This window comes from Saccopteryx bilineata, chromosome 2, assembly GCF_036850765.1.
Source record: "Saccopteryx bilineata isolate mSacBil1 chromosome 2, mSacBil1_pri_phased_curated, whole genome shotgun sequence".
Taxonomy (NCBI): domain Eukaryota; kingdom Metazoa; phylum Chordata; class Mammalia; order Chiroptera; family Emballonuridae; genus Saccopteryx; species Saccopteryx bilineata.
Window position 1 is genome coordinate 117,833,042 of NC_089491.1, and position 71,621 is coordinate 117,904,662.

At 47.1% G+C, this 71,621-nt stretch overlaps 1 protein-coding gene across 4 annotated transcripts; it reads left to right on the plus strand.

Annotated features, from left to right (window-relative positions):
• Positions 1-12,174: 12,174 nt before the first annotated feature.
• Positions 12,175-45,540, plus strand: KCNA6 (potassium voltage-gated channel subfamily A member 6). 4 transcript variants are annotated; one of them, XM_066257732.1, is made up of 3 exons: positions 12,175-17,706; positions 32,172-32,368; positions 45,200-45,540. In XM_066257732.1, exon 1 carries the CDS (start codon positions 12,906-12,908, stop codon positions 14,496-14,498), a length of 1,593 nt encoding a protein of 530 aa, XP_066113829.1. In that variant the 5' UTR covers positions 12,175-12,905; the 3' UTR covers positions 14,499-17,706; positions 32,172-32,368; positions 45,200-45,540. The 4 variants fall into 4 exon arrangements, with proteins under 4 accessions (XP_066113829.1, XP_066113828.1, XP_066113827.1 ...); XM_066257731.1 differs by lacking the exon at positions 32,172-32,368 and having other exon boundaries at positions 12,175-15,195; positions 15,724-17,706; XM_066257730.1 differs by lacking the exon at positions 32,172-32,368.
• The last annotated feature ends 26,081 nt before the right edge of the window (positions 45,541-71,621 follow it).

Genomic DNA, 71,621 nt, shown 5'->3' on the forward strand with positions numbered 1-71,621 from the left:
TGGGCGTGCCAGGCCTGGAAGTCCGGCTTTCTGACTCCAAGTTAGTGTTCCAGGTTCTGGATATGACTATCCTGTGCAGGTGGCAAAGCACCATGAAAAAGGAAGACCCTGATCAATGTGATTGCGATCATGTGTCTCCGCCATCGCTTGGATGGGAAACACCACGGGGGGAGTGAGAGGGCATTTGAGAATCGCCCGTGCCTCGCCTCCAGAACAGCAATCGCCTCGCCCTCCTCCCCATGCCCCCCAGTGGCCCTCTCTGTCTCTGGACTCTGGCCCCCTCACTGTTGTTCTGGCCCCAGGCCTGAGTGGAAACAACACACACATTTCAGGAAAGAGGGTGCAGAGGGGAAGGAGTGTATGAGGAGGGCTTGGCATGGCTTTCACCTGCTCTGAAGAAATGGACAAAGTGTGAGACTCTGCAGAAGTGCAGCAGGGTCCCCTTCGCCCTCCTTCCTCACATACCCCCCCCCTCATCCCAGGTGTCCTGGAGGCCCAGCTCCATGGGGAGCCGAAGGCCAGAACCCCTGCCCTCTGCCCAGTTCAACATTGTCACCCCTCAGTGGCCAGAGTCTAGCTGGCCCCTGCCCATTGTGTCTGGGAGGAAATGAGGTCCTCCTCACACCAGGCTTCCTGAACCACTGAGAGCACTGTGGGGAGGCATGAATATTTTATAAGAGGCCATAAAACATAATTTGTTACTTGGAGTGAATTAGAGTCTGTAGTTAAAAAAAGAGAGAAGTTACCATCAGTGGAGCAAGAGTTTTGCATTATTTAGGCCTAGCTATTTCATTACATCAGTAAAGGAGGAGAACCAGAACATTAAAATCACACCCTTTGCTCCTCTGGAAGGGATGCAGCATCTCGGAGGCCCAGCTACACTGAACTTAGCCTTGCTAGGCAAGGGACAGTGGCTTCCGCCCAGGGCAACCAGCCACACGGCCTCCCCTTACTACTCCGATGTGTTTGCATCAAAGAGAGGTGAGAAAGGGAGTGAGTGATCTTACTGGAGTTCCCTCTTCCTCTTAAGGTCCTCTCTGCTCCTCCCTTGTCTCCTCTCCAGAAACAGCCCCTTCATTCCCCAAGACTGGGAGGGAGATTTCAGCCTGGAAAGGAAGAAAGCCTAAAAGTGGGCGTCAGACGTCCATTCCAATCTCCATCCACCCGAGACAGTGCCTTCCATGGACCGTCTTTGAACTCGTTTTCCCACCCTATTTGGGGGGACTTGTCCTATTAAACAGAGCCCACTCTGACTTCTTCTCTTTTACAACTATAAGCTTCCCCAAACTCCTGACTCTGGGGGAAAACAAAAGTCATTTTACTTTTGTCTTGATGGAAAGTGATTTAATTTCTTTTCCCCTCAAAGTCTCCTTCACAAAACATACCCTGGGCTTGACCATTTTTCAATATAAAAACAGTTTTCAGAACCAAAACTACCTTCTACTCCATGGATTCCACATTTAGCAAAATAGACAATAGATATAAACTTTGAAGCTACAATTGCTGAAACTGTGACAAAGGTTCCAGATCAATCTCTTTGTGATCCTATTCAAAGAACTCATCCTTCACTCCAATGGTGGGAAAGGCAGGGACACCTTGTCTCCATATTTCCAGAACGTACTCTGAAAGTCGCAGCTCTTCATTCTTCCATTACCAGGCCGGTGTGGGCAACCCTTCACTTACATACCTGTTATTTGGGGCAATATCTTTAGTTATATGTGCTTTTCTGCGTCTTGTCCAGCTCTCGTTTCTTTTGCCAGTGAACCCCTCCTGCCTGTGCACACACACTCACACACACACCCATGTTCACATTCGCAGCTCTGCAGAATTGACTTCCATCAGTGCGTTGAGAAGGATGGTATTATTGTAGGTGAAGAGCCATACTTTTGGACCTTGTGGCCTTTTTGTCACCTGCTTGGTAACCAACACTCTCTGCACAGTCCACTGCTCTCTTCACCTTTCCTTTCTGGCTTTGTCCTCCTCCTGTTCCTCACTGTTACTCATCAACTAACATGATAAGCCCCTGTTATGTGAAGGGTCTTGTGCTAGGCCAGGGGGAAAAGATACAAAAGACCGGTCCTTGTCCTCATAATGACTGGAATCTGTAGGAACTTGTGCTTCCCTCTGACCTGCCACCTCACCCTAGAAGAGTTTGCTGTTTTCTAACACACAGGAGTAGAGAAATCATGTTGACCAGGAAGCAAGAGATCTGGATTCCAGTCACTGTGCTAGTGCTGCAGCATGGGAACTTATGTAACTTCCCTGTGCTTCACTCAGTTCTCTTATTTTTATAAAGAGGTTAGGGAAAGCTATTACCTCACAACTCTTAGGGAAGTGCTCAGAATACAGTAAGTAATTAGCTATTATTATCCTTAGTTAATATCTATTAAAAGCTTAATAAACACAGGTACTTCTAACATTTTATCATGAAAATTTAGCCACAATCCATGACCCCAAAATGTCAGCTAGGATGCCAGAATTAGATAACAGTCTTTTTTTTAGAGGTTGGGGAGGAGAGAGATGAAAAGCATCAACTTGTAGTTGAGGCACCTTAGTTGTTCACTGATTGTTTTCTCGTATATGCCTTGACCAGGGAGCTCCAGTTGAGACAGTGGCCCCTTGTTCAAGCCAGCAACGTTGGGCTCAAGCCAGTGATGTTTGGTTTCAAGCCACTGACGTTTGGACTCAAGCCAGTGACCTTGGGCTCATTTCGATGATCCCAAGCTCAAGCTGGTGACCCTGCGCTCACGCTGGCATGCCTGCGCTCAAGCCAAGGAACCTGTGCTCTAGCCAGCGACCTCAGGATTTTGGACCAAGGCCCTCAGCCTCTCAGGTCAACGTTTATACAGTGTGCTACCACCAGTCGAGCTAGACAACAGATTTTTGTTACCTGCTGTGGTACAGAGTTACGTCAGAAAATGGACAAGGAAGATCAAAAATTCAGACTAATTCAGTATAAACCAGGGGTCCCCAAACTTTTTACACAGGGAGCCAGTTCACTGTCCCTCAGACCATTGAAGGGCCGGACTATAAAAAAGAAACTATGAACAAATCCCTATGCACACTGCACATATCTTATTTTAAAGTAAAAAAACAAAACAGGAACAAATACAATATTTAAAATAAAGAACAAGTAAATTTAAATCAACAAACTGACCAGTATTTCAATGGGAACTATGGGCCTGCTTTTGGCTAATGAGATGGTCAATGTCCAGTTCCATATTTGTCACTGCTAGCCGTAACAAGTGATATGACGCGCTTCCGGACCCATGACGCATGCGTCCCGTGTCACCGGAAGTAGTACTGTACGTGAGTGACACCACATACAGTACTCCAGGAGCACAGGATGCATTCACATCCTGTGCTCCTCTCACTGACCACCAGTGAAAGAGGAGCCCCTTTGGGAAGTGCGGTGGGGGCCAGATAAATGGCCTCAGGGGGCCACATGTGGCCCACGGGCCGTAGTTTGGAGACACCTGGTATAAACACATGAGAAAATCACTACAGAATGATATGGTAAGGGGAGAAGTAAGCAACAATTAGAATAAAAATGTTGGCCGAAGTCAAGATTTTGAAATAAATTTCAATATCCATGTACAATTTTCTTTTTGTAGCCATAGGCATTAGAATAATAATGACTTCTGGGCCATATGTATCTTCCAAGTAGGAAAGCAAGTAGAGGAAGCTAGGTAAGGCTCCAGTAACAAACATTCCATAAATCTCAATGGGTTATATTAAGGATTACTTATTGCTCAGACTATAGCAGATCCTTGAATAACATTGTTTCATTATGACATTGATGAGATACCATAAGAATTTAACTCTTGTTTATATCAATTAGCTGGTGGAAAGTTGGTTTTGTTATATAAGTTGTTCCACTTAAAGTCTTAGAACCATTGACAATGTTTAGTGAGGACTTACTGAACATACAGTATCTATGACTGATATTCTTGGGTCTCTGATTTATGCCTTTCTATCTAAGTCATAGACTGGTGGAGCAGCCACCTTCTCAAGTGCGCTGGGTCATTATGGCAGAGAAAAGAACTCTGGTAATTGAGTGCTGCAGGTCAGATATAGCACATATCACAAGTCATCAGCTAGAACTAGTCACATGTTCTTATTCAACCACACATGGACCAGGAAGGACACAGTCTTACTACAGGCCCAGAAGGTGGAGAGTTGGAAATACTTGCTAAATAGCAACAGTGATCAAGTGCCTTTTTGATCATAAAATGTTTGGCTCCCACAGGCAAAATATACTAACTCCCTAAGAGAGACAACCCAAATGTCCTATCCAGTCCTGGCATAAAGTTGAACTTCTAGAATCTCTAGTGGCATGAAGTAGTCTTTATGATAGGCAGCGACATGCTCTGGTCCCTCTATCAGTTATGAATGTGGCTCCTCCTAATTCAGAGATGGAGGGATCCAAAAAGACAAGTGATCTTTCCCCTCTTCCACAATACAACAAACAATGACTGACTTGGAGTAGGAAAGCTTTAGTCAATATTTCTATTCAGAAGTGGGAAAGATGGAAGAGGTGCAGCCATCCCTGATCTGCAGTGATTCTTAAACCCCACTGAGGAGAGTTAGGCCCCTGTTTGGCTGCATGGGAGGGGCTCCCAGGCCACTGCTCTCTGTCCCTTGGCTTCTTGCTCTGGAACACCCTTTTTTCTCCGTTCTCTTCCTTGGTCATGTCTGAGAGCGGGATCGCAGGTGACACTCTCTGTGGAACTTGTCATTGCAGGTGACATCCTCTGGGGATTGAGCAGGTTTCTCAGTTTGCTTCTTGACCATAAAACTTTAGGGGCCTAAAGGTAGTTTCAAAGGCTTGAACAGTCGTGAATAGTTTAGTCATGGTTCCTTTGCCAAGATGACTGTCTTAAATATTCGGAAGCTTTTTCCTATCTATCCAGGCAGCTCTGTGGGCCAGCTGTCAATAACTATACCTATGGTTCTTCTTGAGATGAACCTAACAGCAGTTATTTTCAGTGTATCTGTTTTCTATAGGAGATTAAACTTCTAGTATTTTCCCTTACATCAGTTTGTTCAATCAAATAATTCTTTCCTGGAAGCTATAATTTCAAAACTTTAATTAGACTTTGCTCTAAAACACTTTGTTCCATTCAGAAGTATTTGTAATGAGCATGGCTGCTCTGTGCTGATTTGTTCCATGAATCAAGCCTGAGTCCTAATCAGCCCTTCTTGCACAGAGGTTTTGTAGTTTTATTTATTTCTTACTGGGGGTGAGAAGCAGCTGCCTCTGTCAACCCTGAAAATTCCCATATTTCTCGATTCTTTCTTGTCCATTTCATCTCTGCTTGCTAACTGGCCAGTGCTTTTCCAAGCTCATCAATGTCTTGCATTACATTGTCAGAGGCAGCCAATAGTAGCTACCATTTGATACTAACAATCTGTTTTTGAACCTTCTCCAAGATATGCAAATTTTAGGTACATTATCTGCCTCTTAAATTATCACAGATGACAATTTTTCAAATATTTTGCCACTCATGACATGGATTGCCCTTAATAGCCTCTAGTGAAGTTTCTCTACTGCCCATTATCTGGCTACTAAGCCAGTGTCACAAAGTTTAGGCTTTTGATTATAGCTGCTTCTCATTTCGGAGTCCTACTACTGAGTCAGTTTGAATAGACTAGATTTATGTTTTGGTAACAAATTAATCTCCAAATATCAGAGGATTAGAACAACAAAGGGTTGTTTCTCACTCATGAACTTCCCTTTTGCTTTGGCTGGGGCTCCATCTCCCTGTCACCTCACTCTGGAATGACCTCACTCTCATGAACTGCCACCGTCCTGAGCCACGCTGGCCGTTGCAGTAGGGGTAAAGAGAGCTCCGGAGGATTCCACATTGGTAATAACATGTTTTGGTCCAGAAGTGACACATATAACCTCTGTTTACAATATATTGGTCAGAACTACTTGCCTAGTCCACCCATAAGTGAGTTAGAGAGTATAATTCCCACAGCCTGGAAAGGTAGGGAGCTGGAGAAATTTAGAAAACAGCACTAATGACTACCACAGTAGGGAAGTGGGATAGAGAAACAGACTGCAAACTTGGGATGCTAAGAAGCTCTTTTGGGATCCTCCCTGAAAGATAAGGAGTCCTTGCAAGATTTGTTTCTTGGCATGGATAGGCATTTACTAGAGCTGTTGATTTGCATGGCACAGATGTCTAATGCATTTCTTTTTTTCAATATACAGCTTCACTCAAGCGAAAGCTGATAGATTTTTCTCTGGTCAATTCATCATTACTGTTAGCACTTTGCAGTTGATATCATCATCATCATCATCATTATCATCATTATCCTCATCAACATCATTCTCCTCCTCATTATTATCATCAAAACTTTGGCTAAGCAGCTAATTATAAATGATGCTTATTAACACAATATATATTTGCATTTGTCATTTCCTTTGTACACTTTGGTTTTAAAAGGAGGGAAATAGTCATGGTGCTTCCAAAGATTAAACCAGTAGAAGAGACTTCAGGTGTTAGAGTTATCCTATCAAGTGTGGGCATTGGACATCACTTAGTTTCTAGAACTGGGTGCTATTAGCAAGAAATTAACCCTCAAAGTTCAAGACATTGATTTCGTTTTATTATTATTATCATTATTTTATTTTTTTTACAGAGACAGAGAGAGAGTCAGAGAGAGGGATAGATAGGGACAGACAGACAGGAACGGAGAGAGATGAGAAGCATCAATCATTAGTTTTTTGTTGCGACACCTTAGTTGTTCATTGACTGCTTTCTCATATGTGCCTTGACCATGGGGCTACAGCAGACCAAGTAAGCCCTTGCTCAAGCCAGCAACCTTGGGTCCAAGCTGGTAAGCTTTGCTCAAACCAGATGAGATGGCACTTAAGCTAGTGAGCTCGGGGTCTCGAACCTGGGTCCTACGCATCCCAGCCCAACATTCTATCCACTGCACCACCGCCTGGTCAGGCTGATTTCTTTTTAATGTAATAATTCTTTGATGACCAAATTTTGGTGTGCATACGTGTGTGTGTGTGTGTGTGTGTGTGTATGTGTGTGTGTAGAGGGAAGGAAAAAAAGAGGAAAATAGTTAAAATTTTGTGCAAAGTATAGAATTACTCATTATTCTCTTCTTTACTCCAGTAGTCAAAGCTTCCTTCCCTTATCTTTCCAGAAAAAAAAAAGGCAAAAGATTAAGAGAATAAGCAGAAATGACTCAGGAAGAAAGGGGCTGGGTCATGAAGGAGACTGTCTTCTGCTCTGAGGAACTTCAACACTGGCCATCCTGAAGAACAGGTCTAGGACAGTGAGCCTTGCCCAGAGGTGAGACAGTAAGATGAGGAACACTGTGTCTGACTTGTCACCCACAACAATCACTGAGTAGATTGCCCTCGACAGTGGACAGCTAAAGAGAGGAGTGATTCTTCTTAGGGAAGGTGTGTGCGTACATGTGCATAGGTGTGTACTCAGTGGGAACTGAGGGAGTTGGCCACTCTTTCTTTCCAGAGGGCCTGTGGGTGATAGGGCAGTAAGAAGAACCATTCTCAGAAATTATTCAGAGAAACAAGACTAATTTTATGACCACCATCCTCTCTTCCTAGAGGAAAACTAAGAGGATCTAACTGTTGGGGTAATGATAAAAGAGCACATGTGTACACACACATACATATACAAACACACACCCAGAGCAAGGTACAAAATGTAACAAGAGAAGCCTAGAAAATAGAATAAAGTGATCATTTATATATCTGGAGTAAGTACATTTTAAGGTCCAGGGCAGAGATAAGAGTATCGATAATTATCAGGTCATGTGCTGCATTGTATGTGCTTTATTAGTTGGTACAAAAAGCCATCTTTAGATGTATGCACCTAGTGGCACTTTTTCTTCCTGCCAGGCATTCCTGATCTGACGTGGTTTGTGTTTAGCCAGAAGCTCAGCATGGCCAGGGCGGATGGGAGCCCTGGGCTCTGGTCCCAGTCGTCCTTTCTGACAACCCCTTTCCTTGGTTTCCTCCCATCTCATGACAATCCCCTGGTCTCCTTCTCTGGCTCCTCTTCCTCCTGAACTGGACTGCAAATTGTTGAGTACTTAAAGGACCTGGTCTGGGTTATGTTTCTTTTCATTGTCCATATTCTGTCTCTCTAGAAGACTTTAGTACCATGGGTTTAAATATTTTTAAATATTTTAAGTTCATGAATCATAAGTTCCTCTACCATATTTCAGATATGAATAAGCAATCGCCTCCTCAATGCCTTCATTTGCATCTCTCATCTGCGCCTCCAATCTAATACATCTAAAAACAAGGTCTTGATCAATCCCAACTTGTCTGACCAATAAATGGCATCACCAATCTATCTCAAACCAAAAACCTGGCATTCATTATTTGTCATGTCCTATTCATCACCATTTCCTGATGATTCCATATCCTAAACACCTCCTCACCCTCACCCCTGCCTCCTCCTCACTCTGTCTCTATTTGTCCTACCTTTACCCTAGTCCAAGTCACTATTGTCTTTTCCCCAGACTACTATAATATCCTGGTCTCTTTTTTTCTTTTGCCCCTCTGTAATGTCGTCTCCTGACAGCCTCTTTGGAAATCACACTATGTCTCTCCTCTACCTGAGATCCATCTCTGGTTTCACACCCCTCACTCGGAAGGTAAGACCTGAGCATCTCACCCTGTATGAATGCACCCCTTGCTTCCTCTTCAGCCTCGTCTTGCATGTCCCTCCTGTTGCCCATTCTCCTCCCAACACATTGCCTTCTTTATCACCCGTGAACACCCACGACCTTCCTAGCTCAGGGCTTTTGCACTTGTCTGACTGGAATGATCTTCCCCTACTTTTAGCACGGCTGGCTCTTTCCCATTTCTGAATTCTCAGTTGAAAGATGACCTCTTCAGAGGGAACTTTCCCAACCACCCTCTTCAAAGTTCAATCCCCAAGTTCATTTCTGACATAACATCTCATTTATTTTCCTCAAAACAGTTACTACAGTATGTGAATATCTTCTTTATTGTTTACTGTTGACATTTTATAGCTAGAATGTATTTATTGCATGGAAATGTAAACTCATTAGAATAGCTATTTTGTCTCAATCACTCTTAAATCTCCAACACCTGGCACTATGATGGGCCCCTAGAAGCTTCCCAATTCTTGCTTGTTAAATGAATGAATGACACCTACTATCATTGCAAATATCTGAATTTAGATACAATAAAAAAATCTGTGCTGTCATGAAACCAGTATTCAGTGAATTCCAGGGAAAGCCTGCTGTCCATGAATGGGGTTGTGCCCTTGCCTCCTTCACCAGCAAACCAGCACTTCTGACCCCTTACTATATGCTGGAGAGCAAGCATCTAGGCACGGCTTTGTTTTTTTTTCTTTCCTTCCTTCCTCCCTTCCTCCCTTCCTTCCTTCCTTCCTTCCTTCCTTCCTTCCTTCCTTTCTTCCTTCCTTTCTCCCTCCCTCCCTCCCTCCCTCCCTCCCTCCCTCCCTCCCTCCTTCCCTTCCTTCCTCCCTCCCTCCCTCCCTCCCTTCCTTTCTTCCTTCCTTCTTTTCTTTTTTTAAGTGAGAGTAGGAAAATACAGAGACAGATCCCACATGTGCCCCAACCGGGATCCACCCAGCAACCCCTGTCTGGGGCCAATGCTCTGCCCATCTGGGGTGCTCACAACTGGGCTGTTTTTAGCACCTGAGTTAGAGACTCCACGGAGCCATCCTCAATGCATGGGGCCGACTTGCTGGAATCAATCAAGCCATGGCTGTGGGAGTGGAAGAGAGAGAGAGAGAGAGAGAAGGGGGAGAGGGAGGGAGGAGAAGCAAATGGTCTTCTCTCCTGTGTACTCTGACCTGGAATTGAGCCCAGGACTTCCACAGGCTGGTCGAGGTTCTACCACTAAGCCAACTGGCCAGGGCCAGGGCTTTTCTAAAGCAAAGAAATGACTCTTTCACAAAAGAACTAAAAACTAAAATTCTGATTCATAACTTTGCTAATGACTTTTCCTCCAGGGGAACCTTTCTATGCATAGTGAAACCTCTCTTGGGGCACAGCCTTATGCCTCCTGTGAAGGTAACCATGGACATCAGATCTGCCTGCAGCTTGGCAGGCTTAACCCATGAAGCACTCAAATGGTGGTTCCTGCCATCATATTAGATTGTGCATCCTTCTGGCAGAAGGCAGTCTCCTTTCATGTTTCTCCAAGGTTTGTTTTGAAGAGTTGTTGACCCAGTTGATGCACTCATGAATAAAAATGGCAATGACAAAAACAAATACACAAATGAATATTTCATTATAAATTTTGAAAATGAAGACAAAAACAATCATAAGCAATCAATTTACAATCCAGAAAATAATTACAGGTAATTGGACAAGGGTAAAAGAGTCTCTTCTGTGTTGTATTTGTTGTCGGTTTCCTTCTCTTTTCTTTAAAAATTATTTTTGAATGGAACAACTTACTTGGGTGAATTCTAAATTGCCTAATTACATAGCCTGTAAATAGGAAAACTATCAATTGGGTGCCTTGGAACACTTCTTCTCTTTCACCTTTCACTGAAACGAGCATGGTGAGAGGGGGGAATGAAAATGAACAGTACAACATAGAAGGGGGCAGAAACTACTGACTGGTGAGTGTGGTGAGGGTGAGGGACAGGGCTAGAGAATGAAGATGCAGTAAGATGCTAGTCTATCTCCCATCCCCTCACCACCGGACTTCTTCTCTGCACATCCAAGGGAGATTGAAACTGTTCCCTACTCCCGCACTCCTCTGGGAGAGAGCCACTGTGCTTTTAAAACTCTGTGCAGCGCAAAGAATTCTTACACATATCTTGTGGTTTGAGAGTACCTTTACGTATCATTCCCATCATTATCATCAATGGACCATTACTAATGATCTAATAAGCAACACAAAAACATCTTACAGTCGTCAGCCAATTAATTTTGGCCGCAGACCCCCTAAAAGAGAAAACAGAGGCACAAAGAAGCAAATGATAAGCCTACCTGGAAGTGGCAGTCTAAAACAAATCAGACGACCCTCCCCCACGAGACACCAACTAGCGACAAAAGACTATACAAGTACGCTGGTCTTTGGCAGAAATGGGTGGAAAACCATCCTCACCACTTTTCTCCTGGAGAGTTAGGGAAAGGATCTTTAACAACAAACTTTGATCCCTACCCAAATATGGCCAGGTGGGTGGGTCCTCTTTGTAACATTACCTGGAGCAGAGGCCATCTTTCTCATACTGTCGTGAGAACTGCAGGAGAGAGCACAGGTAAAGCACCTAGGTTGTGACTGGCACTTAGTAGATGTTCAGTAAAGATAGCTATTATTTTTCTTTTTTATAAATGCTCTTACATACCCTTTCCACTCACCCCTTTTCTTGTCTGCACAGTAAGCAGACATTCCTGATGCACTCCAGGCTAAATTCCAGGCTGCACTTCCCTGGATGACAATACCTCTGAGATGCCACCATCTTCTGGTTCTTTCTTCACTGGATCTGCTGCGTAAGTTCCCAGGACTCTCGGGAAAACTTCTGATAGGAAAGGCAATGGGAGACTTCCTACCCTTTTCTTGACTTGCACTTTTCAATCCTAGGAGATTTGCAGCCTCGCCCTCCCAGGTTTGCAAAGGGAAGTATGGGATTCTCTGGGGACTTACATTGGAGTACAATTTAAATTGGAAGCTCTCAAGACATCTCAGAAATGCTTCCCCTATTTTTTTTTTCCAGTAGAGATTGGAGAAGCTGGCAAATGGGTCTTTATGAACACAGAAGGACAAATTATGATTTGATTTTTTCATTAAATTTCTGGATGAATGGATGCACAGCCCTCTGTGTGTGTGGTGAGGTGGGGTGTGTTTTCTTATTGATGAAATGCACTGCGCAGGTCAATGCTGTAAACTGACATTGAGAAAAGCGGATTGCGGGAAGGGGTGGAGGGGATGTGGTAGGAGGGTACTGGTGCTCGTTGGGGGGGGGGGGGGGCGTGAATGTGAACGTGCGAAGGGGAGAGGCGTGCCGGGAGAGCGCGGGAAAGATTACTGGTGAGGCAAGTGTGTATCTATTCTCACAGAGCCCTGGCGCGCAGCAGCCCCTGGCTGGGCGAGGGGTGTGAGTGGGAGTGGGGTGGGAGGGGGCAGCAGGCGGGGCCTGCCACGTCACTTGGGGAGTGTGTGTTGAGAAGGAAGGGCAGAGCGGAGAGCCGATCCGCTGCAGCTGCGGTGGCTGCAGCAAAGGCTTGGGCGGTGGGGAGGTGGGTCCCCGCGCCCTGGCGCCGGGGGAGCCCCAGGGCCCTCTCTGAGGCCTGAGGCTAGGCCCACAGGAAAGAGGTGGTGGCTGTGGCGTGGGAACGGCGACCGCGGCTAGAAGAAGCCCGCGGTGGACGTAGGGCGGAGGCCGAGCCCCGCCAGGAGTCTTTGCAGAACCGGAGGGAGGCGCATCTGGCGCTTTGGTACCCGCGGCACTCTGGGGGCTCGAGCTGTTGGAGAAGCGCAGTGGGAGCTGGGAAGTGCTAACCCGGCTGGAGGGCGGACCCCTGCGTCCTGGAGCCCAGTCTCAGGCACGGAGGGGGCGAAGCCACGCGTCCTTTCGGGCATCCAGTATCACACGCGCCAGTTTGCGGTTGCAGGTATCCCAGTAAGCTCTAGCATCCAGGCGCGGACAGCTGGAGGCGCGGACCGCTGGAGGCGGGGAGCCAAATCATCCGAGCCCCGGGCACCTCCCCTGACCCAGCCTTGCAGGGACCAAGCTTCGCGGCTCACGGACCCAACCGCAGGTCAGACCGCTTGCTCGGAGGCGCGCGAGCCCCACCCTAGAGAGAGGACGCAGCCAGGAGCTGGGAAGCGCTGCCGCGCTCCAGAGGTTGTGTCGGGGGCGCTGTTCTAGTGGCGGGGAGCGCACGGCGGAGAGGACATGAGATCGGAGAAATCCCTTACGTTGGCGCCGCCGGGGGAGGTCCGTGGGCCGGAGGGGGAGCAACAGGATGCGGGAGACTTCCCGGAGGCCGGCGCGGGCGGGGGCTGCTGTAGTAGCGAGCGGCTGGTGATCAACATCTCGGGGCTGCGCTTTGAGACCCAACTGCGCACCCTGTCGCTGTTTCCGGACACTCTGCTAGGAGACCCTGGCCGCCGCGTCCGCTTCTTCGACCCCCTGAGGAACGAGTACTTCTTCGACCGCAACCGACCCAGCTTCGACGCCATCCTCTACTACTACCAGTCCGGGGGCCGGCTGCGGAGGCCGGTCAACGTGCCCCTGGACATCTTCTTGGAAGAGATCCGCTTCTACCAACTGGGGGATGAGGCCCTGGCGGCCTTCCGGGAGGACGAGGGCTGCCTGCCCGAAGGCGGTGAGGACGAGAAGCCTCTGCCCTCCCAGCCCTTCCAGCGCCAGGTGTGGCTTCTCTTCGAGTACCCAGAGAGCTCTGGGCCCGCCAGGGGCATCGCCATCGTCTCTGTGTTGGTCATTCTCATCTCTATCGTCATCTTTTGCCTGGAGACTTTGCCCCAGTTCCGTGCAGATGGTCGAGTCGTAAGCAATGGTGGTGGTGTGAGCAGAGTCTCCCCAATTTCCAGGGGGAGTCAGGAAGAAGAGGAGGATGAAGACGATGCCTATACATTTCATCCTGGCATCTCCCCTGGGGGAGTGGGGGCAGGGGGCTCCCCCTCACTAAGTACTCTAGGGGGTTCCTTCTTTACTGACCCCTTCTTTCTGGTGGAGACCCTATGCATTGTTTGGTTCACTTTTGAGCTCCTGGTGCGTTTCTCTGCCTGCCCAAGCAAGCCAGCCTTCTTCCGCAACATCATGAACATCATCGACTTGGTGGCCATCTTTCCCTACTTTATCACCCTGGGCACTGAGCTGGTGCAGCAGCAGGAGCAGCAGTCAGCCAGTGGAGGGGGTGGCCAGAACGGGCAGCAGGCCATGTCTCTGGCCATCCTCCGAGTGATCCGCCTGGTCCGGGTGTTCCGTATCTTCAAGCTGTCCCGCCACTCCAAGGGGCTGCAGATTCTGGGCAAGACCTTGCAGGCCTCCATGCGGGAGCTGGGCCTGCTCATCTTCTTCCTCTTCATTGGAGTCATCCTCTTCTCTAGTGCCGTCTACTTCGCAGAGGCAGATGATGATGATTCACTCTTTCCCAGCATCCCGGATGCCTTTTGGTGGGCAGTGGTTACAATGACCACAGTAGGTTATGGGGATATGTACCCCATGACAGTTGGGGGCAAGATCGTGGGCTCCCTGTGTGCCATCGCTGGGGTCCTTACCATTGCCCTACCGGTGCCTGTCATTGTCTCCAACTTCAACTACTTCTACCACCGGGAGACGGAGCAGGAGGAGCAAGGCCAGTACACCCATGTCACTTGTGGGCAGCCTGCACCGGACCTGAAGGCAGCCGACAACGGACTAGGCAAGCCCGAATTCTCTGAGGCCGCCCGAGAACGGAGACCCAGCTCCCTTCCCACTCCACATCGGATGTATGCAGAGAAAAGGATGCTCACTGAGGTCTGACCGATGCAGGCAGGGCCCACACGAGAAGGGTGACACTCAGAAAATAATTTTTTAGGCTTCCTTCTCATTTTCCATGACTCTCACCTGAGCTCCAGTTGACTTCCTGACTCCTTCCCCTAACCCCAGTGCATGGCATCCAGGACCAAATACCTGGATTGTCTACTCTGTTGCTTGGTTCCTGCAGCATTCAAGTTTTATCCATCTAAGTAATATTTTTGAAATTCTAATGGTGCCACCCGTTCATGCCCATCTTCTGTTATATGGATGAGATTTCTGTCCGAGTTTCCTTCAAGACTGATTTTTCATGTCTGAGACTCCTAATAGCTACAGAGGTGTCAATACATGTAGGTACAGAGATGTCAATAGGATGGAAGTCAGGTGATACCCGGGTCCTGCTTCTCTCGTTAGTGTCCTTTGCTTTGGGGCATTCACCTGTCTCATAGCTTCTGGCCAGGTAGTAACTGGCAAAAGCTGGAGGATAGAAACAGTATTCACCTTGCTGTTTTATTCCAGGGCCCTGTAACACCTGCTGGTCATCCTGCAGAGGACCTGTGGGAGAGCCATTAGCAGCACAGTCTCAAAATATATGTTATTCATCTTTAATCTTGGATGGAATTAGAGAAACTACAATTAAACTTGACCATTTGGAGGACATTAGCGTGAGTCCCGGACCAAAGGGGCCAATGGATCCTTCCAGGTGTGTTCTGGCGCAGTAGACATCAGTCTTTGGTCTACATTTAGTTCTTCCCACTTTACCCCCTCCACACACATACACTAATCCCATGACTCCTTAGCTTCCAGGAAGGTTCTTTCTCAGAGCCAATTATTCTATGTGCAAGTGCCTTCCTGTGCAGAGCAACTGGAAAAAGGGAACCACAAAGCCAGGAGAAATAGCTGAATAGAGTCAGACAACTAGCATGTCCACATATCTGAAGAGAGGTGTCACTTAAACAGATATGGTCATTTCAAAGGGGCAGAGAAATCTTGTCGCAGATGGAAAATCTCTCCCCCTCACTTTCCCCCAACCTCTCTAGCCCTCTACCCTTTTTGGGGGGTGAGGGGTTTGATTTAAGACAGTTGAAGGCTTTCTAAAAGAAACTGCAGCTTAAACCTGCAGTCAGGTGAAAACCACATTGGTTGCTAGTGTGGGTTCCGCCCATCTTGTTGGGAATAGAATAGGTGGTTTAGAGCGAGGAAGAAGCCTTATTTCTTTACTGGCAACCAGGCTGCTACAGGTTTCTTGCTGAGTCAAGCAAACGTTTGCCTGCTCTGCCCCTTGGAGCTGCAGCCAACTTGCTCTAACTGGTAAGGTAACGTGGTGGTCTCACCACCTGGACTAAGCCATCTCCTTCCATTGAGACCCCTGCCTCCCCCACATTTCCCATTTCCCCTTATTTCTGTCCTGGTTACATTGTCATTTGTCTGTTGCCTTGATAACTGTGATGTACTGTTCTGAGCTCTTTTGGGTACAGTTCAGAAACCAAAAGGACTGTTAACATGTTTTTAATTTTATATCTATGCTTTAAGACTCTTGAATGAGAAATGAGATTTTTTAAAAAAAATTATTTTCTCAAAGAGCAACTTATGAAGGACAGCCTTTTGAGGGTTTCATTGAGAGACACTATGGCTCCCATGAGCGCCAGATCTCAGTCTGGATTTTGCCACAGCTTTACGGGGTAACTTTGGCACCACTCTCTTTGTGCCTCAGTTTCCCCACCCATGACATGGGAACATTAATGTCTTCCCCTCCCTACCTCATGGGGAATGTTCAGTGAACTCATCTGGGAAGCTGGGGACAATGCTATGCAAATGTGTGAATTTTAGTAATGGACTTGAGTTTTAGTTCATTACCCTGTCTCCCGCCTTCCACAGGCAAAGGCTTCCCCCTAGAGTTTCTGCCTTGGATCCAAAACCCAAGAATAGGCCATGTTGGGCCATTAGCTCCTCAAATCCCTTTCTGGCCTCTAGAACTTGGCCTCAGTCTTTCTTCTTACCCTTCAGAAAGGAGAGTGCTCTTTAGACAGGTTCAGTGGGATCCTTCCAGGACCCAAGCCCACTTTGACTGAGAGCTGAGCTTCTCCAAGCCTGAAATATACAGTAGGAGACAGAGGAAGTCATGATTCAGAGACCTGCTCTGAGGCCATACAGTGCTGCTTTTCCAAAACTCTTCAGTTACTTCTAGGTATCCGGGGAAGGGCCTGGCCGGGGGTAAGTGTTGGAACGTGTAGGCACGTATCTCTGTCTGTGTATGTGATCATCTTCATGACCATCCCGGATAGAACATTTCCTTTTCAAGTCAGACCATGCCTGAAAGTAAAGGGTTTGTGGAGCACTGGGCTCTCCAGGGACACTGGTTGCCATAGCAACCTTCCAGACTGTGCTATCTTCTGATTTGGGCAGCAAGGGAGGACAGGAGACTACATAGCCTCAGCCTCTGAAATGGGAACACCTCTGCCACATTGGGTTAGGGGCTGCTGGTGCCAGGACAGGGGTGTGCGACCTTTGGGAAACAGGTCCCTACCACTTCCGCCTGGACCCTTCTTCCTGGCTTCCCACCAGGCAGCTGAGGCTGCCTCATCTTGCCTTCGGCTCTCCAGAAACTTGAATGCTAAGGAACTGCCACTTAAACCAATGTCAATGTCCTCTTTTCTCAAAGTGACAATGGGAGCATTGAAGGGGACTGGCTCCTCAAGGGGCAGCCAAGCCAGGGCCTTGCTGAGAGTCATAATAGTTTTGGTCCATGATAGTGTCATCTCCTCAGAGAGTGGCTCCTCCCAGCTCTAAGAGAGATGGAGAGAAATGACATTCCTCCCCCACCCCAGGGAACCGTCTGGCTCCTGGGAGGGATTTCATATGTGGTTCTTCTTCAGATGTCGAAGAAAAACTGAGAGGCTGTGACCTGACCTAGTTTCTGTGGAGGATTTCGCCAAGGGATCCCTCTGTGACTCTGAGCCTCTTTCTGCACATTCTGTGCCCCAAGCACCAAGGGAATTTGTGCCCCATGCTGCTGTGACAGCTGGAGCAGCGGTTTCCCAGCTGCCAGCAAAGTCCGGGGCCTGGGGCTATTTTTACACCTGACTCAAGCCAGCAGCAGCACCCGAGGGTCCTCCTGGATCTGCTAGGCTCACCAGAGACGTGGGATGTTCCTCCTGCCTGATCATCCCCAGGATGAGAGCTTAAGGGACAGCTGGCCGTCTGTGCATCTGAGGTAGATCCTACTGCTGGGGAATTCCGTGTGGGCTCAGTCCTTTGGGCTGTATTATGACTTAGGGTGGGGAGGGGTGGAGAGAAGGTGGGCGTAATGCGTTTGCGGAGAGGCCGGCTTCCTCCAGCAGCCTCCTTGACGCATTCCTGTGTGTGTTCTCTGACTCCATCTACTTCGGCTTCCTTCTCCTCTGCTTTGCTGTCCCTGCCGCTGCTCTGCCCCGCCCTTTCTCATCTTCTCCCCTTCTCCGCGTTTGTTGGCTTCATTCTCACTTGCTCTGTGCGTTTCCTTTTCCCCCCATCTCCCTACTGTTGTTTCACTATCTTCTTCCTTCCACGTGTATCTTTCTATCTTTTGCCCCCTCTTCACCTGTCTAGCAGCTGGGATCACCAGTAGGATTTCTGCTGAGGTCACACTTGGAACTTGAGGACTGGCTGTGTTTGCTGAGAAGGTTGTCCTCTAGCTGCAGGGCTCCCTTCTCTCCTGCCAGCTCCTTAGATCATCTTTTCCCACCACGCTCACCTCTGTGGTGGGAAGTCCTGAACTTATGAAGCAAGATGAGATTGCTGTGGGTTTAGAAAAGTGTCTGCCAGAAATTTCCTGAACCTGCCAGGTTGAGAGAGAGAGAGAGAGAGAGAAAGAACCTAGTAAGTCTCTGATAAATACTGTGCCATATAGCACTGAAATATATTCACCTTAGGGCCCCCCAACCTTAAGAAGCTTACAGAAATATTCAAGATGAAGGGACAATAGAAATAACAAAATACACAGATAAAGGAATTTCCCTAGAAGAAGCCTGTTTCATTGGAAGGTTCTCCCAGCACCCACCTGTATCTCTTGTGCTCTAAAGGCAAGGCAAGCTAGGACATAAATCTCACGGGTGCAAGGTGCAGGGGACACTGCTTGACAAGATGGATTGAGATTCAGCAACCAGTCTGTAGGAGCCTGTGTACCCTCCTTGCTGGAGGCTGGAGAGCATAGGGTAAATCCAACCCTCATCAGGACATGAGGGGGAGGGGCTACTGGGGTGGTCATGGAAGTTTTCTGAGACAGGCTTGTGCTGAGAGTTGTACAACTCTATAAAGTAACCAAAACGCTCACTGATTGTGAAAGAAAGTGACATGAGGCTAATAACCCAGGAGAGTCGCATCTTGGCTGGGGGACATGGATCGGATTCACAAATCTAGAAATTTAGCAACTTTAAAGATAGACCAGACTGAGCATCCAGGATGGAGTAACGATTCTTTGCTTCTGCCGCATGGGGACACTTCAGAGCCTTTCCTATAGTTGCTCCTTGCTACTCGTGTACAGCGCCAGGAACGGATCTTTTCTTTTTTGACAATCAAACCACGATGGGATTTGCGTATTTGTTTTTGCTCTACAGAAAGGTCAAACCATTTTTGGTAAGTGCAGAGCATGGTCAGCATTATTAAACTGCCATTAGTATGTTGCACATTATTCATTACATGGGACTAAGGCAGTGAACTTACCCAAGGCAATTACACTTTGCTGGCAAAACAAAAACAAAAACCTCGGAAATAAATAAATAATTAAAAACCCCACCTAACCTCTGCACCTGTAAACACAGGCTTCCTGTAGAAATTGCACAGGGCTTTGGGTTCCCTTCTCCTGGCCTCCCTTTCCCTGCAGCGCTCACTACCCTTTCACAGCCAGCTGACGGTCCCAGCAGTCAGGGGCTCTGGGTAAACACAGGAAGTGGGGCTAGTAGCCTTCAACCAGACTCTGCTCACTGCCTTCTCTCACTGGCCTTTTGCTCACTAATCCCTTCCTTTCTTCCCCTCTGTGCTTTTCCTCACATGACACCTTCCAGTCCTGCTGCTTATCTGTCCTCTCTCCACCGGCTGAACCTTTTGGCAGTATGTCTGTCCCCTGGCATCTGTATGTAAATGCCAAGTAGATTCCCAGAGAATAGTGTCCATCCAGGACAGTCTGACTGGAACTGGTGTCCCGGCTGATTGGTTTTGACTGGATGTGATTGCCCCGGGAAGCAAAGTGTGGTATAATTCTAGCTTGTCAAGGTCACTTAGGGGAGGAAAAGAAATCCATTCTTGCAACTGTAGGATTTCCTGTCACCATCCCACTTTCTACCTGGCTGCCTCAGGTTGCACAGATGCCTCATGGCAGAATCAGGCCTGGAGCTTGGGGCTTCAGGGGAGACGGGAGCTTCCCAGATTCAGGCCACTGGGAATAAGGACAGATGGGCTCTCGGTTCTCATGTTACTGTGCCGCCTGATGAACTGCTTTCCTGTTCTGGAGGCGCGGTCTCTGTGGGGTTGATAGTCATGTCTTTCCTGTGCATTTGCTCTGAACTCCCAGAGAAAGGAGTCACCCCGCCTCTTCATCCCTCCTGGTTCTCACCCCTTGGCACCCTACAGGAGGAATGGGTTAAACCCTGCGGTGACTGCTTTTGAAAGATGATCCAAACAGAACAGTGACTCCCTTATTTCCAGAGCAAAAGAGGAAAAGGCGCTTACCGTATAGTCAGTATCATTCATCCTGGTCTCACACTGGCTGTCACTTATCCTATTTGGGGCCCAACCCTGGTGGGGTTTATAACAATAACAAAAAAAATTTTTTTTTAACACAACTCAAATCTCATCATTGTTATCATGGAGAGAATTCTCATCATTGTTACCGTGGAGAGAATTTTTTTTCCAGCGGACACTCTGCTCTCCCCTAGCAAACGTCTGGGGACTTTAAGCAGCCGTGGCTGCAGGCTGCAGGCTGCAGGGAGCCTGGGCAGACCCTGGCTCTTTTGGCGAGAGCGAAGCCGACATTTCAAAAGGAAATTGCAGCCACGCAGTCTGCTGGCGCTGCTATTTTTGACGTGCTTGCTTTTTGCTCAGGCTTGACAACCGCTGTCTCTAAGAGACAGACAAGCCCGCTCTTGGCAGCAGAGACACTTTGCTTTGAAAAGGAACACAGGAAGGCTGTCTGCACTGGGAGGGGCTGGGGGACCTGCCACGCCCTCCCTCCCCTGGGGAGCCGGGCACTGGGGAGCTGTGGCAGGTCTCAGGCTGGAGGTGATGTCCTTGTCTGGTGAAATCTCACTCAGCTTTCCTTCTTAGTACTTCTATCAAGAATGAGAGTGCACCATTCATTTAAAACACATTCGGTGCTTTCAGACATCATGTCATAAAACAAAGCGGTTAGGAGCATAAACTCTGTGGCCAGATTTTCTGGGTTCAAATCCTACCTGCTCACCAGTGCCACTTACCCTGCTGGGTGACACTGAACAAGTTCTGAGACCACAAGGTGCCTTGGTTTCCTTCTCCATTGAGTGGGGGGATAATAAGCATACCAATCTCACGGAGCCGTTTTGAGGATTAAATGAACTAATACAGTGGTAGTCAACCTGGTCCCTACCGCCCACTAGTGGGTGTTCCAGCTTTCATGGTGGGCGGTAGCAGAGCAACCAAAGTATAAATAAAAAGATAGATTTAACTATAGTAAGTTGTTTTATAAAGATTTATTCTGCCAAAGTTAGTGAAAATCCAACATAAAGTACTTGGTAAGTAATTATTATTATATGCTTTAATTTGCTGTAACTCTGCTTTAAAAATTTTATAAAGTAAAGTTACTTCCCTACTTTATAAATCACAATTACTGTGGAACCAGTGGGCAATTAGAAAATTTTACTACTAACAGAGATACAAAAGTAGGCGGTAGATATAAAAAGGTTGACTACCCCTGAACTAATATATGTACAATGTTGTTGTAATATATAACACCAGGTAACACTAGGCACATAATATAATAGGTAACAGTATGTAAGCACTATTCAAAGGTTAGCATTACTATCGTTATTATATTACCACAACCAAATGAAGTAGGTGGGCGGCATTGTTTTCCTCTTCAGCAGGTAAGAGAGTTGAGGCTCAGAGGCCGTGTTGAAGGACACAGAGCTCACATGTGGTCCACTGTCCTTAGGAAAGATATAATGGAACAGAATGCAGTGACGGTCCAGTTGGTACTAAGCAAAAAGACAGAATGGACTCATGGTTCCTAAAAGTATGCAGGGGCTCTTATTTTCCTGCTGGTTTTTCTGATGGAAAACCAGCTGGTGTCCTCTGCTCTGAAAGTCCATTGATGCCTATACACCTTTCCATAGAGCAGGAGTCCCCAAACTTTTTACACAGGGGGCCAGTTCACTGTCCCTCAGACCGTTGGAAGGCCAGACTATAAAAAAAATCTATGAATAAATCCCTATGCACACTGCACATATCTTATTTTAAAGTAAAAAAATAAAACGGGAACAAATACAATATTTAAAATAAAGAACAAGTAAATTTAAATCAACAAACTGACCAGTATTTCAATGGGAACTATGGGCCTGCTTTTGGCTAATGAGATGGCCAATGTGCTCCTCTCACTGACCACCAATGAAAGAGGTGCCCCTTCTGGAAGTGTGGCGGGGGCCGGATAAATGGCCTCAGGGGGCTGCATGTGGCCCACAGGCCATAGTTTGGGGACCCCTGCCATCGAGCTTCTCCTCACTGCCTTCCCTCTCCTCCTCACCTCACAACGTAGCATTCCCCAGGGGTGGCACTCCACTGGAGCCTTGCTCACGTACTCCTTTGCATCTTTTTCCTGGGGACAAATGCAGGTCTCACAGTTAGCCCTGGAGACAGCACCCATAAACCAGACTCCTGGCTTAGAGTTTTCGTACACTGTTCCTGTGATGGTCACCTCCCCACTCCCTTTGCAGGTGGGGAGACCCTGGGACATCCCTCGGGTATGTTCCAGGTTCCCTTTCCTCCTTTCAGGTGGTGGAGACAGGAGACTTCCAGGTTAGAAGAAGTCGGCTCCCCCTATTCCTTTGGGTGTCCCCTGCTTCCACTGTGACTAGAGAGGTTCCTCAGCTCTCATTGGGGTTCCTGCTCAGGCCAGAATGTTCTCCTGATGCTCAACTCATTCCCACAGCCACTGCAGCTTCCCAGAGAGGACCCGGCCCAGGACAGCACAGCAGGAATGCCCTCCCATCCTGAAGTCAGAGCCTCTTGGCTGGCTTGCCTTAGGAGTTCGGTCTGAATCACCAGCTGTACCTCAGTTAACCTCACAAAGCTTCAGCTTTGTCATCTGCAAAATAAGGAAGCTAATTCTTTTCGCTTTTCATGAGGTTGGGAGGCTCAAAGGAAGCTGCAAGTGAAAGGGTTTAGCAGGAAATAACACTCTCAGGTAGCAGGCTCTTCCCTCTGGCAGGCAGCTGAGGGGCTCAGAGATGCTGAATGGCCACGGGGTGGGGCTGGGACCACCTGTTCTCTCAGAGAAAGGCAGCATCCCTGTTTTCTTCCTTGGTTTTGTTCTCTCACACAAACATTGAAAAGAAATGTGACCTAAAATATCAACTCAGGAAAGCTAGCTATTTTACCAGAAGGCTCTTTGCCTGAAGAATTCACAGCAGAATCTCTAAATAATTGCACTTATGATGTGATGTAATATATAGAAATGTAATCTGAAGCTATCTTGTAAGAATAGAATGATATCCTGGTAATATATTTTTCAACAGTTAGTTTCCAACCAAAGGAAGGTAAGGATTCTCAGTCACCCCTCCCCACGAGCACCTGGAGAGAGAGGGTCACAGACAGACAGGATGTGAGAGCCAGAGGGCACGTGAGCACCTCCCTCGGGAAGGGGTGGAATGACCAGCCCCTGATCACACTGGCCATCGGTGCTCAGCTGAGTCTAGGACTCCCGTTTTCAGACTCCAGCTTCAGTATATTTTTCCATTGAAAATGGAAACCTAGGATTATTCAACCATTTTTTAAACCAACTTTATTCATTTTTTTTCTTTTTCTGTATTTTTCTGAAGCTGGAAACGGGGAGAGACAGTCAGACAGACTCCTGCATGTGCCCGACCGGGATCCACTCGGCACGCTCACCAGGGGCTACGCTCTGCCCACCAGGGGGCGATGCTCTGCCCCTCTGGGGCGTCGCTCTGTTGCAACCAGAGCCACTCTAGCGCCTGGGGCAGAGGCCAAGGAGCCATCCCCAGCGCCCGGGCCATCTTTGCTCCAATGGAGCCTTGGCTGCGGGAGGGGAAGAGAGAGACAGAGAGGAAGGAGGGGGGGGTGGAGAAGCAAATGGGTGCTTCTCCTATGTGCCCTGGCCGGGAATCGAACCCAGGTCCCCCGCACACCAGGCCGACGCTCTACCGCTGAGCCAACCGGCCAGGGCCTATTCATTTTTTACCCAACCAGACTCCTTATCTGAGCTGTCCATAGGAAAAGGAACTGAATGCTTTTGCATTTCATCTTTCTCTCTCCTGACTTTCCAGGGTATCGAGGCAACAGGCCTAGCTAGAGAGAATCCTTACTCAGATAATCAGCTGCTGGATTTTTAAGGAAGGATTAATTGTTCCTCTAGTACCAAAGATACGTTTGCACTGTGCAAAGAGAGGCTGGTTGGTGTCCAGGCCCTACCCTGGGCAGCCACGCCCTTGGCTTCTCATCTCACTGAGTAAAAGGATCTTTCACATTTCAGGGCTGTCCTCTCTGTTAAATGTTGTGACGGAGCTTCAGGAAACTGTTATAGGTTGGAAACCAGGAAAGCAGAGGTTACTTAAGACTTCTCTATTTTACAGAGGAAGGAAGGAATGCTGAACATTAGCATCTCACTCGCGAGGAGTGCCGACTTCTGAGGCCCTGAAAGGCAGAATCTTCTAGGCTCTCCTCTGCCCTTTGTTACCCTGGTAGAAAAAGAGAGTTGCTGTTGGGTTCCAGATCTCTTTTATAAATCACAGGGAGAACAAACTTTCCAGAAGTCTTGGTAGCTGAGCCATAAATCAGACAGATGCTCCCCAGCTGCCTGGAGGCAGTCTGCTTTGCTGGAGAGGGAAAGGAGCCTGGCATGCTGGGGGCCGACACACGCCTGCAGCCTTGTTCCCTGCACGCGCCCTGCAGCCTTGTTCCCTGCACGCGCCCTGCAGCCTTGCTCCCTGCACGCGCCCTGCAGCCTTGCTCCCTGCACGCGCCCTGCAGCCTTCCTCCCGGCACGCGGCCTGCAGCCTTGCTCTCTGCACGCGCCCTGCAGCCTTGCTCCCTGCACGCGGAGATCCTGACCTTCGCCCTCTGCTCATCTGGAAGTGTGTTTGATTTTTTCTTTATTCATTTTACTTAATCTGCATCTGCAAACAGTCCAGTTCATGCTTTCACATCCCACCAGAATTCCAAATAACCACCCCAGGGCACCTAACATAAAACCGTGCAGGTTACCCCTGACAACAGGTCTTAAGTCAGTGATTCTGGGCCAAATATGACACAGTACGAAATACTAACTATGACAATTGTATTTCGAGAAGGCTGGAAAAATGTATAATAAATATTGGAAGATTTCACATGCGGTGCTGGATTTTTGGTTTCTCTTGAAAAACGAAAGGTCCAGTCTCGTTGTTCCAGCATTTTGACTTCGCAACGCCAGCTAGCAGAAGCGGAGTGCCGCTGCCCCCTTCAGTGGGGAGTGGGCTCTCTTTGCCCAGTGCCCACTGAGGCTGGGGCCAGCCATCATTTTCACTGTTTTTCTCACAGGAGGGTCACACTTCCCTCTGCTTGCATTTGCACTACAGGTTAAAAAATCAAAGACTGAAGGTGCTGTGTTAAGGAGACTACACCCAGCTTACCTCATTTGGTGACTGTGGCCACTGGTACACGTGACTGCTCTCAAAGGCCTCCCTAGATGATCTCTTTTTAACTGAGCCACAGTGGCGTCACTGTTGAATGGCGTGGAAGTAGGTATGGTTGTCAGAAACAGACAGGGAGGGCCGAAGTGAGGGCTGGTGGCCTGGGGAAGAGGCAGCCCCAGCTCCAGATGAGGCAGAATTGTGCGAGTGCATGGAGAGCAGGGGCCTTGCAGGAATCAAGCACATACTCAGTTATGCTCTCTATCCAACAAAGAAGGCAAGGAGATGCGATGCAATTAAGGATTCCCATCTGAAATGATTAAAATGAGAGAAAAGCAAACTTTAGTATTTGGATATTTCCAATTTGAGGTTGATCTCCTACTTCCGGGATGTCAGATAATGAGACATGACTCTGCTCCTGGCAGGGCTGGGAGAGAGTGAAGAGTGGGGATTCCTAAGGAGGGTCGCGTGGCTTTCCTGGGTAATGATTGGCCCCAGCCACAGGCTCTGCATCTGTCCAGTGTCCGTGCGTGTGACAGCCCGAGCCCTGGGGTCGTCCCAAATCCTTTCTTGTCTCTCTTCCGGTCAAGTTTGGCTCCCAGGTGGACCCTCCTAGCTGTAAAGTTTATGGGCCAAAAGTTAAATGACTGTAAAGATGAAACTGTGTTCAACATTATTGTCTTGGGGGGAGAGATAAGAAAAACTCTCCTCAGAAAGGGAGCCCTTGTGCACTGCTGGTGGGACTGCGAACTGGTGCAGCCACTGCAGAAAAAAGTATGGAGATTCCTCAAAAAATTAAAAATAGATATACCATATGACCCAATAATTCCACCTCTGGGTATTTAACCAGAGAAAACAAAAACATTAATTCAAAAAGATATATGCGCCCTTATGTTTATTGCAGTACAATTTATAATCATCAAGATAGAGAAGCAACTAGCCTGACCAGGTGGTGGCGCAGTGGATAGAGCGCTGGCATGGGATGCTGAAGACCCAGGTTGGAAACCCAGAAGTCACTGGCTTGAGTGCAGGCTCATCCAACTTGAGCATGGTGTCGCCAGGTTGAGCGTGGGATTATAAGCATGATCCTATGGTGGCTGGCTTGAAGCCCAGGTCGCTGGCTTGAGCAAGGGGTCACTGGCTTGATTACCCTCATCCTATCAAGGCACGTATGAGAAGCAATCAATGAGCGACTAGTGATGCAACTAATAGTTGATGCTTCTCATCTCTTTTCTTTCCAGTCTGTTTGTTCCTCTCTCTCTTCCTCTGTGTGTGTGTGTGTGTGTGTGTGTGTGTGTGTGTGTGTCTTGCTAAAATAATAAAAAAAAAGCCCCGCTGGTTTGCTCAGTGGTAGAGCATCAGCCCGGTGTATGGATGTCCCAGGTTTGATTCCCAGTCAGGGCACACAAGAGAAGTGACCATCTGCTTCTCCACCCCTCCCCTCTCACTTTTCTCTCTCTCTCTTCTCCTCCCATCCTGCAGCCATGGCTCAATTAGAGCAAGTTGACCCCAGGCACTGAGGATGGCTCCATGGCCTGCACTTTAGGTGCCAAAAAATGGCTCCTGTTACAATGGAGCAAGGGCCCTAGATAGGCAGAGCATCACCCCCTAGTGGGCTTGCCAGGTGCATCCTGGTTGGGGTACATGCAGGCATCTGTATCTGCCTCCCCTCCTCTCACTAAAAAAAAAAAAGAGAAAAAGAAAAAAAGAAAAGCAACCTAAGAGTTCATCAATAGATGAATGGATAAAGAAGATGTGGTGTGTATACAATGGAATACTGCACAGCAATAAAAAAGCATGAAATTTTTTGCCATTTGCAACAACATGAATGGATCTAGAGCAGGGGTCCCCAAACTTTTTACACAGGGGGCCAGTTCACTGTCCCTCAGACCGTTGGAGGGCCGGACTATAAAAAAAACTATGAACAAATTCCTATGCACACTGCACATATCTTATTTTAAAGTAAAAAAACAAAACAGGAACAAATACAATATTTAAAATAAAGAACAAGTAAATTTAAATCAATAAACTGACCAATATTTCAATGGGAACTATGCTCCTCTCACTGACCACCAATGAAAGAGGTGCCCTTCCAGAAGTGCGGCGGGGGCCGGATAAATGGCCTCAGGGGGCCGCATGTGGCCCACGGGCCATAGTTTGGGGACCCCTGATCTAGAGGATATTAAGCCAAGTGAAATAAGTCAGGCAGAGAAAGACAAATATAGTATGGTCTCACTTACATGTGGAATCTAGAAAACAAACAAACCAGAACAGAGTCATAGAAACAGAGACCAAAAGGATGGTTACCAGAAGGGAGGGGGTGGGGAAGGATGAAAAGGGGAAGGAGAATACAGTCAATAACCTGATGACAAGTTTGCATGGTGACAGATGATTACTAGAATTAGTGAGGTGATCACACTATATTGTACATGAGAAACTAACAATGTAAGATTGTACACCAACTATACTTAAACAAAAAATAAATGTAAAAATACAAAAAAAAACCCAAAAAGAAAACAAAGTTTGAGAAACTGTCAGAGCAAACTCTTGGAGTAAAGGGTAGTGAAGGGTTTCTTTAACAAGGCACAATAAAGCACCAACTAAAATGGGAAAAAAGAAGAAACACTCTACTATTTTTCTAGCTTTACCTGTAATTTCATTAAAAAATATTTTAGGGCTAGAACTCAAGATGGAGTCTCCAGAGTGTTTTGGGCTAAAGTCCACTGAAAATCCTTAGGACTCCAAGAGAGAAGAGTTCACACCGGTCACCCCTCCTGGGGGCAGCTTTCACTCTGAGCACTGAAAGTGAAAAGGACCGTATAACACCCACCACCTCCCTCACCAGCTTGCCCTTTCCAGGGTGCAGAAGATGAAATCAGGCTCGGAATGAGGGCGACCCACTGTGGACCTTACATCTTCACATCTATCTGCCTCACTTCTCTCACTTTTTTTTTACCTCTCAAAGGTGGTTTTTGACGTGTGTGTGTGTGTGTGTGTGTGTGTGTAAAAATAAGAGAATCATTTTCCTATCAGTGATGCTTTTTAAATAAAGAGGGCCTTTTATATTTAAAAACGTGCACAATAAACATAAAGAGTATATAGGCTGCAGACAATAAACTTCAATTAGTTAAATGCATACTTCGTGCTATCATAATTTCCTCCTCCAATGGAAGGAACAGGAATGCTATGGTATTAGAACTGTGGGTGTTGCTGACCAGATTTGAGACAGAGGTTTTTTTGTTTGTTTATTTTTTGTGACAGAGAGAGAGAGATAGAGAGAGGGACAGATAAGGATAGACAGACAGGAAGGGAGAGACATGGGAAGCATCAATTCTTCATTGCAGCACCTTAGTTGTTCATTCATTGCTTTCTCATATGTGCCTTGACTGGGGGCTACAGCAGACCCAGTGACCCCTTGCTCAAGCCAGCCAGCGACCTTGGGCTCAAGCTGGTGAGCCTTGCTCAAACCAGATGAGCCCACACTCAAGCCGGGGACCTAGGGGTTTCAAACCTGGGTCCTCTGTGTCCCAGTTCGACACTCTATCCACTGTGCCACCACCTGGTCAGGTGTTTTTTTTTATTCATTGGACAAACTACGGAATCTTTTTCCAAATTTATGTTCAAAAGTGAGGCCTCTAAGAAACTCTATTACTGTTTTCTCATTTTCTTCAAGCATGTTGACTCCTACTGGTAAATTCGCAAATGCTCAGCATTGCATGTCTATCATTCCCGAGAAATGAAGACCAGCTCTGGCCTCAGTCTCTTGTCTCTCTTTTTTTTTTTTTTTCTTTTTTCTTTTTTCATTTTTCTGAAGCTGGAAACAGGGAGAGACAGTCAGACAGACTCCTGCATGCGCCCGACCGGGATCCACCCGGCAAGCCCACCAGGGGCGACGCTCTGCCCACCAGGGGGCGATGCTCTGCCCATCCTGGGCGTCGCCATGTTGCGACCAGAGCCACTGTAGCGCCTGGGGCAGAGGCCACAGAGCCATCCCCAGCGCCCGGGCCATCTTTGCTCCAATGGAGCCTTGGCTGCGGGAGGGGAAGAGAGAGACAGAGAGGAAAGCGCGGCGGAGGGGTGGAGAAGCAAATGGGTGCTTCTCCTGTGTGCCCTGGCCGGGAATCGAACCCAGGTCCTCCGCACGCTAGGCCGACGCTCTACCGCTGAGCCAACCCGGCCAGGGCTAGTCTCTTGTCTCTTAATTACACAGTAAGGGGTGATGTCGGCCCACCCAGGAGTCAGCGTCTAGTGCTGCCACCCACTGGCTGTGTTACCGTGTGGCCCTGGGAATGTTTAGATCCTCTCTGTACCTTAGTGTTCTCCTCTATAAAATTAGGACATTATTCTAGCATCTCTTATGGTGGCCGGTGGAATTCAATGAGAGAATACTAACCAGGGTGCATCACAGGGCCTGGCATGCGGTAAGCACCCAGCAGAAGCAGGTTATTATTTCCAAGGCCTCTTTCATCTTTGCCTGCTTCTGTGGGGGTACTGAAGCATAGGCTGGGCCTCTGAAATCTGCCCAAACTTTAAAACAGTTGAAACCACTCAAAGTGCTTGTGAATCAAAGTCCTTCGAGAAATCTATATGCAACAGTTTCTCTCACTTTGTAGATATGTATTTCCTGACCTGACACGGAGCATGATTCAGCTATTCAGTCACGAAATACCGGCCTTAACAACCGTGGCTCACGTACACGGGCTTGTTTGACTAACAACTTCTTCTGGGCTAAAAAGAAGCCAGCAGAAGAGAAGATCCAGGGATTCTGAAAGAGTTCTTTCAAAAGAACATAAGCAATGAAGCAACTTGTCCATTCCAAATCCCTGGGAGCAGTAGGAATTTCCACGTCTCTAAGGAGTGAAGTGAGAGGTTCAGTAGCTGAGTGGGGGAAGACCGTGGGGCTCAGCCTGACTTCTGGGCTGGCCTTGAGTGGGGGGTGAGCTGTCAGGAGGTGGACTGCACAAGGACCCAGGTAGAATGCTTCCTCAAGTGCCCAGCAGGCTCCTAAATGTACTTTTTGTGCCGTGTTTGCGGTCGATGTTCCTCTTTGGCATTATAACACAAGTCAGTGGAAAATATGACTCAATTTACAGATAATGTATTTACTTGCAGTGTACATTTCAGGAATGTTTTTAATTTACAAGGAAGTCAGCTGAACTCACGTGATGGATAAACAGAGAATAAGACAAAATGAGGTGGAATAATTGAGCTGGAAGGAGCTTCCGAACATCACAGAATCCATTATTCTGTGTTGTCACCCTCCTTCCACTCCCCCCGCCCCCGCCCATGAGATATAGTTCCTAATTATTCCAGGCCTATTCTGAAACATCCCCAGAGACAGAGAATCCCTAATTGAGACTCCTTCAGAGCTTCACACCTTTTATTGTCAGAATGTTTTCTTCCTGTTTTGGTTACACATCTCCTGCCATGCTTTCAGCTTCGTTCCTCCTGTTTTGTCTTCTGCTGATATGGATACTCGACTAACTGTTACCTAGAAGAATTCTTTTTTAAAAATTTATTTATTTATTTATTCATTTTAGAGAGGAGAGAGAGTGAGAGAAGGGGGGGGAGGAGTAAGAAGCATCAACTCCTTGACCAGACAAGTGCTGGGCTTTGAACCGGTGAACTCAGTGTTCCAGGTTGACGCTTTATCCACTGCCCCACCACAGGTCAGGCCTAGAAGAATTCTTTATGCCAGAGTTTCTCAACCACAATCTGCAGAGTGGTAGTCCTGCGCTACGTGCCTATGGAAAAACAATCTCCAGGCACTATACCATATTTCCCCATGTATAAGATGCTCCCATGTATAAGGTGTACCTTAATTTTGGGGCCCAAAATTTGAAAAAAAGACAAGTGGGTAATGAAAGTAAAATATCTACAACAATGAGCACAGAAACAAGCATGAAAATGTAGGAAATACAAGTAAAAATTCTACAACTGCTATATAAGGCACAATCAGTTTTTGGACACCAAATGTTTCCAAAAAGGTGCATCTTATACATGGGGATATACAGTGTTTCAAAAACACTGCCTCTTGGAGATACACAATGTCCGTGAACATAAGATTAAAGGCACTGAGAAGTCCTGCAACAAATAAATCTATTTTACTTTTTTAACCCAGTAGTGTTCAAATTATTTGTACCACAGTGTCACCACCCCATTTGGGGGGGTATTTTTTATTCACATCTATCTAAGGAATACATTTGAGAAACTCCAAGAGCCCTGAAACTCTTTGTAATGAATTTGAGTCATGAAACAAGCCCTTAAAGATTTTCCCAAATGGACACTTTTTGTGGCTTTTCATCACGCTTCTTGAGTTGTGCAGAACATACAGAATCAGAGTTTGAGAAAACTCTAGGTAATGTGAGAGGAGACACTCTCTCCTGGTTGCCCTTCAAGGGCTTCTTAAAAAGAAGTCTTTGAGGAGAATGGCTGTGACAGTTGGTCTTATTTGTTAGGTTTAGAGTTTCTGTTCTATTTTGATGGCAAATGCTCACACTTCAGTTGCACTTCTCCAGATAGAAGACTCACTGATGGCATTGCCTTACGGGAATAGTTCAATTGCCATGCATGCTGTTAACCCAGTCAGAGATGATAGCTTGCATTTCTATTCGTAAGTACATTTCTAACTAAACTGGAGCTTTTCATCAAGACAATCAAGCCTACCTTTACTAATTACCATATTTATCAAATCTTATTCACAATCTGATCCAGACATAAATACTATCAGCGAGCTACAAGTAACCAGGTTTTGCAGCCTTCCTCATTTTCCTACATGCTGTTTTCAAGTGTGACACGCTTTCTCTCTCCCATTATAATTATACTTCAGGCACTGGTGCCTCCCAGTTGGACCTGGTCCCTCCGGTGCTGAGAGTTAAGGTCCCAGGAAGCTCTTTGTGCTACCAAGGGCTCTTACCTTGACTCTTCCCTGCTCCCCAGGAAGGGTCTGATGCTCTTGTCTGCTCGTCCACCAGCTGCAGTCCAGTAGACTCCGTTTTTCCTTCCATCGTTCTTCTGTGTTCAGAGGTAAAAGGAGAAAGTATGTAGCTATTCTCGACCTGTTACTGCCCTTGTACCTGCTCCTTTTCTGGACATCTTGGGCTGAGGAGGAGTTTCTGATCTCTTCTTTAATCAGTAAGTTCACTGAAAGTCAGAATACGTGGACCATGAGGAAGGTGGGAATAGCATCAAATTTTGAGTCAAGGGCTAACTTGCTGTGTGACCCTGAGCAAGTTGCCCGCCTGCCACTCAGCAATGTGAGCTTTCAGTATTATTGTCCGCCCAGTGTCTCCATCTGTAAAGTGAGATGGTTGGATCAGACAATTTTTGAGTTTTTGCCCGTATATTCTACGGATGCTCAGCTTACTCACATGTACAGCTGATTCCCTTGATAACTTGGGAAATTTGATTGCTTGGCATTTGCCACCAGAATGACCTTTTACAAAGACAGTTGAGTTGAGGTTACAAAAATTTCAACTTTATGTAGAATCACTGAATTCCAAGGCTCATCTACTGCAGTCTATTATTTTTTTAGGCAAAGATCAGAACTTACAACTTAAAAATATACTGAGCAGTTTATAGCACTGTTTTGAAAGAGATGTCATAATTTTTATGTAATACTAAGTATGATGAATTTCTTTTCTCTGCCTTTCTCTCACCTTTCCCTCCCTTCTTCCTGCCTGCCTGCCTTCCTCCTTTTCTTTGATGAGGTCTATCTTAGTTATTAAGTGACTCCAGATCTTTTTTTTTTTTTTTACTTTAAAGTTGCAAAATAAACATTCCTTGGTTTGGGCTGTGTCAGCACCTTGGCATCGTGATCGGAAAAATGTTGGGCACAGAAGGGAAGGCGCTTCTATATTAAAGAGAAGCAGGAGAATGCACGCCAGCAGGGGTGCTAACCAGAGCTCCCGGGCTCTGACTCCCTCTTTGCTGGGGAGTCCATCAAAAAGACAAAGGGAAAAAATGTCAGTACGATTCTTTGGTATTCTCAAATATAGAAGCTGGCTCTTCCTATTTCGGGAAAGGGACAGTGCCCCCCCCTTCCCCCAGGGCAGGCATTGAATTATATGCCCCATTGTGACACTCAGCGGTCCTGGACAGAAGGGCTCGGCTGAATAGAAAGTGTCTAGCTATGCATTCCAGTTTAGCCCTGGGAGCTGGCGCAGTGTGTCCAGGCCAGCGTCCCCTCTGAGCAGGGTCCCGGTCCTGCCCGTTGCACCAGGTCCGAGTGCTTTTTGGTGTTTGGTCACCCCCTCATGCACTGAGCTTCCCTTCCTACCACCAGCGCAGGCTCCTGAGGCCGCAGAGCCCCGGGCAGAGACGGAGCCTCTGAGGCTCCTAGTGCACTGTCCACCTTGAGCAGATTGCTTGGAACAAACATCTTATTTTCTGACTTTAACAGTCATATCTGCTCATTATAAAAAAAATATTAGTACACTTCTGAAACATATAAGGAAGAAAATAAAAGCCACCACAACCCCACAACCAGACAGACATTCGGTGTTAGCATGATAGTGGGTTTTTCTTCTAGAGTCGTTCTGTCTTGGTTTGTATCTGTTCTCTCTACAGAGGTCCTATTGGATTTTGTTTTAAAAACTTTTTATTATGTCGCTAACTTCCTCATGCAGTGGTTACATAACCATTTTATAGATGCACCATCCTTTCAGTAACCTGCCCCCATTATTGGACACTCAGTTTATTCTTCTTTTTTTTTTTTTTTGTATTTTTCCGAAGCTGGAAAGGGGAGAGACAGTCAGACAGACTCCCACATGTGCCCGACCGGGATCCACCCGGCACGCCCACCAGGGGGCGATGCTCTGCCCCTCCGGGGCGTCGCTCTGTCACGATCAGAGCCACTCTAGTGCCTGGGGCAGAGGCCAAGGAGCCATCCCCAGCGCCCGGGCCATCTTTGCTCCAATGGAGCCTTGGCTGCGGGAGGGGAAGAGAGAGACAGAGAGGAAGGAGGGGGGGTGGAGAAGCAGATGGGCGCTTCTCCTGTGTGCCCTGGCCAGGAATCGAACCCGGGACCCCTTGCACGCCAGGCCAACGCTCTACCACTGAGCCAACTGGCCAGGGCCAGTTTATTCTTCTAAATGCTGCTACCGTGACCACTGTCAACACAGATACTCGTTCACGTTTGTGACTATTTGCTTAGGTTGTATTCTTATGAGAGTCAAACAAATTGAGCAAATCATTTTCTAGACCTCAGAGTCCTCACCTACAATATAATAACAACAGAAACTACAGTCATTAAGAGCAGCATACCCCCCTTGGCGTACACAGGCCGGCCACATTGCTAGATCTACATGTGCTAACTCAGTCACTTCCCAAGAAGCCCGGTCAGCATGTCCATTTCACAGAAGCCATTTGCCCCAAGTCACACAGCCTGTAGGTAGTGTGATGAGATTTTAACCCTTAGGCAGTCTGGTTCCAGAATCCTTACTTTAACTGTTGTGCTAATACCATCCCATCAGAGGAAAGAACTAAATCAAACATAATCCCCAGGGTCCCTTTTGGTCCTAACATATATGCATCCTTCAGTTCTACCCTAGTGATGTTTCCAAGTAACACACTTGCCTGATATGAGTCCACCAGTCCATCTCCTTTAATATTCTCCTTCTCCCTGTTTGTGTGTTTGATGAGGTTGGGGTCTCTGTGTGAGTGTGTGTGTGTGTGTGTGTGTGAGGGTGTGCGTGTGTGAGGGTGTGTGTGTGTGAGTGTGTGTGTGTGTGTTTATATAATCTTATGACAGGGACAGAGTCAGCACAGAGAGTGTGAAGCAGAAAAGCCTGGACAGTCCATGGACAAAACGATACAACACTGGTAACCTGTGCTATTAGTTGTAGATCACTTATCATAGTTTCCTGTTTCTCTTAAGGTTCTCAGGCTCTTTGGCTGGGAAATTTGTCAGTTTATAATTGGACTATCACCTGGTAGAGCAGAAATGGGATTGGATGTGGCCGTCTAGCTCAACCCTGTCCCGGAAGCACATGTCTGTACATATGATCTAAGGAGGACCCCTTCCCCCGAGCTGCTCTGCCTTGCTATCAAGACCTTTGCTGGATGTGACGACTCATCCTGTAGGGAAGGAGAGAATGGACAATCTCTTTCTTGGAGTGACATGTCCATGCTGTTTTTATTGCTTGTTCAATATAGAGTTTGCCAGGCCTCCTTGAAATTCTGATTCAGTAGATCTGAGAGAAGCCAAGAAACTACTTTTTAAAGATGTGCACCATCTTCAGGAAGTTTGGGAAAGTATGAGCAGTGGAACCTTCACAGGGCATCAGAATCACCTGAAAAACTTATATATATATATAAGTACCACTTCCTTCCCCCTCTGTCTTATCTTTCCCCTCCCCCAATTTGAATAATTGATCTAAGGTGAGATCCAGGTGTAGCATTTCTATTATACAAAAGCTTCTCAAGAGCTTTAAGTGTGCAGCCAGAGTTAGGAACCACTAGTCCAAGAAATTGTAGTGATGATAAATTTGACACCTTTATATCCAAGAGCACTTCACATTTTACAGACCTCCTTCACAATTGAACATCACAGCAACCCACTAAGGTCAGTGGAGCATTATGGTGATTGCCTCTGGCCCAGAGAGGTTGACCAAGGTGCCCAAGGTTGAACAGCTTCTCCCTCAGTCAGCAGCCACTGTTCTCTGCCCAGTCTAGGCCAGTCCTGCCAGGCCCTTCGGAAAGGAGCAGCCCCCAACCCCAGAGGCTCTTCAGGATGAATCACCTCAGCTCCCATCAGCTGCCTCTCCTAGTGTTGATGCTCAGTAGGCCCTTTCTTTTCCTTCTCATCCACGTCCCTTCTGCTGCAGAGAGCCCCCTTGTGCAAAGTGCAGTTAGGTTTTTCTCCCAAACTACCTCCCACTTAGCAGTTAGATAATGCCACCGAGGGACAGACGGCCTGGGGACCTACACAGTGCATGGTACCCACAGCGATTCGAGTTTCAGCCTCAGATCTAGCCCTTCACTGCTGGTCCTCTGCAGAAAGCACAGCCCATTGCAGGAGCAAGGAGGGTAGCCGCCAACAGCAGTTGCTCAGGGTTAAGTTCAGTGTCCTCAGTTGTCGCCTCCCATCCAGAATGAATTTTCATATTCACCATCAAAGCTTTCCTCCCCTGCACCCACTCCCCCACCCACCCTGCCCCCAGCAGTCTTAGAGCCCACCTGAGTCCATCCTGTGAGGCCGTTTTGAGGGCTGGAGGCCCCTGCAGTGCTGAGTCCCCAGTCTGGACATCTGGAATGGATTTGAGCTTAACAAGACCCAGGGAAAGAAAAACGTAACCAGGTCACTGCCTGCAGCCCTCCACCATCCTCCGCCAGCAACCAACTATTGGCTCAAACACTCTCCTGACTCAGAACAACGACTCAGTTTCCCTTTAGTCTTTCTCTCCCTGTTCAAACCTTTTCCCTCGCACAGGCCGAGAACTGGAGAGGTTCCCAGTGACTGCAGGCTCTCTGTGTCAGCACCCTGCAGCCTCTCTCCCTGGGATGCTGGGAGGAGGGACTGGAGCAGGGAGGGGCGGGGTTTGGCCTTGCAGGCAATGCAAGCAGCAGGTCTGCACCAGGAGGAAAGAGCTCAAACGCTGATACCCCTCGTTTCCCTTTCTTCACCCTTTCAGCTGCGGTCTGAGACGGGAGCCCCACCCAGCAGAGTCCTGCAGCAATAGCATTTGTTCCCTCTCCCAGGGCTCACCCACCGTGAGTTGTTAATTGATTTGGTGGGTTAGTGTGGAGGACCAATCAATGTCCTCAATGACTTTAGCTACCCCTACCCTTCCAGGACTGACTTTCAGAAAAAACACCTTGTCCGCTAGCAAAGCTACTCCCCTTCCCCTGTGTAGCTTTTCTGCCAAGTGAGAGGAGTTGGAAGGAGGGGAAAGGGGGATGGAACTGACAAGCTCACTTTTCCCCAAGCAAAGGAAGGAGTGGTATCATTTTTCATGGCCCAGAATGGCTGGTCCGGTGAATCTGGCTTGGTGCAGCCAGACTTGGGAACCACCAGTCTAAAAAATTGTAGTGATGATAAATTTGACACCTTTACATCCAAGTGCACTTCACATTTTACAAACGTCCTTCATAGTCGAACATCATAGCAAAACCCACTAAGGTCAGTAGAGCATTATGGTGATTGCCTCTGGCCCAGAGAGGTTGACTGAGTTGCCCAAGGTTGAATGGTGTCCATTCTGGTTGGATGCTGTCAGATAGAATGGTTATCGAAGGGTCCAAGAGACCTTCCACAGTTACCCCTGAACTGCCATGTCAACCACAAGGCTGAAAGTCCAGCAACCTCGTTGACCCTGTCCCCTGACATGGTGGATTGGAGGAGGTTTCACTCGGAGGTCGTCTAAGCCTCTCTCCCAGAAGCCCTAACTAGGGACAGAATGCTCTGGTTCAGTCTGGGCTAATGGGCTAGTCTCTCTATGGAAGAGATGGCAAACCTCCCGGCCGTAGGAGCTGGAAGGGGTCTGATTCATCATTCAGTTTTGCTTTCTTGTTTTATAAATGAAAAAATATGACTGAGGTCCTGAGAGATCACTTGATTGGCTCAAGGCCACGTGACTACTTTATAACAGAGCTGGTTCTGAAGTCTGAAGTGTTAAACTCACTCAGACTCTTGGCTAAAATGGGACGCTCCTACAAATAATCTCTTACAAAAGCTTGCATTACGCTCAGACTTGGAGAATAGTAGCCAGGAATTGCATGGGGCTGCATGGGGGAGAGTGGACTTTTGCGTTAGACAGATCTAGATTCAAACCCTGCCTCTCTCAGTCACTTGTGTTGAGACCTTGGGCTGCTTCTTCACTCTCTTGGAGGCGATGCCCCTTAACTATAAAATGAGGATTATTATGCTCATCTCACCAAAATCTTGTGAGTGTTTTCTAATGAGGATAAGATATGCTTAACACATAATCATTGCTCAATAAAAAAAAGGAGTCTTCTTTGCCAAAATAAGTAAGTTTCCTCCTTCCCTGTGCTCTAATTCTGAAGCTGGTTTGGTTTCAAAATTATTAAATGCCTTCATGTTTGAGGTTGGAATCAGTGAAGAGGGGACTTCCTTTTATCTCTTCTTCAGGCCCTGAGTGGATGACCTTGCACAGAGTCCAGGGTGATCCTGTTAGCCTATGGCCATTCAGTTCACTTCGGGTAACTCAGATGTAGAGAGAGATGTTGCAGACCCCAGAGATATAAAAGAAATAAGTACCTCTCTGTTACTTTCCTTGTAGGCTTGTAAAACTCATTCAGCCAGAGACCTAACTTTTATTAAAGGCCTACTCTGTGCCACCAGCCCCCATAAGCCCACTGGGTAAAAGAAAGTAAAGGGTACAGGGGCACAGGTGGGTTTCTTCAGGTCTGGCCACTTCTGGGGTCACTGGATGACCCCTGAGACAATGGATGTTTGAAACTCTTTTGAGAGTGGCTGTAGAGGATACTGGCTGTACCTCCAAGTAGCTCTCCTTTGTGGCCTCATAGAATGAGCACCTGTGGAGCCCTGAGTGGAGAAAATTTTGTGTCCTTCATGCCCTAGATCACCACATCTGAGTGTAATTCCTGGACATTCACCTCATCCCAGAACAAATTCCTGTGGAATGTCCATCTTTCCAGGCCCAGATAGGATTCTGCCTCTTTCCACATCCCCTTCATTCCCATGTCTCTATATCCTAAAGCTTCCTCAAGCACACCTTAACTCCTGTCCAGTTTTCCTTTTGAAGTCTCCACGTGGACTGGCCCACTTCCTGCACATGATGGAGGTTACCTTGCATTGCTGTGCACCTTTCAGACTAATCCTTTCTACAGACACACAAAGCACCAGTCCTCACCTCACCTAGTTGAAAAATATGTATGTTTTAAGTCCAATTGGACTGTCATTTCCTTGAAGGCAGGGGCTCTGTCCCGTCTTTTCTTTCCTCAGCAGCACTGTATCAGGGAACTATCGGCTCTATCCAACAGTGACATTTAAAAACAGAAAACGAAAGACCACTTCTTTTCTAATATAACTTAGAGTCTAGAGGAGGGATAACTATAGGATTGGTAAACCAGTTAACTAACCACTCAAAACTTAAGGGTTTGAAACAACAACCATTATTTATTAGGTCCCATCCAGCAGGTCAGCAATATAGGCTGGGCTCAGCTGGGCAGCTCTTCTGGTCTTGCCTGACTTGTACTTTCTCATGTCTCTGGGGTCAGTCTGGGTCCATCAGGTGGTACTGCTTCTGGCAGTTGGCTGGCTGCTGGCCAGGGAGCCTTGGTTCTCCTATGCATTTTTCCTGTCCCTCCAAGCAGGTGGCCTGGGCTTTTTCTCCTGCTGTGTGCAGGGGCCTAAGAGCAAGCAGCAGCATCAAAGCCACTTGAGACCAAGGTTTGTAAGTAGTACAGTCACTTCTGTCACACTATTTATTGTCTAAAACAAATCATTAGGTTGGCCCAGACTCAAATAATGGGGAAATAAACTCTGCTTCTTGGTGGGAGGAGCTTAAAGTCACATTACAAAGGCAGAGTGGGGAGTTTGAACTACTTTTGCAATCAGCCAGCCTCATTTGTGATGTCAGGGCTCAGATGTTTGTCTGGGACTCCCTCGGCTTCCCCTTCAGTGTTTTTGATCTGTGGTTGGGAATCTGTGCATGTGGAGGGCCCACTGTATGCATTGTTCTACAACCACTTTCTATAAGAGACTTGTGCATCTGCAAATTTTGGTATTCATAGGGGGCCTGGAACCAATCCTCTATGGATGCAATGGGACTGTATTTAAGTCTGTGGGGAGTCAAAAGTTATGTGGCCCTGGCTGGTGGCTCAGTGGATAGAACCTCAACCCAGCATATGGACGTCTCAGGTTCGATACCAGGTCAAGGCACACAGGAGAAGTGACCATCTGTTTATCTCTCCTCCCTCTCCCTCTTCTTCCCCTCTTCTCCTCCTGCATCCAGTGATTCAATTGGTTTGAGTGTGGCCCCTGCATTGAGCAGGCTCCATTGGAGCGTGTCAGCCTCAGGCAGTAGAAATAGTTTGGTTGATTTCAGCATTAGCCCCAGATAAGGTTGTCGGGTGGATCCTTGTCGGAGCACATGCAGGAATATGCCTCACTATTTCCCCTCTTTTCACCTAAAATAAAAAAGTTATATGCAGATTTTTGACTTGGGAGGTGACACTCTTATTCTCTGCATTGTTCAAGAGTCAACTGTAGTCAGTGGAAGCAGAGGGGTGGAATCTGCAGTAGTTGATAGTGGGGGCATGTGGCTGGGTTCCAGGTAAGGGAGGAAGAGTAATGAATTCTTCCCGGAATGTAGGCAGTCAGGGGAGGTTTTCCAGAGAAGTTGACATATCAGCTACACCTTGCAAAAATGATTAGGGGTTTTCAAGATTAAAAGGAAACCTCTTAATAGAAAGGATGGCATGAACAAAGGCATGGGGCTTTGAGAATGGGATGATGTGTTCAAGGAACTGGGAACTTAGGACACATGAGGAGGGAGAAAGGATGTAGGGGAGGCTAGAAAAATCATTTGGACCCAGACTGGGGAGAGCCGTGAAGCTGCTAAAGGTTGGATTCCTTCTGAAGGCCATGAGAGAAAGCAAGAGTTTAAAAGCAGAGGCATCACATGCTCAGATCCCGTTTTGGAGTGATCCTTTCGGCTGAAGCGAGAACAGGAGTGGGAAGGAGACTGGAAGGGTAGGGGTCCAGTAGGAACAGTAGCTGACATCATCAGTGCTGGAAAGAGGTGGCCCATCCTAGTTTGGAGTGATCCTTTCGGCTGAAGCGAGAACGGGAGTGGGAAGGAGACTAGAGGGGTAGGGGTCCAGTAGGAATGGTAGCTGACATCATCAGTGCTGGAAAGAGGTGGTCCACCCTAGTTTGGAGGGATACTTTGTTATTGACATTGCTTCTAATTTCTGGAATATGTGAAGAAAAGGCAGTCCGACTTCTGGTGAGTTTTGTTATTATTTTTGAATCCTCGGTGGACAGTGAATGCATCCCTTTATTTATTGCCTCTATGAGGGCAGACCTCTCACAATGGGCTGCCCTTGCTGTGCCACCAACGGAAGGCTCTGGCAGGAATCCAGGTCGAAGAGGTTACAGTCACTTATTGAGTATCTGCTGAATGTGGGCCCTGCAGTCAGGCAGATTTGAAAAGAACCTTTGTATTTGGAGTGTTGCTGCACCAGGCTGCAGTGAAAAGTGTGCATGCGCATAAGGAGGGCATGAAGTGGGGGTGGGGTCAGTGGTTGTCACCATCCTACTGATCTTGGGGCGTGGTGTCACAAATTCCATCTTTTTTGGCCACAGTGGTCTCCCCTTGACCCTCTCTAGGAGGTTGAAGCCCTTCCTCAGCCTGCTGGGATGGGGTGGTAAGGAACAGTGACTCTTTTTCCTGGAACTTTCTCCATAAAATATTCAATGCTGCCAGGAAGTCGTCAAGTGATGTTAGTTAAACAGATTTACTCAGAAACCAACTTAAAAGCATGGCCTGCCAGTCTGTATCTCTCCAGGCTTCTAGGGAAACCCCTTGTCCTGACTTTGCTGTCCTTCAGGGAAAGCAGTAACACTGTGCCATCCACACCCCAGATTGCAAATGAGGACTATGCAAATGAGGAGAGCAGACACTGAGGGTAGCGTGCTTTCCTTGGCCTCTGATTGCTTTTCAAGTGCAGCCTTAATAAGTTGTGATATGGCCCAAAGGACTCAGTAACCTCTGAAAAGGGAAAAACTCAATGATATGTGTTTGCTGTTGACCTGATGCTTGACTTTGAACAGAGCTAAACACCTGTCTGGTGCACCTGAGCGTCTCGAGAGGGGTGGGTGTTGCTTTTCTGTGGGAAGTAACAAACACGAGATCACACATAGAATGTCACGTCACAGGTAAATGTGCATGAGTCATTTTATTGATATATTTTTATGTACTTATAAGAAACAGAAACATTTACTGGAAATCTATCAGGTCTGCATGTAGACATAGGCCATGTCAAACTTGTATGGTTTTAGGCAATGTTCATATGAAGTGGAAAATTTGCAGCTACTCAGTTAACTTCAACAATGGAGTCAACTTTAATAAATGCTTTGAGATTGCATGATGCTGACTGGCATTTGACGGCACACTTTTCATATTCTTGGCTTCAACTCAGAGCTATTTGTGGGAAGTTAGATTTTGCTGGTGGTTATTTTAGCTCAACTGGTAGTGATCCAAAGTTCAGTAAAAGAATTCTCTCTGTGGTGTGAGATCGGAGTTCAGAATTCAAAGTCTAGACTAAAAGATAGTTGGTGCAATGGAAGAATGTAGACTAGAGTCTGGCATCCCAGTTCCATCCATCTGGCTGTGTGATTCTGGGTGAATTGTGTAACCTCATGGAGCTTCAGTTTTCTTATCTGCAAAGTTGAGAAAATAATGTCTATGTCAAAGGATGGGTGGCCTGATTCATAAGATACTGTATTTAAAATGTCTTAAGCACAGTAAGTGATTAATAAAATGCAGTTATTATCATAATTAGGCTATAGAGCTTAGTTGTTGGTGGTTCTGTAATTAATGGGGTCCAGTTAGCTTTCTTTTGGTCACAAGAGACTAAAACGCTGGTTTAAAACAGCTTAATAAAAAAGGGAAATTTATGAACTCATGTAACTTTATCTAAAACTTGGGTTTCCGTTGGCAGAGATCTGTGGAGCAGGTTGAAGCATGGAAGGTTGTAGGAGCTGAATGACTGCTTAGTAGGGCATTAACTGGATATATAGTTCTAACTATAATTAGATTATAGTTAGATTAATTGGATTAATTGGATATATAGTTCTAACTGCTTAATACAGGGCATTTAGGATGTCCTGAGAAAGCCAACACAGGAAACGTGGCAAATTCATTAAATTCAGGACCTGTCTTATATGTACAGGATGCTTGACAACACTACTCCTCAGGGTATTTCCACCCATGAAATTCTATCCATAGCTCTAAGTAGTGTTCCCACCTAGTGTTAGTAGAATCAATTAATTTTATTCTTCTATCTATTAAAATAACTTATAAGGTCCATACTATGTTACTTGGAAATAATAAAATTCTTCAAAAACTGAAATAAAATAAAACTAGCTTCATGTACAACGCTATCCGGATGGTAATTATTTTTTCTCTATTAATGCCATTCTGCTGTCTGTTTTGGCTTCAGATAGTGGTAAGATGGCTTGTAACTCCAGACAAATATCCTCTCAGGTTCTGGTCCAATAAAAAGAGTGCTTCTGTTGACCCGATAAAATCTGTGATCTGATTTTCATTAGTCAGAGTTCTACCTCATCCTCTTATCTGAGCAGATTAATAGGCTATGGGGATGCTATGCTCCGATTGGACATATGTGGGTTGCATGTAAGCCCTTGGAGCCAACCAAGGCTGGAGTGGTTTGCCCAAAGCACATGTACTGTGCATAGGGCATTGAGATGGTTTCTCCAGAGGAAAGTTGGTACTCTGTAATGAAAAGAGGGACAAAATAGACATCAAGTAGCCAAAAATCAGCCAGTCAACCAACCAACCACCAAACAAACAAATAGGAAAACTACCTCCCCTAAAACACAAATAAACAAAAATAGCAAATATACATTCGGGTTCTTCTCTGGCTTAAGCAAGAAAAAGATATCACAGCTTAGAGAAATCAACACCAGCAAAGGAGGAGGAACGTGTCTGTAACTTGAGGTAAGTAGCTCCTGAATCTACACATGGACTCACTGCTTCGCATTTAAGATTATATAAATATCAAACAATGCTTTTGCATAATGTTTTTTGAGAAATTACTAGTGCTTCTACTTTAAAAATTGTAATAGCTTTATTGTTTTATTTTGATTATTAAAATAATATATGCATAAAAGCATATAAAGCAAAGTAAAGGTCACCAATAATTCCATAGTCCAGAGGTGACTCTGGTCCTCTGATCATTGTGTAGCCCTAAGAATCTGGGAACATACCTCTTCATTGTCATTTCTGTTGGGCAGGAACAGAATTGCAAGCGATAGTGGTTTTATTTGTTTTTTTTTTACCAAACCAGGGCCTGCTCTGGCAGGGCCTAGGGATAGTTATAGAGTCACGTACATTGTATCTGGATGTATACATGAGGACTTACTTTCTTTGCCCAGGGCTGGGAGAGGCAGATGTTGAACAATGGACTGGAGGCCCCACGTATCACATACTTTCTAACAGGAAACAATTACAACGTGCTGGAGACAGACTGTAAAGGCAGCAGGATATCAAGAAAGAGAGATCAATCATGTTGGGATGGCCAGAGAAGCTCATGGAAGTGGTATACTGAGCCAGGCTAGGGGGTGGTGGGACCAGGAAAGGGGTAGGAAAATGAGCATTCTGGTGGGTGGGCTAAAAGGGAGCCAGGCTGTGGCAAGAACTCTTTACTGGAAGGAGGTTATACCTGACATACACTGAGGGTCAGAGATGGCTCCTTGGGGCCAAGGTGGACGGTACTGGGCAGTAGAGAGCAGGAGCCCCATCTGGGTAGATTGTATGAAGTTTTACTTTTTCCAGGGCCTAGATGTTAAGCCAAGTGCTTGGACTCGATTCTTGGAGGACTAAGGGGTCCCAAAAGATGGTTTATTCATGATGCAGTACATTAAAGCCACTTCTGCAAGATGGCTTCTGGTTGCATGTGCTCAGCAGTGGCTGATGAGTTTTAGAGTCCCTTGTGCAGCCCTTAGGGTGGGAGGTATGGTTTGAGCAAAAATGAAATAGGGACGATGTGGGGGACCACCATTCAAATGCCAGAGGAGCCGAGGAAGGAAGGCAGAGAGCGTCCCCAGGGTTCTCGGTGCCGTTCCTCATGCAGCTCACCCCCATGTCATTAACTCTACTGCCTCTTGCTCTGATTCCTCCCTGGCAGGGAAGAGGCTGGCACAGTGGTCCAAGCAAGGAGGCGTGCACACAGGTCTGACAGCGGCTGGACGGCAAGGGCCTGGACCCTTCACTTCTGCAGAAGATGAGATCCCTGCTGGTGCAGTCTGGCCGGACACCCTCCAGGGGCCTCCCACAGCTGTGACCAGACTACACAGAGCTGACACCCAGCCCGCCAGCATTCAAGATGAAGCCTAGAGTGTTGGAGTGAGACTATAGGGGAAGCAAAAGCTGGTGGTGTGGGCAGAAGCGGTCCAGGGAGGTCAGAGGTCAAAGGATGCCTGAAAGGGCATGTCATAGACCCATCCAGGAAAAAATGGTCGTGGAAGATGAACAAATAAATATATGGCAAATTCTCAGAGGCTATGTGTTTTGCTGCATGAAGACATCAACAGCTAAGTTAAGCAGGCAAATTAAGTAGTTGTGACCAAAGCAGGCAGGCTTCCAACATGCTAAACACCTGGCCAGCATCCCAGAGGCCACCTACAGATCATCAGAACAGGTGCTTGATTGCTCTGGGCAGCAACGCCACCCTGATAGGGGACATTCTCCTAGAAGGCAAGATGTATAACCTATGGTCTAGGAGTGGTCTGCTTCTATATACAAGACTACTGGCAAATGTCAAGGTCAGGGTTACATTGCCCATGGCTTTCCCAGGGCCCAGGTGACACTGTGTGTAGGGTCTCCCAGGAACAGATAGGATTTCTTTCGCATGTGTGACCCACAGTGCTCTTCATGTCACCGACAGCTCTTCACTCCTGGCCTGTCCTCAAGGGAAGAAGAGCAAGGTGACTTCTGGGAAGTCCTTCTTTCTCACCCATTGGCCTCTCCCCAGTTGCTGCCAGGTGCTCTAGAGGGGTAAATTCCCACTTGTAGACACTCCCCCAAGTAACTCTTCCTCTTGGTGACAAAACACAGGCTGATTTCCTTGCCCTGAATTTACTTTCCTCTTTAGGTGTTGCTGGGGCTTCAGTGTGCCTTAACACCCATAACCTTCCTGGTATGTTCCAAGGGCTGGGGCGTTGTTAACATACCACAGATGTCTCAGCAGCATGGACCGTAATCCTTAGCCACATTCTCACCTAATATATAGCAGAGCACCTGATAGAATTGTCACCCATGAAATGTCTGGTGAATGAGAGAGTGAGGACATAAATGAAGAAGTACGACTCCAGTTAGTGGAGACAGTTAAAATACTTTTATACTGAAAAGGTTCTGCACCTAATTCCAATGTGGGGAGAGGGGTTTCTCTGCACCAACAGGCAAGTTTCAGATACCAGCTGAGCACCCTACCGCTCTGACAACATATGCAGAGATAACGTTAGATCCCACAGACTGAGAACTCATCCCACAACACTGCACTTCCCACCCCTTTCAGATGCCAGTCACAAGTCCAGGTTGCTGTCTGCACTTCTGATGATTGGCTATAACTCAGAGGTTCCCATCACCTCCTCCTCAGGTTCAGAGCAGCTCACAGAAGTCAAAGCAACATTTTACTTACCTGATCACCAGCTTATCATTAAGGACTTAAGTCAGGAACAGCCAGTTGGAAGAGAGGCAGGGGGAGGGTAGAATGGGAGGGGAGCAGAGCTCCCGTGACCTCTCTGGGAGCCACTCTCCCCAAATCTCCACATGTTCACCAACCCAGAAGCTCTCCAGACCCCATGAGTCATTCCGGAGGCTTTGTTGCATAAGCCTAGAGGTCGGGGGGTGGGGGTGGGACAGGACTGAAAGTTCCAATCACATGGTTGGTGCTCCCGACCACCAGCCCTCATTTTTTGGTACTTTCCAAAGTCACCTTATTCATACAACGAAACACCTCTATCCCTCTCATCACTTAGGAAAATCTAAGGGTTTCAGGAGCTCTGTGCCAGACATGGGGACAAAACAGAAGTATGTTTTTCTTTATTGTACATCATATCACACATAGAAATCACCAAGAACTCACACATTATTTACTGCAAGTGAAGGTGGCTGTCAAACACCTGAGCAACACACACACACACACACACACACCACCCTTTTCTTCCCTAAGCTTCTCTTCTTACTAAAAAACTCCCACAACTCTGACAACTCCTGTGTGAAGGTCTATTTCCTAAGCTGTGCTTGTCGTTTGTTTGTTTCTTTATTTAACAGGTGTTTTTTCAGTGCCTATTATGCACTAGGCCAATGAATAAAACCAACAAAAACCCATGCCCTTATGAAGGTTAGGTTCTGTTAAGAGGAGGCAGGCAATCGATACAATAAATAGCTAAAATATATTGTATTCTACATACATATTAGAGCAGTAGAGGAAAATATAATGATGGAGACTATGAAATACAGTGAGAGTGGGGAAGGGTGGAGACCAGCTTAAAATAAGGAAGACAGGGAAAGATTGGCCTAGAAGGTCATGTTCAGCTAAAGAGCAGAGGAGGTCAGGAGCGAGCCATGTAAGTGCCTGGGGAAGACGTTCTAGGCAGAAGCAATAGCACATGCAAAGATCCCGAGCTGGGAGCCTTGCCGGCATGTTCTAGGAACAGCAAGGAGGTTGGAATGGCAGGAGGTCAGGGAACAAGCTGGACAGGAGCTGAAGATGGGGCCCATGACCGCTGGCCAGACAGGGCCTCATCAGTGCCTAAAAGGGCTTCGCTTATTGTTGGATTTGGAGGGGAAGCCATTCCTTCAGGATCTGAGCAGAGAAGTGATATTCCTGGACCTAGGTGTTAACAGAATTACCAGGTGGGAAGCTGTTTCGGTAGCCTAGGTGAGAGTGGATGGCGGGTGGGCCAGTCTGTCAGCAGTGGGGGGGTGAGCTGTGGGCAGGTTCTGAGTCACTGTGAAGAGTCAATGGGAAGAACTGCATGTGGGGTGAGAGGGAAGTGGAGGCAGGATGGCTCTCAGCTCATGGGTCTGAGCTATGTGAGAGAGAGGAAAGACCCAAAGGTTGGACCCCCTCTGGAGTCCTGCTGGAGGCAGGAGACGCCCTCCCAGAAGCTGACCTGCAGACGGACCCCCTCCAGCTCAGCAGGCTCTCCGCCCTGGCTTCCGCAGGCCCAGCAGAGTGTGACCCTCTCCCAGCCTTGTCTTCTCTCTGAAGCCGGGGGAGAGTAGCAGGTGGCATTGTTCCCACCCTCCCCGACTTCCCAACCCCCACCCGGAGGGGCTGCGTCTGAGCTTCTGTGATTCCCGCTCAGTCTCCCACCTCTCTCCCCTCACACGCCCACACTCTGACTTTGTCACTGCCTTCCGCACGTTTCTCACCCTTCCCCTGGAACCAGAGCCGAGAGAGTCTGCTTCTCAGCCCGCTGACAGAGCACCCACCGCAGAGCGCCCAGGGTACTCTCTAGTCCCCTCAGACCAAGGCTACGGCCAACCAAGCCACAGCCCACAGGGTGGGACCACGCAGGCCTCAGGCAAAGTGGATGGATAGAGGAAGAAGGTCACCCCTCATGCTGCGAGGAGAAGACTTGATGTCACAGGCTGCCCTGAGACTGTCCCTGCTCTCTGCCATCTGTCTGCCTTTGGAATACACCACTGCAGAGAGGACTTTTTGTTTTCAGGGTAGGTAGCAGAAGACTGGATTACCTAGGTGCCCTTTGGGTGCCCTAGGCTGGCGTCAGAATGATTGTGCTTCCGCAGCTTAATCGGGCTGGCCGAAGCCCAGGGAGCTCACGGGCCTCCAGAGGGGAGGTCTTGGTGCCGCTCATCCGCTCAGGTATGTGGCAGCCACGGCATGGTGGGTGGAAAGAGCTTTGGGCGGAATGCCTGGAGACCTGGGGACCAGTCTTGGCCCTGCCACCAAACTCACTTTGTGACAAACATCACGACGATTCACTTTTGTTCCCAAGTCCTCCCTGTCATCTGAGAAATGAGGAATTGGGCCAAATAACCTCTAGTATCTCTTTGCACCTCTAAAGTCTGAGATTTTTAACTCCATCCCATGCATAACTGAGGGTGAACTGATCTCCAGGCATGTGATGGAAAAGAAGAGTCCTCTGCTCTTGCCAAGGGAGGTCCGTGTTAACTAAATTCTTATTAAGCATCTGGAGTTGGTGGCAGGCTGTTGTAATAATGAGGTGACTTTGGCTCTTGTTGAAATTACTCTGGTGTCCAGGCAAGAACGGTACACTTACCTATGACAGAAGGTTGTTGTGATGATTAAATGAGTAAATAAACAGGTTCAGAGATTAGAATTGTGTCTGCTCTGTAGTAAGCATACATGTGTTCATCATCATCACCATCATTATAACTATTGTGAGACAAATCACACAAACGTTCTTTTTCTGCTAAGGAGGGGGGAGTGCCTTGGTCTCATTTTCACAGTGCTCCTAGCTCAAGCCAGCGGACCTGATCGTATCCTTGGCCTGGAATCTTTGACTCTGTGGCCTCTAAGAGGCCCCTTCAGCTCTGAGCTCAATCACAGAATACAAAGGAGTGGAGTGAGAGAGATCACAGTAAGGTGCGTTACACAGTTGTTGTGACAGCAAAGTGTAGTCATGTCCGTGAAAGTGCTCAGTGATAGCCAGGCTCCCTCCAAGCGTAGGAGCTTATGAGCAACGCTGTGGCTTCCTCCTGGATGATCAGTAGATTGTGAGCTCATTTGAGAGTCATGGCATTTTACAGCATCTCAGATTTGGGACAGAGGCTGGTTGACCTGTATACTAACTACCACTGCCAACATATGGAGAAAACAAGCCCCACTTCTCCAGTGAAAGGGATTTGTTCACAGTGTTTCAGAGGCTGGAAGAAACTTCCTGTGTAAGAGGTTAGCGCTCCTGACCACTGGCTTCTGGCTTGTTACGGACCTTGAGGCCTACAGCCAGAGACCAAGACTGCTTATCCCAACAGCCACAGCCTCCCATGCTGGAGGTGGTAAAAAACAAAACAAAATGACTTCCTCTAAAAACGTTACCTATTATTTGAGATGACATATATGAGACTCTGGGCCACCCTCTCAGCTCCGTATCTTCTTGCAGGTGCCTTCTCCATTTAATTTTCAGAGCCACTTTCCATTTCTGACAACTCCACTAGAGGGAGTCACCAACACTTGTATTTCTCCCACAGGCCTGATGCAAAGCAAAGACCTTCAGAGCTGCCTTAGGGTACCATGGCATCTCCTGGTTGGAAAAGCTCTTGAGACAACACTTGGGTTATTCCATGGGGTCCTTGAATGATCAACTAAACTTGCTGTGTAAATGCATTCACGGCTGGGAGTCTGCACTGCCCTTCCTCTGGGGCTGCCGAGTTCTCTTCCCCAGCAATCATGATACGGTTGGCTGTCCAGTGAACTGGGTGATGACCTGCCCCCTTGTACACACTAGAGCACGGGCGTTATGTGAAGTAGCAAACATGCTGCTCAGAGATCCTGGGAAGCTGTGGGGGAAGACAAGACTTCAAAGGCTCCCAGATCCGCTGGTCTATGAAGTCAAATTGGCAACGTGAAGGACCCTTACCTGTGAGGTGTCCCTACCCTCCTGGAAGAGGCAACAGAGCAGCTGGAAGCAGCAGGAAATTGTCCTGGGAATTTCACACAGAAGTTTGACATCCTGAAAACTCTTTTCCCAATTTGCTGTCTGTGGAGGGAAATTACCCATTGAGGCTGGGAGATGACATGGTAAAGGGGTCAGATGTCTTTAGAAAAAATGCTTTTCCATTTCAAATACCACCTAGTCACAGTGATTTTCCATAATCTCACCAGGCTAAGAATCAGGCTGCATTATCCTGAATCCCTGCCTGCTCATCGGACCTGGAGTTAGGAAGGAATAGATGGATAGGGGACCTTGAGCACAGTCTTCCACCCCCCCCCCCCCCAGGACAAGTGTTTAACTCTGGACCTCAGTCTCCTCCTCGGTCAAGCGGGGAGTTGATTTCGATGACCTCCAATATCCCGCCTCAAAGTAGCAGTTGTATGTGCCACGTGTCCTCCTGCATGGTGGCTCATTTGTCACTAACTCTTTGCTTTTTGATGTTTGAAGCAGTCATTTCCCTTCCCCACATAAGCATCTTTTTAAAATACCAGTAAAAATAAAATCAGATTGACCTCCTAGAACCAGTCAACTCATCAAAATTATTCTGAGCGCTCGGTGCCTCACAGTGTCCATAGTAACTGGTGCCTTTCACAGCAATCGGCTGGTGAAGCCCAGAGGCGGGGCTAAGGTCGACATTTCCCACGTCGACAATCACTTGCCCACTGTCTGGTTTCTTTCTTGGCCCTGCTTACTTCTGATGGGCTGTGACCAGCTTGCCGGGGCTCTGCAAGGCTGCCTCTCCTCCCGGGGACAGTGTGCTCATCGCTCTTCACTTCCAAGCCCTGCTCCATGGTGCTTCAGTGACTAAGACTTCATTCCAAACTGAGTTTTCATGAAAATAAAAGTGGGTGACAATGGGAGAGGGCAAGGGAGTTTTCTCAGTGGCAAAGCTGGGAGAGGTATTTCTTAGTGCAATCAATACATTACTTCAAGTGGTTCATTACTGGTAAAGAAGCAGCTTTCAGTTTTCTTTTTGTCCAGTGCCTTAGTACTCAAGAAAAGCTTCTGGACACTGATGAGAGTAAAATACGAGGGCATGCTTGCTCTAAGCCAGTCCATTCTCATTCACTGTGGATCAGAATCTTCTGGACAACTTGTTAAAATGCAGATTCCTGGGCACCAAACCCCAGAGTCACGGATTCAGTAGGTCTGAGAAGGGGCCCCAAAATGTGCATTTTAATCCAGTTTCTAGGTAATGCTGATGTTTCAGGTCAGGACACCACATTTTGAAGAGCACTGGCCTAGAACACAATGATAACACTAGGTTGTCACCTATATATCCAGTGCAGGAAGCACTATGCAGAAAACCCAGGGGGAGGGGTTGAGCTCATAGGGAATAGTCAGTGCAATAGACACACACATTACTAAATCTCCAAGGAAACAGAGGTGGAGTGGTCCGTTCTCCCACTGTTTAGTTAACGAGAGTGTGGTTGTAACCAAACTATTGACTAATTACCACGTTTGCAGGGAGCAGCCCAGGTTAGTGCTGTGAGCTTCTGACCACTAGGGGGAGCCAGGACGGAGGGTCTGAGAAGAGGAAAAGTACTGGAGAGGGTGAGCAAAGCTCTTCAGAGAATGCTGCAACACTCCGCGTGGAGGCTGCACACCACTGCAATCGTGATGTGCACAGACACCATCAAGAAGTAGGGTTTGGAGGAGAGGGGGGATTGTTTCTGTTTCATGTTGTGTGGTTTTCCTCCCGCTGTGTCAAAGTGCATTCACGTTTACCCCGTTATGCAATACAATGATTTATAGTATTGAAATGGGATGAAGATTGCTATTCCAGTTTTGTAGAGGGATCAAAGGAAGAAAAGAGAGAAAAGAGCTTGTGCAAGGTCACAGTAAGGGCTGGCTGGGCTGGCTGGACCAGAATGTTTCCTGCCTAGTTGAGGCAGGCTCGCCAGCCAGCTCGGAGGTCTCTGTTGACCCCAATGTCATGGTGCTGATTAGGCTGTGATCCTAGGGGTGGGGAAGGCAAGGAGTTCTTTAGGGGGAAAAAGATGGAGTAAGGCAATTCTAGGAACTAAGAAGATAAAATGACCAAGAAGGCATTTTACTTGCCTTGCACTTGCAAAGAAGGGTGGCCTAGGAGCTGTCGTGTGCCCCCTCTTCTCATCCTCTTAGCCAGTCTCATCTGGGTACATGCGTGTTAGAACCGCTGACCACGAACTGACCACCTGACATTTCTGTGGCATCCTCCTCTTCCTTGCTCATTAGTTCATCTTCTCTCACTGCATGAATGAGCTTTGGAAAGAGCTTAATTTCCTACAATTACTTGGAAGGGATTTGCATTTTAGTTATCAAAAACTTTTCCTCCCTTTTCTGGGCATAAAAGTGGTCACCTAGTGGTTTAGAAGAAGAGATACGAGCCCAGGTAACATTGGGACACGTGGGCTCATTGGTGGGCTGGGCATGTATTTTGAACCCTAATTATTTTTGAGGGACACATTCTATATATTTCTGTGTGTGCAACTGTGTGCTGTTGTGTGCATGTCAGTATACAGCCTGCATGGCAAATTATGGTGACAGCTTCAGCTATGAACATTTAGTTTAGGAATGTGGTGCACACTTCCTGGGTCCAGCCATACCTCTCCTAAGGGGTGTTCTCCCTGGGCCCCTATAAGCCACTACTAACATTCTTCTGTTCCTGTGACCAACACAGGCAGGTCCCTGGCTTAGACTCTCCCACCCCACCTCCTGCATTACAACTTAGTGGAGGGGCCAGATCCTTTCCTCTCTCCAGTTCATTGTGATAGCTTTTTGACATGAGCAAAGGAAGTGTGTGTGTGTGTGTGTGTGTGAGAGAGAGAGAGAGAGAGAGAGAGAGAGAGAGAGAGAGAGAGACTAAGTTCTGGCCCTGGACACTCTCTTTAGAGCATGTTTAGTGAGCAAATCCATGTCTCCGTGCTGTGCATATCATTTGCACACTGCTCGCTGTACTGTCCCCTCGAAAACCCCAGGGGTTATTACTGCCAAGCCGTGAGGTTCCCTTCCCCTGCATGGATGTCCTGGATATAAGTTCTGACTTTCTTAATGACGATTTCCAGAAGGGTTTCTTCGTCTCCTGCTGAGTGCAAAGCAGTAGCTGTTCAAGCCTCCTCCGCGTTTGCCCCTTGGCCACCGCCGCTCTGCGGCAGTCGGGATGGCAGGGACTTGCACAGCGCGAGAGCCTAGCCGGACCGACCGCTTCCCCTGAACTCTCATTTTGGGGTACACTGCAGTGGTTGCCCCGGTGCCCCTGCCACTCTGCACAGCTCCCTATTCAGGCCTCCGTGGCTCCCTGGTGTTGTTTTGAGTGCTGCCTAGATGCTAGGACCACTGGGGTCCCAAAGTCAGGGGTTTCTATGGATTGTGATTCAGACCCTTCCCCTGCCCTTGAAGGACCCCTTCCTCCCCTCACCGCTCAGCCCGCCCCAGTGCTGCCGCTGACCCGGAACCTCAGAGGCAGGAAAGTCACTGCTCCAGTTGAATTTTGCTGCAGTTTCTTTTTTTCCTCCCCTAGATGCTGAGAGCTATTTTTAGCCAGGGATTTTTTTTTGTAGGGGATCCACAGTCTATTTTTAAAGCCCTTAGGGAGGCCAAATATTGCTGTGCTCTTCATGGGGACTTTGGAGTTAGGTGGGAGAGAGCAGGGTAGTAGGGATGGGGGCTCTCCCTGAGATGGGAGGGTGGCCGGCAGAGGCCTATGGAGGACAGGCAGCAGCTGGGTCTCAGGCAGGGGAGAGGAGGCTCCTTTTTCTGGTGAGGGAGCCCTTGAAGAGCCACCACATGCCTCCCTCTAATCACCCAGGGCTTTGGGACCAGGGCAGCCCTGACTCTGTCATCCAGCAGCTGCAATGACATCACTTTCTAACATGGCAATTAATTTAATTTACTTCATTTCCCTTTGCTTCTGAATTTCTGCACTCAAGTCTCTGTGACTCCCCACCTCCCCTTCCACAATAGCACCTTGTAGAGGAGAGCTGAGTTGGGGAATGGCGGGGGGGGGGCGGGTAGGAGCCCAGTTCCTGTGGATTAGACAGGCCTGTGTGAGGCACAGACTGTGACGGGGGCCCATTGGCCTAGACGGGCAGTGGGGAGAAGGCGGCCAGGCAGAACTATGGTGGCTGTGGGCTCCACAGGATGGAGACGAGAGAAAGAAGAGAGAAAACGAGGCCTCAGAGGATAGGGCTGCTTCTGGGAAAGCTCGGAGCCCCATTCAGAGTGACTGGCAGAGATGCTAAAGCGGTGGGGTGCTGTGGGGTCCCAACAAGCCTTGCCTAGACACTGCCTCCTTCCCACCCCGCCCCGCCCCATTCCTGGCCCCTCCCACCCCCGCCCCGCCCCATTTCTGGCACTTAGCCTTCTACTCCAAGGTCTGTGGGGCTGGGATGGGGCATCCCCAAGACCTGGATGGAGCAAGTGGAGAGAGAGGCCTGAGTGGAAAATTCCAGGCAGAGTTGGTACACATGCTCCAAAACAGAAGCAAAGGCCCCCTTACCTCTCTCTCTGCTTTCCATGCGGGGAGTCGACAGTGGCCCTCCATGTAAGTAAGTGGCCTGAGCCTGTCTGTGGGCTAGCTGGTCACGCTGCTCCTTTCTCTCTCCTCATTGCCCTCAGTCCATGGGGCCTGGTACCGCCCTGCAGATAATCGGGGTTCTTGCCCACCTGCCCCCAGACCCTTCCCCACCATCTCCAGCTGTACCAAGGGGAGAAGGGGAGAGGACGCAGAGAAGTAGGGAGTCTTTTATTCCAACTCATTAGCAGAGGACCCCGTGGCTGTCTGGACAAGAGCAGGCTGGGGATGTGGCTGCGTGGTCCAGCAGCCCCTGGTGGGACCCCTGGGAAAGGCCGCTCCCTTGGGGCGGGAGCTGAGGCCTGGCCTGGATTGGGTGAGGGGCCAGAGCTCTGCATGCTCCTAAAAAGCCCCTTACGCTCCCCACACTCCCAGCCTCCCCACCGTGGTCCCAGTCTCTCTGTGTCCTGTCTGCTTGTTACGTTAGGCTCCACAGCAGCCTGGGGCTCTGGGACACCCCTCTGTCTGAGCTCTCATCTCTGTGACAGCCTGGTTTTCTCAGTGGGTACGTTCTCAGTGGAGCTTTGAGCATTTGAAATTGCCCTCCCCCTCCCTCGGCCCCTTCTTGCTCAATTTTTAGTTCACCTTACTGACCAGATATCTCTCGCTCACAGCTGTCTTCAACTTCAGTTCCATGGGGGTAGGGATTTCAGTTCTTTTTTTCACAACAAATTCCTCAGTGCATAACCCAGTGCTGCCATCTTTTAATATCTATTTGTTGAATAAATTAATAGAAAAGGTCACAATGTGCCATGGTGTGAGCACCCTGGGGGCTTTCTCTCTAACTCTCCTCATGGACTCTAGGCTGGCAGAGAATTCAGAGTGAAGGGGGGAAATCAGAGCCACCCCCCCACACACACACACCAAACATGCAGAGGAGACCAGTGCAGCCTTCAGAGCCCGAGCAAGCCAGAACCTCAGCGGGAAAGGCTGAAGAGATCTCCAGATCTAAGCCCCACCTTTGTGCAGAATGGGGAACTAAAGATCAGAGAAGTGAAGTAACCTCCCCAGAGTCACACAGCCAGTAAGTCACAGAGAGTGGAATCTGAGTCCCGTGCTCCCAGGCTACCACTGCAGCAGTTCCAGTGATGGCAGAACCCTCTCTGCCTTGCCAGATGAGAAAAGCATCACATTCTCTCCCAGGTCAAGGAGACAAGTGTCTTCCTGACCCACACGATAAGCTTAACCCCCAAACTCAGGGCAAACAAGTCAGCAAACCAGAGCCCCCAGGTTCTCAGCCATCTAGAGGGCTCTGGGAGGCTGTGGGAAATCTGCCTTTGAAGACGTGTGCTTTCAGCAGGACCCACACTATGAGCAGTAAAGAAACTGTGTCAGCAAAGAGACAGACACTCTGCATCCAGGAAGAGGCCAAGAGCTGTGTGCCTCTAGCCCCTAGGGGCGTCAGAGTCCTCGCTCTGGTAGTTTGAAGGGCGGGGGGCAGAGGGTGGCAATCACCATGCTTTCTGCCTGTGGAGTGGCCTTTGTGGAAGTCAGAGTTGTCAGCAGGAACAGCTGTGTGAAGACCAGGCAATGAAACCCTGCTCATTCTGGGGACAACAGTCTGTCAGCCAGTCATCACCCCACCCTGAACCCCACGGTTCTGGGGGAACAGAGCTGTGCCTGAGCTCAGGGACTCTGCATCGTGTGGGGAGAACCCAAGAACCATGGTACCATATGTGGATCCACAAGCACAAATTGAAATCATGGCACTAGGTCACTAGGAGAGGAGGAAACCAGGCAATGATCTTAATCAATACTTAAGTGAGCGTGTGTGTATGTGTGAGCATTCTCTGCGTGCATGTGCAACTTGTACCACACAACTGACTTAGGGTGACATAATTCATTATGTTATCATGCTTACAAAGGTGCCAGGGCTTTTTCACTCCCTGTTACGCTGCATACCTTCACAACATGCTTCTGGGACCAGCCGGCTAAAGATGTATGGTCTGTGTTTATGGTTAAGGAAATAGAAGTTCAGAGAAGTTAAGTCCCTGATCTGAAGTCTCTCCACAGGTAAGTGGCTGAGCTGGAGTTTGAAACCAATGCTGCCTGCTTACACGTGTCCAGCCTCGGCCAGGTGGAGCGAACGAGTTTGGCTTCAGGGAGGAGGCTCGGAGCCCGTTTAGAGGGAGGGGAGGAGCATGCCTGCTGGCCACAGCGCAAGCCAACCTGGCCAGGCCGTCTTAGGAGCTAGAATCACCTTGTCACTCCAAAAAGTGCCCAGTTCAGCGTAGTTGATCCATCCCAGCCTCCCCTCCAGGCCCACTCCTGAGGGACTCCTGGCCTGGCCTGGCCGTACCACCTGTTGGCTCCCCCTCCACCAGCATGTGTGTGCTGGGGGTGTGGCAGAGATGGCAGTGCTGACGGGAGAGCAGAGACAAAGGGACCATTGAAGGTTAGCAAGTGCCAGATGAATGGTAAGTTCAAGGATGCTGAGGCGGCGAGTAGGGTCCACAGTCAATGTCAGCGTCTTGAACTCGGAGTCCTTGAGAGCCTGTGGGGAGGGACAAACCAACCAAGTGCCGGGTCCCCACCCCCTGACCCAGCATCTGTGCAGGGAGTTGAATGGTGGTCTCCACACAGACAGGTCTACAATCTCACCCCTAAAACCTGCAAATGTGATCTTACTTGGAAAAGATGTCATTGTCAATATAATTAAGTTGAAGATCTTGAAAGACAGGCATCCTAGGTTATCTGGGTGTAGCTTAAATCTGATGGCAAGTGTTCTTACCAGAGACACAGAGGAGAGATGGGAGAAGGAGAAAGACATGTGCAGACTGGAGAGTGTGGAGCCTTCAGAAGCCAGAAGAGGCAAGGAAGGATCCTTCTGGGATCTTCACAGGGAGCGTGGCCCTGCCGACAGCTGCAGCTCAGACCTCCGGCCTCCAGAACGGGAGAGAAACATTCTGCTATTTAGTCAAGGAGGCTGTGCTCATTTTATAGCACACTTTGGAGAGCAGCACAGCCTAGAGCTCCCTTCCTCTGGAAGCCCGCTGCCACAGCCAGTCAGTGCTCCCCCTTCAGGACTCAGCACGGGTGTCTGATTCTCTGGAAGCCTCTGCCGGCTAGCTTCCCTGTGCATGTCCTACCAGCCCCTGAGCTTATTAGTGACACACATTTGTCCGTTGGCTACAAATGCCCCCTCATCTATCTTCTCCTTCATATGAGCCCGGCAGCAGGGACCTTTCTAGTCTAGGACCTTGTCCTTCACATCATCATGAGATCCAGTACCGAGCAGGCTCTCAGTAGCAGGTGCTGGTAACAGCGAACACCTGTGTGCCTCCCCTTGTGGGAGCACATTGGGTCAGAGGTCTAGGAAGCGCAAGTCACTGTGCCGGAGAGAGACTTCTTGGAAGAGGTTGGACTTGAATCAGGTCTTAAAACACAAAAGGGAAAAGGAGAGAGTGTTCCAAGCAGGAGGCAGTGTGGGCTAATGTGCTGTGGCAGGGGGGGACATTATGCCAGTGTGGTGGGCTGAAGACATGAGCAAGGACGCCTGAAGACTGACCAAACACTGAACAAAAAGCTGTTCATTTGAACACTGCTAAGACTCATAGAGTGTTCCCGGCGACCCAGACCTAAGCCTTTCACGTGAGCCATGGATTCTCTGGGACAACCCTAAGGGATGGGTATTAGCATTATCTTCACATATAGAAGAGCGAACAGAGTTAAATAAACTCCCCAGAGTCTCACAGTTAATAAGGGGGGGGGCTGAAATTGCAACCCTGACAATCTGGGAGCTCCAGGCTGCATTCCTTTTCCTTCTGAATGATGATGATGGTGGTGGAGATCTAGCTGACGCAGTGTTTACCATGTGCCACTCAAAGCACTTCACACGTGTTAATCTGCTTAATTCTCACAACTGCCCTAGAAGTAGGTCCTACTGTAAATAAGGAAACCAAGACTCAGAGAATGTTGGTAAATTGCTCAGGCAAACTACCCACTGTTAGTAAGTGGTGGGACAAGATTTGAATGTTGGGGTGCTGTGGGATAAGCAAAGTTCTATTTCCTTAGAAGTGGGGAGCAACCTGGATGCACATAAAGTGACAATTAGAGTTAAAAGCTGGTCCTTCCTGGGCCCTGTCCACACATATTCTAGGAGGAAACTGTCCACCAGGATCCCTTCCACACAATGCAGAGTATCCCCAAAGCACCTCGTGCTCTAAGAATTTGTCCTGGCAGTGAATGCTCAGTCTCCATCACTGTTGTTCTCAAAAGCCATTGGTGCCCATGATCATGAGGCCCTCCCCGATTCTTCCCCATTCTTCCTCCAGTTCCTGGTGCAGCTTCCATCCCTTGCCTTTAACTAGTGACCTTGAATGGGCAAGCAGACGTCGCCAGCCCACGCTGCTCTGTGTCACAGAGGTCCCACTGTCCCACTTCTCAGCTCATCCCCTCACCACACCCACACCCACCACCCTCTAGGATTCAGGTGCAGCTCCTGGGGCTAGGTGATCACACACACACACACACACACACACACCCAAACTCTTCCCTCTCTTCCTCACTAATTCTGTGCCACTGCTAGATGGAAAGTGGTCCTATCTTTGGAATCCATTAATTCTCAGCAGGCACTGCAGCTTTCCTCATGCCAATCAACTGCTGTGTTAGACTCTCCTCAATGGTTCTTCAGATATGTGCAGATGGGTCTGGATACCTGGGGAGTGAGTTTCTGTTCTCCAGCTGATGTTTGAGATGAGTCAGATGGGGAGGGACCATGAGTCTGCACGCCATGTGCCAGGCCAGGGGGGTCACTGAAGGCTATAGTGCTGCTGACTCAGAACACGGAGAGCCTTCTCTAAGTCTCACAGCACTTTTGTTTTGACTGGATCATCCTGCACCCCTGTAAGTCTCCTGTTATGGACCCCCAGATCTCCAGGTGCTTCCGGTGCCTCAGCAAGTTCAGGAGCAGGACCTTCCCAGCACTGAGTTGCTGGTTGGGAGCTGCACAGCTTCCAGAAGGACCTGCTGTCAGCAAAGCGCTCTGCTGAGCTAACACTGAGCTGGGCAGCGTGGGAGAGTCCCAGGCCACATCTTCTCTGCAGGAAACTCCTCATCTCCGAATGTTTGCAGTAGAGTTATTTCATTATCTACTAGGTTATTTATCTGACCATAGTGTGGGCTTTTATTAGGGACTGGGAAATTCAGGACTGTTAACACAGCCCCAGGAATCTCCAATGTCTGTCCTTGTCCATGTGGCAGGGATGGGGTGGAGCACACCAAATTATTTCCTGAGATTTTTCTGCTCCAAAGAGATACCAACCAAGGGCAGAAGAACACAAAGGGTTGTGTGGGCAGAGACATACTTCTAGTCCACGATGCTGCTTATGGAAATAATAATGGTTATGATGATTATCTGAGGCTAATAATAAAGATGATATGATGATGATGATGATGATGATGTCACCTATGTTTATTAAGTACTAACTCCATAGCTGTCACTGTGCTAAAACCGTTGATGTGCAACAACTTGTTTAATCCTCATAGCAACCTGATGAGACAGGTACAATTTTTTTCATTTTGCAGAGAAGGAAGCCAATGCTCAGAGAGCTAAGTAGCTTGCATAAGGTCACATGGCAGGTAAGCAGTGGAACCGAGTCTCACATGCCAGAAGTCAACCTCCAGAGATGCAACCTTGAAGCAATGCTTCTGTCAGGCTTCTAGTCCCTGGCTGCCTCTCACACATTCCAGACCTCTAATTCAGATAATGAGCTCAACTCTTCCCCCAAAAGCGATGATGCACATACTCAACAACACGGGCATAGTGAGCAAGCAATAACGGAGCTGAGCACAGGGCATGGGTGGCAAACATCCCAAACTTGGGACCAAAGAGTGGAGGGTGTGGGAAGGGGTGAAAGGAGGGAAACCTAGAGAGGTGGATGGGGTTAGATAATGAAGGAGGCCATGTTTTTACTTTATCCTGGAGGCAATAGGGGGTCATCGAAGTTTCTGAGCAGAGAAATGGCAAGATCAAATGTGTACTTTGGAAGGCACCTGCAATGATTAAGGTCTGGTGGGGGTGGCCCTCTCCGTATGTCTTCAAGCCACACCACGAAGAAGGCGCTCTCTTCCACCCCTTAGGAGGCTGCGCCTGCCTGGCAGGTATGAAGCAATGGCCAGTCCCTTTGTTGTGCAGAAGAGGAAGTTCAGGCTCAGAGGTTCCGTACCATTGGCTTCCCTTTGCACTCAGAGCTGAGGGAGCGTGCCGGCGCTGCCCATGGGGTTCTGGCAAATGTCTCACAACCTCTTCAAGAGGGAAAAGCCTAATTTTGAGGACTTGTGAATTCCCTTGGCACAAACACCCCCACTGTGGCTGAATTCAAGCTATCAACATGGTTATCAACTGGGTTGCAGAGCTCCTGAAAATTTTATTATTTATGTATTTATAGTTCTTTATTAAAGTACAGTTGACATCAATATTAGTTTTAGGTGTACAACATAGTGATTCAACATTTATATACTTTATGACGTGCTCACCATGTTAAGTCTAGTAACCATCTGTCAATGTACAAAGTTATTATGATATTATTGACTTCATTTTCTATGCTGTACATCACATCCCTCTGAAGGGAAACAAGAGGCTCAAACTTCTAGTCATAAAATAGATAAATCACAAGGATGTGATGTACAGAAAAATCCCTGAAAATTTAACAATTGGTCCTAGCAAGTCAGCCTGAGCTGGCTCCATCGTACCTCTGCCTGCAACTTGCTGTCCTCCCCTGACCTGTGTTCACGCAGACGCTGCGGGAACTGCCTGCCAGCACTCAGGGGAGATGCAGGGGTGCTTGCCCAGGCCGCAGCTGGCCGACTTGGAGCCTCAGGAGTGGACTGAGGGTCAGGAACTGCCCTCTTGGCTCCTAGGCTGTGTATTTGTGCCGGCTCTGTTTAGGAGGACAAAATTTGATCTCTGCTTGGATCTCCTTCAGAAGAGACTTTACATTCAGTGAAAACAAAGTTCTCCTCTGGCTGCTAAAGCACCTGTGTCACAACCTCCAACCAGAATTAGAAAAATAATGTCATGGAATATTTTTAATAGTTTAAGTACAAAGTCCCTACAGTGATAGATGAAGTCTGAGAGTTCAAGTGCAGTGACTGCTGGATTATGTACCATTTTCCAGTTTCCATATTGCTTATATTACACTGGCACTCATTTGATCATTCATTCATTCACTCAGTCATTCATTGGACCTAAATTGGGAGCCTAGGCGTGGAGGCGATGGTCAGAGGCAGGAGCGGGCAGTAGACCATGAGTGCCGGCAGGCGAGATAAAAATTGAGAATCAAGCAGAAAGTGGCTCATGACAGAACTGACCTTGAGGCAAGAGACTGACCCAGCCATTGGGTTCTTACTCACTTCCTGTTGGGACAAGAGATAGTTCTAGGTAGGGGACTGCCTTAAGGTGGACCAGAGAAGAGAAAGGAAATTGACCCTGGGAGAAAGACTTTTCGATGCATCGGGCATTGTGAGGTTTTTCAGATATATAGTCTCAGGTCCTTGTGGCAAGGAGAGAATGTTGTGAAATAAGTGTTACTATTTCATTATTAGCTTGAGAGAACAGGTAGTCAGAGGTTAAGTCACTTGCCATGGTCACACGGCTGGTAAGTGGCAGAGCCAGTGTGGGTGAGAGGGTAATAGCGGAATACAGATTCAGAAAAATTGGCAAACACTTGGAACTTGATAGAAATGCAATCAACTGGGTGTGGCAGCCAAGGGCTGGGGTAGCTGGTAGAGAGCTAGGGGAAACAGAGCGATGTGTCTGTCCTTCCTACACTAGTAGGAGCAAGGGAGTCACTGTCCTGCTCATGTGTCCTCCCTGGAGAAAGTGCTCTGAGTGTTTACACAAGGGCACATTTTGGGCACTCTAAGGAAGGCCAAACTGTAAACGAGATCATACCACCAGCTCAGCAGATGCCCGAGAGTGAGGCGCTTGCTGACATGCTGATGGAGAACAGGGACTTCTTGTTTATCCAGCTCACCATCTGGATGAGCAAAGCAATGTCCAAGGAAATAGCTTGGAGGCTGTCTCCCTGGCTCCCTCTATGCCTGTTGCAAGGGCTCTGACTGCTTCTTGGCCAGGTGCACAGAATAAATTGTGGGAGAAGAGAAGGCAGGGGCTCAGAACTCTAGCCAGATATAGGGGCAGCATGGGGACGTGGCCTGGCCACGGGTCTGGGGGAAGAGGTAACTGCAAATGTCTGGAAATGAGAGGTGGAGAGCCTCTCACTTCCAGATATATGAGTGAAAAGGCCTTTTCTGTCAAAAGAGGAATTTAGATCAAACAAGTGGAAGAACTTCGTCAGTAGTAGGGATGAGCAACAGTACACTGTGTTAGGAAGTCCTTTGGTGACATTCTTCTGTCTGGTGGGCGGGAAGGTTGGGAATAGAACTGCTGCTTGATCGGGTTGAGTAGCTGATACAAGTGACTCTCTTAGCATAGACCCTGCCATCCATACCACTCAATGGAGCTGAGAAAACTGGAGAAGATGGAAATCCTTGACTTCTTTGAGGGTATGTAGTTTTGAAAACAGCTCAAAAGTCCCCTTGTCCCATGCCATTCTTACTTACAAAATGGCACATGGAACCTGAAAATCCACAACTATGAACAACCTCCACAATGTTTTCATTTGGCATCAGAATGCCCCGTTTATTGCTTTGGCACAAGCTAATTTGGAAAATTGCTTGCATTGGTCAAGAAAGAACTGTACCAAACAAACAAGAAATCTCACTGGCCTTGCACAATAAAATGTATTTTTTACTGCCATCACAGGTCCATCAGTTGGTGGAAGAGGAAGGCATGGTGGAGGTTCTGTTCCATGCAGTCATTCAGGGATTCAGTCTCTGCCACTCCCTAAGCCCCATGTGTCCTCACTGCTTGTGGCTGGAAGGTGAGGAAGGGAGGAGCAAGGGGGTGAGTAGGATTACTCAGAAGAGTTTGAGAGGCTAATCCTAGAAGCAGCATTAATCACTTTTGAGAATATTCCATGGGCCAGACTCAGTCACATGGCCCCATCTGACTACGAATAAGAAGACTAAGAAATGAAGTGCCCAGGAGGAAAAGCAAACTGGATTTGTATTTGGTGCACTCATACCAGTGTCTGGTACACATTTCTAAGGTTTCTGGAAGGATACTGTATTTCAAAGGAGTTGATTGTAATGAGAAGTTCTTTATGTTTTCCTGTACAGACTCAGGCTGAAGGAAGCACCTTGTGGGTAACTGAGAACTGCTTTCAAAGGGTGGCAATCTGCTGGGGGCTTCTCAAACTTCAAAGCTGGACTCTCAGGTCCACATCATAGAGTCACCTGCTGCTGATGGCAGCTCTGTCCTCATCCTGGGAAAAGGTTTTAAATCTAGAATTTCATGTGAACTGAGTTCTTAGAGGGTAGCTCCATTGTCACTCATTTATATGATATTTTGTTCATCCAAATGAGTCAGGCACCAGGACCGGAAACTTTCAGGACCTGAGCTCCAAGTATTTGCAAAGCTTTGTGGAATTCCCAGGAACTTTGAGCTAATAGGTATTTTGTGAGGTGTCAGGTCTAAGGCTGAGGAGTTTAAGGCAGCATGTCACTATCAGTGCTAGGTCCCATTCCTCTCATTTCTGCAGGACATTCTTGCTTGTTTACCATGGATTTTCTAACACTTCTACTAAACTCTTCACAGAGAAGTTTATAGATGTGAAGGGAAAATATTTCCAACTATTTTTTCAACTTATGCATAAGATGACTACCCATCCTGGTTTGCCCAGGACAGTTCTGGTTTACACCAATTGTCCAGGGAGAATGGTAAGTTATGCCTGATTTTGCTTTCAAAAAGTGTCCCAGTTTGGGCAATGAGTTATGTAGTCACCTTACCTAGAGGATACCCAGCATCTGGGCCTGTCCTCATGCTGATCAGGTGCATCACTGTCAACTAGCCTGCATACAGTCTGGTGTCTCCATGGTGACCCAGGAGTTGGAACTACTAACTAATCCCTTTGTTGTTGTCTTTGTTCAATGTATTAACCTTGTGACTTCTAGGTTCTATTAGATCTTGGTCTCCTTTCTTTAGGCCTCACTATCATGGGCTTGTGCTTAAGCAGTATACAGTAGGCAGACAATAGAACAAAAAGTCAACATATCTATGAGGCTAGTAAAGCATGGATTATAAATCCCAGTGTAGAGATATAGAGTTTAGGATCATGAAGATTTAGGAACCTAAGAATAAGGGATATTTCCAAGGTCACGTGGAATTTAGAGCCTAATTCTAGTCCAGACATCCTAATTTTAGGTCACTCTTCTTTCTTCTACGCTAGTTCTGAGTTCTCACTCAGATGCCTCTCACCTAATGGCAGGTCCAACTAGTCCACATCAAGTGGAATTCCACAAGACCCCCAAACAAACTAAGAACTGAAAAGGAATCTACGCCATGGTTAATTTGCAGCTGTCAGCTTTCTGAATGCCCACCCTGAGTCATTCACTGTTGGCACCAAAATGCCTTATTTGCATGAGTAATATGCCTAGACCCTCTAAGCCACATATATTTCCAGCTCTGAAAGTGACCAGTGAGGAAAAGGCCCACAGAGCACATCTATGAAGGTGAGGAACGACATCTATGCTGCATGAAGGAAGCATAAGATGTGAACTCTTACATAGTTGAATATCAATGTCAAATAGAGTCCAGGTAGTTAGAGACAAGCGTTAGTGTATAATCTGGTAGTGATTAATATTGCCTCCAAAGCTATATGTTAACCAAATTGAACTCTCCAAATTAGGTACCTGTCTTTTTTTTGTGTGTGTGTATTTTTCTGAAGCTAGAAACGGGGAGAGACAGACAGACTCCCGCATGCGCCCGACCGGGATCCACCCGGCACGCCCACCAGGGGCGATGCTCTGCCCACCAGGAGGCGATGCTCTGTCCCTCCAGGGTGTCTCTCTGCCCCGACCAGAGCCACTCTAGCGCCTGGGGCAGAGGCCAAGGAGCCATCCCCAGCGCCCGGGCCATCTTTGCTCCAATGGAGCCTTGGCTGCGGGAGGGGAAGAGAGAGACAGAGAGGAAGGAGGGGGTGGGGGTGGAGAAGCAAATGGGCACTTCTCCTATGTGCCCTGGCTGGGAATCGAACCCGGGTCCCCCGCACGCCAGGCCGATGCTCTACGGCTGAGCCAATCGGCCAGGGCCTGGTACGTCTTGGTGATGGTTTTCTGCGTAGTTTGGATGCGGCATCCATGAACCTGACTTGGAAGTGCTGATGTGAGCTTTGGGTCTCTTAGGCTGTGCTTCCAGGAGCCTTCTCACAGAATGCTTAGGAAATAAACAAAAGGGTAAACTGGAGAAGAAAAGGACGATCTAGGTTCTGGGGCCCACCACTCATTATTCCTTTAGTGTCCTTGGGGTCTTAGGGATATAGGTCAAAGCCAATTTTATGAAAACATAGACTTAAAAATGGGACCATGCAAGCATGATCAATTGTATAACTGATGACGTTCAAGGTGATTCAGGGACTATGTGGACTTCAAAAATGTATACCTCTTGTACATTTAATCAAATGTGTCTTAGAGGCCTGACCTGTGGTGGCACAGTGTATGAAGCATTGACCTGGAATGCTGAGGTTGCCAGTTTGAAACCATTGACTTGCCTGGGGAAGGCACATAGGGGAGTTGATGCTTCCTGCTCCTCTCCCCTCCTCTCTCTCTCTTTTCTCTAAAATAAATAAAGTCTTAAAAATGTTTAAAAAATTGTGTTTTAGAAAAAAATGTATTAACTATCACAACACATCCATTAGTCAACAAATGGTACTGATTAAGACAAGGTAAGTAGCAACTAAAACAAACTTAGAGTAAAGAGAAATGTTAATAATAGAGTCGGCCCATGGATATATCAAAAACATGTCAAAGTGGCCTGACCAAGAAGTGGTGCAGTGGACAGATCATCAGACTGGGAAGTGGACGACCCAGGTTCGAGACCCCGGGGTTGCCAGCTTGAGCATGGGCTCATCTGGTTTGAGCAAAGCTCACTAGCTTGAGCCCAGGGTCTCTGGCTTGAGCAAGAGGTTACTCAGTCTGCTGTAGCCACCCCGGTCAAGGCACATATGAGAAATCAATCAATGAACAACTAAGGTGCCGCAGCAAAGAATTGATGCTTCTTATCTCTCTCCCTTCCTATCTGTCCCTCTCTCTGTCTCTGTCACACACACACACACACACACACACACAAATGTCAAAGTGTTACTAAATGAACAAAGGGTGGGAAAATCTAATTGGGTATACTCCTCTTCTTTTACAAACAAAGAAACTGAAGCCCTATTAGAAAAAATGGCTGATGCAGAATGAGAACTGTGGTGTCCACTCTCCCTTTAGGTTCACACTAGAGACTGATGCTCGTCAGCCTCCCTGGCCCCAAGCTGGCAGAGCTCTTCCTGGGTGCTGCACCACCGTCCCTCCTCCCCTGAAGGTCAGGCACTCTTCAACTCCATTCCCCCAGACACACATTCCACCCTGAAAAGTATGTGCTTTTCCTCTGTGGATCTAAAACAAGAAGGTGGAGGTTTTTTTGTTGGAGTCTCAGGACCCTCATTGTTCCCTGGATGTTTTGGAAAAAGGAAAGCAAATGATTTCTTTCTACTCTATGAAGAGCGATGTGGGGAGGCAGAACTCACAGACTGTTTTAAGAGTGGATGCCAAGCTCCGTCAGGGCTTGGAGGCAGGTCCTTCATTGCCTGAGATCCTCTGCCTTAATCCAAGTTACCAGGAACTAAAGCTTGGGCAATAGTCTCTGAAGGGTCCACTGGAGAAAGGCACTTGATCAGCCACACAATTGTTTACATCATTTCCTGGGTCTCAGACATCCTCTCTCTGTTTCAGGGAGCAGCATCCCCACCTACATGAAGCCATAAATACCAGAAGGCAGAAGAACTGCCTGTGCCCCAGCTTTAGAACCAGGGTCTTCCTGGGGCAAGTTTGGCCACTAGACACTATCTGTACATGGACTCCCTGAGCTGGTAGGAGTCTGCAGAGCTCCAGCTGTCCACTCCCCATCCCCAGCTGCAAATCAGAGGCTCTAATTTGCTTTCATGAGCATCCTAACCTCTCTTAAAGATTTCTTGTTTTCATCTGGATATTTGGATATATGTGTCATGGTGATGCACTAGCTTTCCAGAACTCCGTGGAGGAGAATGAACCAGGAAAAGAACAGCCTGGTGTGATAGAAAGAATACTGAAGCAATGACAGACCAAGGTTGCAAATGAAGGGGTGGAAAAATACATAGCACGTGAGTGGGAGCTAAGGGAAAACCAAGGTGGACTTTTTTGATGGTAGTCAAAAAAAAAAAAAAAAAGAAAAAAGACTTAAAAGAAAGTTATTTTTTGAGATTAGCAGTCATTGTTTAATTACTAAAAAAATAATTCCTGCAGAATATATAACAAACTCCGGACCTGAATTACACCTAACAATTCAAATTCAAACTATATAATGCAACCATTGTGAGAATTATAAGGAGGAATTGGCAAATGCATTTACAGTGGGAGATTTTAACATGTCTTTCTAAAAACTAATAGATCAAGAAGGCAAAAACTATAGCTTATAAAACATTTGAATAATATGATTAACAAACTTTGCCCAATGTATATATCTAGAAACTTGCACCCTACATTAGAGAATACAGTCTTTTCAATCAAACATAAAACGATGCCCAACTTTACTATTATTTTCATTTTTATTTAAGTCAATTAGCTTTTGTCTTTTAACTTCCTATTTGCTTTATCTTTTTTAAAAAAATGTTTATCATATTGATTTTATAAAGTGGAAGGGTGAGAGTGAGAGAAAAATTAGAATACTTGTTCCTGTGTGTGCCCTGACCAGGGATTGAACCAGCAACCTCTGCACTTCAGGATGGTGCTCTAATCAACCAAGCTATCTGGTCAGGGTTACTTACTTTATCTTAAGCAATACTATTGGTAGACTATTTAGTTTGAGGTGGTAGTTGTTATATTCTTTTATAAGACAAATTTTATTAAGTATGTAAGCACTACACATTTCTTAAAGTTCATGTACTTGCAGAATTTCCTGAATATCACTGGTGATGTGCATTAAAAATAAAGATGGCTAAAATTAATGATGAGTGTAACTTAAGAATTTGAGAAAAAGCAATAGAGTAGTCTAATTGAAATATAAAAAGGAAATAATTTTAAAAACTTAACAAAACAAAAAATATAGAAAGAAACAATTTAAAAAGGCTGGTTCTTTGAAAAGAGTAACAAAATACACAACCCTTAGACAGTATTGATTAAATAAAAGAGAACACATAAAAATAAAAATAATAGAAGTAAAAACTGATCTTTGCACTTAGTGTAGATTTAAAAATTATAAGATAGCTATAATTAACTTTATGCTAATATATTTGAAAGCCTAGAAAATACAATTAAAGATAGATAACAGAACTAAACCTAAAACTACTACAGAAATTGCACCTATAGTTTAAAAGCTACCTACAAAACAAAAAACACAACAACATAATCAGATAATTTTATATTGAATTCTACCAAATCTTCAAGGGAGAAACAATTCCTGTCCTATAAAAACTGCATCAGAGACTAAATAGGGAAAACTATACAACTTTGGTATCAAACTCAGATAAGTTACAAGACAGACAAATTATAAATTTCACTTATAAGTAGACATAAGAAGGCTAAATAAAATATTTACAAACCAAACCCATCAATGCATTAAAAAATACATTTTTACCAGGTTGAATTTGTCCCCAAAACTTAAGAATAGTTAATTTAAAAAATTATTAATGTAATTGACCACATTAGCAAAAATTAGTAATAACTTATTATTATCTCATAGGTATAGAAATAGTATTTCAAAAAGTTAACATTTATTCTTGTTTTTAATATAAATACCTTAGTAAATTAAGAATTGAATAGAATTTATTTAACCTGAAAGAGAATTCTCACCAAAATCCTACAACAAAATCCTATTTAATGGTTCCCTTGAAGCACTGTCTTAAGAATTAGAAACCAGATAGTCTGTCTGTATTACTACTTCTACTCAAAATGGCATTCAGAAGGTAATAAAATAAGAGGATTCAAAAGGAAAGCAAAGTCTGTCATTATCACAGATGAAATAATTGTCAATGTAGAATATAGAAATAATCTATATACCAACTATTAACGATGAGTTCACTGAGATTATGGATGTAATATAAGTATGCATAACCCATTTCAATTTATATATAACTAATAAATGATGGACAGAATGTATTTTTTTAATGAAATGGAATATTATAGTGAGTTGAAAAAATATGAACTAGATCAGCCTATATCAACATTGATAAATCTCAATAAACAAAACATGTTGAGTTCAAAAAAGCAAGTTGCAATTGATATGTACAGTGTGATACCATAAATGTGGTGAAAACACCAGAACACAAGAATGATAGACACCCTTCAGGTTAGTGGTATCTCTGAGAACACAGGAACAAGAAAAAGATGAAGGGTGGAAATTCAGCAGAACCCTAATGTTTTTCTTTTAAGAGACAGGTTGGAAGTGAATGTTAACTTCTATTTAATCTCAGTGTCTATTATATTATTTTGTTACCTTTTGAACATCTTAAACATCTTTTTTTTTTGTGACAGAGACAGAGAGAGAGACAAAGAGAGGGACAGATAGGGACAGACAGACAGGAAGGGAGAGTGATGAGAAGCATCAATTCTTTGTTGTGGCTCCTTAGTCTCCTTAGTTTGTTCATTGAATGCTTTTCATATGTGCCTTGACTAGGGAGCTGCAGCGGAGCAAGTGACCCCTTGCTCAAGCCAGCAAGCTTGGGCTTCAAGCCAGCAAGCTTGGGCTCAAGCCAGCAACCTTGGGGTTATGTCTATGATCCCATGCTCAAGCCAGCAACCCCGGGCTCAAGCCAGATGAGCCTACACTCAAGCCGGTGACCTCAGGGTTTCAATCCTGGGTCTTCTGCGTCCCAGTCTGATGCTCTATCCATTGCACCACCACCTGGTCAGGCTCACATCTTAAACATTTCACTATTAAATTTTAACAAGGAAGGAATTTTGAGAGACAAGCTTTTAGGCAAGGTCACAAGAGGATGTTGGAGATGGGCTGGTTGTCAGGTCCTTCCAGGTAGGTAGCTACCACCAGCATTACCTTTGGCAGCTCATTTCTTGGGTATTTCCCGGAAGGAGTGGATTCCTTTGAAAGACATCACTGGAACTTCCTGTCAATCTTCTGCTACATGATACGAATAGGGTGAGCTTTCCCAAAGTGAAGCAGAATTGCTTCCTGATACCACCGGCCCATCTCCGAACTCCCACTGCACTGGTGCTCTTGGTTAAGAGGTGAGGCTACTACAACCTGTGTT

What these genes read in the sequence shown, in the direction of transcription:
- KCNA6 (XM_066257732.1), top strand. Translation starts at nt 12,906, where the DNA reads ATGAGATCGGAGAAATCCCTTACGTTGGCGCCGCCGGGGGAGGTCCGT.